The 60,579-nt window shown below is 54.1% G+C and overlaps 1 protein-coding gene across 1 annotated transcript; it reads left to right on the top strand.

Moving 5' to 3' along the window:
* Positions 1-2,043: 2,043 nt before the first annotated feature.
* ARHGEF17 (Rho guanine nucleotide exchange factor 17) lies at positions 2,044-60,226 on the top strand. Its single transcript, XM_047071489.1, has 21 exons — positions 2,044-5,253; positions 40,089-40,166; positions 46,046-46,228; positions 48,716-48,832; positions 49,059-49,151; positions 49,374-49,550; positions 49,881-49,931; positions 50,183-50,292; positions 50,399-50,484; positions 52,283-52,401; positions 52,790-53,003; positions 53,530-53,603; positions 54,194-54,393; positions 54,554-54,852; positions 55,379-55,628; positions 55,902-55,988; positions 56,305-56,372; positions 56,651-56,799; positions 57,249-57,423; positions 57,538-57,807; positions 58,709-60,226. The coding sequence occupies exons 1-21, from the start codon at positions 2,044-2,046 to the stop codon at positions 58,903-58,905; spliced, it is 6,207 nt and encodes a 2,068-aa protein (XP_046927445.1). The 3' UTR covers positions 58,906-60,226.
* The last annotated feature ends 353 nt before the right edge of the window (positions 60,227-60,579 follow it).

The following is a 60,579-nucleotide window of genomic DNA, read 5'->3' as shown; positions in this document are numbered from 1 at the left end:
TCTGTTCCTGGGGCAGGTGAGCCCAGGCCCAAGAAGGAGGAAGAGATTGCTGGGGGCTCAAGGAGAGAGAACCCTCCTCTTTATCAGGGATCTGGGACCGGTGAAGACTGGAGGAGCATGGCATTTAAAGCTCCTCAAATCTGAATTTGAGTCATACCAGGCACTGCCATTTCCTGACTTCGACAGTGGTCAAAATTACATCTCCTTCATGACCAATAGAGAGGAAATATTTTCTCCCTCCAGGGTGGTTCGAGGATTAAATAAAAAGAATGAAATAATATTACCCATACATCCAACAATAACCCATGTTATTGTTTATGAACAAATAAACTCTCATTTGTTCATTCAAATGTTGAGGAGCTTCCTTGCATTGTAAGCTGGGCCCTGAGGATGAATGGCACATAGCAGAAGCAGGCAGGGGTGGGGAAGACCCCAGTACCCAGTACAATGAGAGACTTGCCGGACAAGGGCGGAGGTGGAAGGGGAGCTCAAGGGTTGGATCAGCTTGAAGCAGGAGAGGCGACCCACACCCTCTGTTGGGAGGGCGGAGGGCCACAGGTAGTCGTGTTGGTTTGGCAGTGGCAAGTCAAGGGCGTTTCCGTTGAAATTCGTTTTGCGTGTGAAGCAGAAGGGACTTTGCGAAGGGACTAGGTTTGAAACGGCTGAAGGGATTAGGAAAGGACTGAAAAGAAGTAAAGGAAATTAAGTCTTCCAAACTCCCATTTTTGGTGATGGGTACCGCTTTACCTTTACCTGTCCTGTACTCCATGGGGGGGGGGGAATCCGACCGGTAGAGGGCGTAAGAGCCACGTATCACGGAGCTCAAGAGGAGGGGGCGGGGCACAGGGCGGAGCAGCGAGGACAGGGGCCTCTGAGACGGCGGGGGCAGGTGGAGGGCCGTGCCTAGGGGTGGGCAGCTGGAAACGTGAGGGGGATGGGGGCGTGGCCACAGAGGGTGGGGCACCTGGAGCGGCGTGGGAGGGTCAGAGCTGGACTGGCAGCAGAGGTAAGAGGGGCGGGGCGTTTGGGGGCAAGGGAGGCTGGACGGGCTCTCTGGGAGAGTGGGATTCACAGAGAAGGGCCCGGTGGGGGGCGTGGCCTGGGCGGGGTGAGGGGTGGGGCAGGGAGCGGCTAGCGCCCAGGTCTCCTGTGGCGCCTACTGCTCCCCCTGGCGGCGAGTCCCGCCCCCTTCCACCTGGAAGAGTTTCTGGGTGTACCTGAATGTCGGTGTGTACCAGTTTATGGGTCGGAAGTTGCCATGTTGGGGTTTCTTTGAGCAGAAGATGTTACCACACAAAATCGTCTGAACCGCAGTGGGGGCGCAGCGCCGGCTGTATGTCAGAGGATCTGACCACACTGAGAGCTTTCGCGTGCCTGAGGGAGTCCTTGGCGGGGCAGTTCGGCCTGCTGGGTTCCAGAGGGGCTCCTCTAGAGGGTTACTTCGGTCTGCAAGTGCTCAAGCAGTCTTGTTTCTCTTTCAGCTCCTCCCCGATTCCCTCCCCCCTAACTCCCGATTCCCAGCCTCGCGCGCGACCGGAGCCCACCCCCTCTTTTGGGCGCGAGGCCCCGCCTCCCGCCCCCTTTCCTCAGCCACAAAGTTTATTTGCAACAAAAGGGAGCGAGGAGCTAGCAGCCAAGAGGGAGGGAGCGGGAGCCGGAGCGGGAGCGCGAGGGGAGGCAGGCAGGCCGGCTGGCGGGCAAGGAGCGGAGGAGCAGAGCACTGGGATCCTGCCCGGACCGGGCCGGGCCGCGATGCTCCGAATCGCACCGGCCGAAGAGGGGGCCGGTCCTGGGGGTCGGCGCTGAGGCGGGAGGGACCGCGCTGGATGGAGCAGATGCCGCCCGCGGCCTCAGAAATTTGAGCCGCAGCAGATAAACCTCTGCTTGGGTCTCTGCGCCCTCTCCCCGCAAACCCCCTCACACTGCTGCTGCAGAACCCAGGCCTTCGGACCCCGGCTGCTGCGCTCCTTTCGCGGCGAGGGCGTGGGGGGGGGTTGGCCACGGCTCCCCGAGGCCAGCCCCCCCAGAGTGAGTGCTGCCACCATGGCGGACGGGGCGCCCCGGCCCCCGCTCTATCGCAGCGTCTCGTTCAAGCTGCTCGAACGCTGGAGCGGCGGGCCCGGGCCGAGGGAGGAGGCCACGGACACCCCCGGGCTGCGGCGCCGCGCCTCGTGCCGGCCGGCCGCGACCGTCCCGGGCCAGCCCTCCCGGCGCGTGTCCAAACTGGCGTCGGGGCCCCCGGCCGCCCCCGCGCAGCCGCGCCCGCTCCGCAGCCTCTCGCCGTCCGTGCGCCAGCTCTCCCGGCGCTTCGACGCGCCGCGCCTGGACGACGACCACTCAGGGGCCCGAGACGGGGGCGTCTCCCCCGGGGCCGCGGAAGAAGCGGCGGAGGGTGCCGCGCGCGGGGCCTGGCCCAGCGTCACCGAGATGCGCAAGCTCTTCGGAGGCCCTGGCTCCAGGCGGCCCAGTGCTGACTCTGAGGCCTCGGGAACGCCCAGCCCCGACGGTGCCGTGTGGGAGCCTCCAGCTCGGGAGCCCCGGCAGCCACCGACGCCACCTCCTCGGACGTGCTTCCCCCTGGCTGGCCTGCGTTCCGCGCGGCCGCTGCCCGGCCCAGGGACCGAGGGGAGGAGGCAGCGGCAGCAGCAGCAGCAGCAGCAACAGGAGCGGGCGCAGCGTCCGGCGGATGGTTTACATTCTTGGCATAGCTTCTCCCAACCGCAGGCCGGGGCCCGGGCCTCCTGCTCCTGCTCCTCCTCCATCGCCTCCTCCTATCCTGTCAGCCGCAGCCGGGCTGCCAGCTCCAGCGAGGAGGAAGAGGAGGTCCCACCGCCGCCGCCGCCCGGGGCTCAGAGTCCGGCCTACCACGGAGGCCACTCCTCGGGCAGTGAGGAGGACCAAGACGGTGAGGGTGGCCACCGCTGGGAAGGGAGGCCGGGACCCAGGCCTGGAAGCTCCTTCTTGGATAAGGACTGTAGGCCACACAGTTATGGGTTAAATCTTGGCAGCATGGACTCAGCAGGGGGAGCCAGGAGTCCTGAGCCCTCCAAATCTCCAAGAGCCCCTAGTGAAGAAGGACCCCGGGAGTGGGGTACTGGCTCGCCTCCCTGTGTACCAGGTCCTCAGGAGGGACTCCGGCCCATGTCTGACACTGTGGGGGGAGCTTTCCGCGTGGCCAAGGTGAGCTTTCCCGCATACCTAGCCAGCCCAGCAGGCTCCCGTGGTAGCAGCCGTTATTCCAGCACAGAGACCCTCAAGGATGAGGACCCATGGTCTAGTCGGGGTTCTGGGGGCTGGGGCATGTATCGCTCGCCTAGCTTTGGAGCTGGAGAAGGTCTCCTCCTAAGGCCCCAGCCTCGAACCCGCACCAAGGGACCTGTGGGCACCACGAGGGCATTGCGAGATGGAGGATTGGAGTTGGACAAGAGTCGGCAGCGGAAGTCCCTGTCGAATCCAGATATCGCCTCTGAGACCCTGACGCTGCTTAGTTTCCTTCGCTCAGACCTTTCAGAGCTGAGGGTCCGAAAACCCGGTGGGCGCCCCAATGATCTTGGGAGCAGCCCCTTGGATGGCAGAGACTCACCAGCAGCAGGCGGCCCCTGCGGACAACTTGGGCCCATGCCTGGCCCATCAGCAGCGTCACCTGGCACCCGGCCCACACTCAAAGACTTGACGGCCACTCTGCGGAGGGCAAAGTCTTTTACCTGCTCTGAGAAGCCTGTGGCCCGCCGCCTATCCCGCACCAGTGCCCTGAAGCCCAGCTCCTCTGAGCTCCTGCTGGCAGGCCCAAGTGCCGAGGAGGACCCACTGCCCCTGGTTGTCCAAGATCAGTATGTGCAAGAGGCCCGTCAGGTTTTTGAGAAGATCCAGCGAATGGGTGCCCAGCAGGATGATGGAAGTGATATCCCCCCTGGAAGCCCTGACTGGGCAGGAGACATGACCCAAGGGCAGCGGTCCCAGGAGGAGCTCTCTGGCCCTGAGTCTAGCCTGACAGATGAGGGCATTGGGGCAGACCCTGAGCCTCCTGTTTCAGCTTTTTGCAGCCTGGGTACCACAGGGCTGTGGCGACCCCTTTCTTCATCCTCAGCCCAGACCAACCACCATGGCCCTGGGGCTGAAGATAGTCTGGGAGGGTGGGCCCTAGTGTCCCCTGATACCCCTCCCACACCAGGTGCCCTCCGCCGGAGACGGAAAATCCCACCTTCAGGCCCTGGTGGGACTGAACTGAGCAATGGAGAGGCCGGGGAGGCCTACAGGTCTCTGAGTGACCCAATTCCACAGCGCCACCGGGCTGCCACCTCTGAGGAGCCCTCTGGGTTCTCCGTGGATAGCAACCTTTTGGGCTCACTGAGCCCCAAGACAGGACTTCCAGTGACCCCACCTGTGGATGAGGGCTTGACCAGTGGTCACAGTGACTGGTCTGTGGGCAGTGAAGAGAGCAAGGGTTACCAGGAAGTTATTCAGAGTATTGTTCAGGGGCCTGGTGCCTTGGGGTGTGTGGCAGATGACAGGGTTGCTGGCAAAGCCCCCAAGAAGAAATCTCTGAGTGACCCCAGCCGCCGTGGGGAGCTGGCTGGGCCTGGATTTGAGGGCCCTGGAGGGGAACCCATCCGAGAAGTTGAACCCATGCTGCCTCCGTCTAGCAGTGAGCCCATTCTTGCAGAGCGGCAGGCAGAACCAGAAGAGCCCAGTCCTGCCAGGGGCCGGGCGCAGTCTGAAAGGGCCCTACTCAAGACCCCACCTGCCTCCTCCACTGCCCACCATGACTTCCACCTTGACCCTAAACTGGCTGATGTTCTGTCCCCACGGCTCATCCGACGTGGTTCCAAGAAACGCCCAGCCCGGAGCAGTCATCAGGAACTACAGAGAGAGGAAGGCAATGAGGACCAGACTAACAGCCTGTCTCAGGGCCGACTGTCCTCCAAACACGTTCGCCACGCGAGTGTGCCCGCCACCTTCACACCTATTGTGGTACCTGAGCCACCGACTTCCATTGGCCCCCCTGTGGCTGTGCCAGAGCCCATGGGCTTCCCTGCCAGAACCCACTCCACATTGCAGGCACCATCACTCGAGGATGTCACTAAGCAGTATGTGCTGACCCTCCACCCTGGTGAGGTTCCTGCCCCAGTACCGGTGGATATGCCTTGCTTGACCCCTGTTGTACCGCCCTCTGCTGAGGCCAAGTCCCCTGAGGCAGCCAGGGCTCCAAATGAGCCTGTCCCAGCCAGCAAGTGCTGCAGCAAGCCACAGGTGGTGAGTCCTTTGTGGGGGGCTTTAGGGGTGGGGCCAGAGAAGGGACATACGCACTGACTTACACAGGAGCCTTTTGAGTGTGCTCATTAGGTAGGTGCCCAGGTCTAAGGGGGCTTCTCTGGTCCTGGAAGTGCCCAGATAGTTTTAAGAATGTTAATGACACAGGGCTCCTGTCTACTCAGGCCCCAAAGGCTTGTGCGGGTGCTGATGTCAAAAGTTCTTGTCTGCTTCAAGGTATTCTTGGTGATAATTACAAAAGGTTTAATCTAGTCCTTAGCTATTTCTCAGGGATTGGTTTTAGAGATTCCTGTCTGATCCTTTTTTATAAATACCCAAGGAGGTGTGAGAGTCTTTCCTAAGTCTTAATGCCCTATCGGCCAGCCCCTTTCTAGGATGTTAGGGTTTGGGGCCCACAGCTGACATAGGTCTGTACTTCCTCATGTGGTTCTTCTGTGGCAGATCAAAATGTGGGTTTGTTCCTGGGTCCTGGGAGAATTGGAGAGGTACAGGCATTACTGATGGAGGAGCAAAGAAGATTCCATAAAGTACACTGGTGGCCCTGGCCTTTCTCTGTGACTCAACCTCTCCATCTGTAAAATCATGGATTGTGGACAAGGTGCTACTTGTCTCCATCCAGCTGGTGCCGCACAAATTTGATAGTTCATAGGTTGGAGTTGAGGCCCTCTTGGTGCCTGCGGTCTGCCAGAACCTCTTCTGATTAGAGTGGGGGCTTGTAGGGGAGGGCAGGGACAGAGAAAAGGCTGCTGAAGCTCAGCAGACAGGGGCCTTGAGAGAGTTTGGGAGTGGTTTCAGCCCCCACAGGCAGGGCTGCCTCTCTGGGTCAGGGTGGGAGCACTGTTCCGCCATCCTGCCAGCTCTCATCTCTCCCACCCCACCCCCTTTCTGGTGACTGAAATGCTTCCCCCTTCCTCTGCCAGACCCCAAGCCCTGGGGACTCAATCTTTCTGAGGGCTCTCCTTCTGCCTTCAGATGTCCCTGGAGTTTTGGCTGTGGGTTTAGATAAGTTCTAGGTGTCATGATGCCCTGGCATCTGACTTAGAAGCTAGATTCTGGGTGTTGGGTTCTGGGCCTAGTGTGGGGATGGCTCAGGGTTATTTCAACCATGGCCTGCATTCCCACTGTGTTGTGGGCCTGTGTGAAGAGCCTGGAAACCCTAAACCCTGGACTAATTTGGTCACTCCCAGTTCCCAGCACTCTCACGGCCCCTCTGAACTCTTTCTTTGTTTCCCTTTCCTTGTCTCTGTTTCCTCCTGGTCCTGGCTCTGGTGTCTCTCACAGAGACCACAGAGAGAGCCAGCAGGCAGGGAGTGGGGAAAAGGGAGCCTGGTAGGACAGCTCTGATGCCCCTAATTTCAGAGCCAGCTGTCTTTGGAACATAGGGGTGGGGGAGGGCATGAGCAAGGGCAGCTCCTGCCCAGGCCCCTTCCCCAGCTGCCTTTCCCATATAATTATCTCCTCTGGGAGCCTTGAAGGCTAAATTAGGGAAGAAGGCAGAAATGAACCAAGGGACTCAGGGAAACTGGTGGGGGTGGGGGTGGGGGAGATGCTCCTGAGAAGAGGCATTAAGACCCAGAGAGGAGGTGGGAGTTTTTGCAGAATAGGTGGCTTTTGGCCTGCCTTCCTTCATATTGTTTGCCTGTCCCACCCAACTTCGGCAAGAAGCTTAGCCCCCTCCACCACCATGTCTGTCCATAACACAGGCTTCTCCCTGTCCAGCATAGAGCCTCTCTCGGGCCTCCAAAGCTTCACCTACTCTAGCCCTCCCACTTTTGTAGACCCAGCTTGATGTCCCCTCTTGCCTTGTAGAGGAGAGAATGAGTGAGTCTGTCTTTGGAAGAGCAGAGTTTGAGCCTAGGCTCCAGATCCCATGAGGGCTAGGATCAGTCACACCCCTGCTCTATACCTCACTTTCCCCTTCTGTAAAATGGGGGTAATGGTTTCTGTCTGGCAGGCTATTATACGGTGAGTGGCTGGTGTGATCACTTCCTCCCTGGGGGCAGGAGAGAGGGAAAAAACAGGCTCCACTCCCCCCTCTGCCATGCCCACAGCTCTTCTCAGTGACCGGCCTGGCCCTTCCTCCCTGCCCCCTACTGGTTTTTGAGCACAGGGCTGGGCACTCTGAGCCTCAGTATAACCTGGTAGACTTGAATTGGTTCAAAAGAGATTCACCATCCCCTAATTCCCCAACCTCTTCATAAAGCCTGGAGGTTCTCCTATCTGCTAGCCTCAATCCCTTCTGCTATCCCCTTCCTTCTGCCTCCAGGAAGATGGGGAGCAGCTGTTCACCCCCTCCTACTGGCCTCCATGGAGGAGACAATGTTCCCTTGTTTCAGGCCTGGGGCTCCAGTCATGCTCCCAGGGCTGTGGGTGGGGATGGTGTGGTGTGAGCTCCAGAATAAGAAGGGAAGAGAAGAGGCTTTCACACTTTGCTGATGAGGCAGAAACTAGGCTGAACCCAGCCAGGGGCTAACAGGAGAGTCCCTGGGGGGCAGAGGTGGCCCCTGACCCAACCCAGGCTTTGAGGAGTCCCTCAAACTCAGGTCTCTCCCAGCCCAGAGTCTCTATTTGCCCTCTGCATGGCATATCCCTATTGGGAGCAGGTGGCCTGGGTACCAGGCCTGGCTCAGCCTCTAACTTGCTCTGAGACGTGGACAGTCATCTTGGGCCTCGATTTTCCCATCTGTACAGTGGGATGTTAGACTGCGTGGTCTCGAAGCTCTGTAGGGAAGACAGCCTGCAGAGTGGTCAAGGGAAACAGGAAGTGTTGGAATGTTGCTGGAAGAGAAAGAAAGCTCCGTGCAACAGCTGTGAGAGCCTAGGAGTCCAGGGAATGAGGAATAACTCGTGGTCATTTTGTTCTCTGAACACCTGCTTGCGTATCTGCTGGGAGCAGGCAGAGCTGTTGGAGCCTCCATGCCCTGCCTTGCCACACCCCTTGTCATTTCCACTTACACCCACAATAGCCTGGATGATCAGACTCTTCACTCCAGTGCTTCCCCTACCCTGGCCTTCAAGTACTGAGTCTTGTAGCCCAACTTTCTGCCCTCAGGTACTGATACCTGAACACATTTGACAAATGTGACAACTATAGCCCAGAAACAGGAAACGACTTGTGTCTCAGAATCCTAGATGGATTGACTCACAGAATTTTAGCATACTGGACTAGCAGTTAACAGTGGCTAACATTTATTAAGTGCTTACTATATGCCAGATACTCGGAATGTTTCATTCTTCGGATGTGGAAACTGTGAGAATCTTCCAGTGCTGGATTCTTTGAATTGCAGACTGTTAGATTCCCACCGAGTCCTAGAATGTCAGTGTCTTAGAGGTGAAGGAGCCAAAGGGATCCCTGTTTCTTGGTGGGACTGGCCTGCCATCTGAGTAAGGGGCATACAGTCACGGGGTACCTGGGGCGTGTCACCTGCATACCCCTAATAGCCTGAACACCTTCCCGGTGGTTATTTAATTCACTGGGACCTGGAGGTGGAGTGGAACGAACTTTGAGACTCAGTTCTGAGAACACTGGGTCTAAGGTCACACGGCAAGGCAAGCCACAGCTGGGCCCAAGCACCAAACCCCTGCCCCAACAGACATGCCTCCCCCGCCACCCCACCCCGGCTTGTCCGACTTGCCCGGCTGCAGCCCTTCATCACCTTCCTTCTCTCTGTGTCCCCTTGGCAGGGAACCCATGGGGGTGGGAGTTCTCTCTTTTCCCTCCTTGGCTCTTTGCTGTGATTTTTCCATGGAAACTGGTTCTGGGAGGGGAGGCAATTAGGACATTTGGAGTTCTGAGCGATACCAAATATCTATAATTAAATGTCTTGTCACCCAGAGGAGAGTGGGATGGGGAGGGCAGGCAGAGGGCGGTCCCTTTCTTCTGTTTATTTCCCCCTCTCCCACACCCAACACCCCCCCCCCCACCGCCCCTGGCCGACTCCTTCCTAAGGGCCCTGGACTATTGGAGGGAGTACAGTCCAGGAATGGGTCCCCCACCAAGAATGGAAGAGTTGGGGGATGGACCAGGGTTGAGTCTGACATTTTTCAGCCCCACATTTCCAGGACCAGCTGGGTTTGGGAGGTTCTGTCCCCAGCACCCTCCCAGTGTAGGGACTTGCCCTTCCTGCTTCATTCCTTTCCATCTGTGATCTCAGGCTATACATGCTGCCCCACGTTGGGGGGGAGGCACCCCTAGGCCTGGGGAACCAGACACTCAGACCATTCAGAATCTAAAAGCAGACTTAAGGGACTGAAGGATGTTGAAGAACTGGTCTGGGGGCTGGCAGGGGAGACTTCTTAGAGGTGGCTATGCCTGGAGCCTGGCCTTGAAAACTGGAAGAATCTATATAGCCAGAGAAGAGAGGGAGGGGTTCTAGGAGGAGAAGGGCACAGTGATGAGCAAAGTCTAGGAGACAGGAAAGACATGACAGGTTGTGTGTGGTAGGAGTTTCTATCAGAGGCTTGGGTGACCCATGATAGAGCAATGCAATCATCCCTTTAACAAATACTTACTGAGCTCCTAGACATACCAGGCACCCTGCGGGGCCCTGAGGACACAGTAGCAAACAAAACAAAGTCCTGGCCTCATGGAGCTTCTAGACTAGTGAGGAGACCTCACTAGGGGCTGGGGAGCAAAAGAAAGTAGGTTAAGGGAGCAGAGAATGACAGGGAGAAGGTACTATTTCAATTTTTTAAAAAAATATTTTTATTGATTTTTGAGACAGAGACAGAGCATGAGCAGGGGAGGGGCAGAGAGAGAGGGAGACACAGAAACTGAAGCAGGCTCCAGGCTCGGGACTCGAACTCACAGACTGTGAGATCATGGCCTGAGCTGAAGTCAGATGCTTAACTGACTGAGCCACCCAGGCGCCCCGAGAGGGTACTATTTTAGATCAAGAAGTCTGGGAAAGCCTCTCTCAGGAAGTGAGATTTGAGCAGAGGCCTGGAGGAAGTGAGAGAGCAAACCAGCTAGCCGTCTCAGGGAAAGAACATTCTGGGCAGACCAGCTAGCCGTCTCAGGGAAAGTACATTCTGGGCAGAGAAGAACAGCAAGTGCAAAAGCCCCGAGGCAGAAGTGTGTTTGAGAAGTTATCCAGAGGACTGTGTGGATGGAGCAAAGTAGGAGATGAGGTCAGAGAGGTCAGGGAGGGTGGAAGTGGGTCAGGGTTGAGGTAGATCTCATAGGCCAACAGGAGGACTTCAGCATTTACTCGAAGTGAGACAGGGCAGGCACCTTGGGAAGGTTGTGAGTAGAGCAGTGACCTGATCCGACTTAGGCTTTCACAGGTCTGCTCTGGCTGCTCTGTCGGGGCCCACGGTGGAAGCAGGGAGGCCAGTAAGGAGGCCACTGGAATATCTGGGTGAGAGCTGATGGTAGCTTAGGCTGGGACAGAGGTGGTGGGGTAGTGGGTTTCTGCTGCAGCCCAAAGGGTTTTGTGAGGGACTGGATCCCAGCATTCAAAGTGAACACAGAGCTACTGTGGCACCCATTGCTGGGCAGTGTGTGAGGGGTTGATTAGGGTGGGGAGGGGGAAGTTGATAAAGTCCCCAGGGTGTACTGGGGCTGTAGGCTGCACTGACTGCCCCCTGCAGACCTACATTGGCTTGGTTCAAAACATAGGAGAGGGGAACCACCACAGGGCCGTAGTGAGGACAGCCACAGTGCCATATCCCACTGGTGTCTCCTCTACAGCCACCATGACACCCATCAGCTCCAGCTTGCATTTTCCTGAGACCGGGAGCTCATGCCACCCCATCTGGTCCTCCAGCTAGGTGGGCATTGCCATGGTCCCAATATATGGATGAAGAAGCAGGCCCAGAGTGGACAGAGGTTGGACTAAATGCCCTGTGGCTCAAGTATGGGATTTGGCCCCAGGTATCCTGACTCCCAGGCCATACGTTGGCCCCACAGAGTTCCCACTGAGCAGAGTTGGCTGGAATGGCTGTGTTGGGGTGGGGGAAGGGGGAGCCCATGTTTCCCAGAAAGGCTTGAAGCCCTGGCGTACTTATTGGGAAATGTGCCCAGGCAGCCTGGCGCCTTGCTGGCAGGCCCTAAAACAGGGGCTCTGGGTCTCCTGGGAAGCAAGAGCCTATTGGAGCCAATGCCCCCGCCATGGGAGTTGATCCTCTCCCCCCACTTCCACCCTGAGCCTCTGGGGCATTCCAGGGGTGGACTGAGGCAGACAAAAACTGCCAGGCTGCTGGGCCCTGGGCAGTGAGTGAGCCCCAGCCCATGACATGCAGGGGCCTGGAGCCCCAGCCAGGGTATCTGAGCTCCAAGAGGGGCATCCATGACCTCCCCCTCCAGTAGCTGTGGGAGGTCACCAGGAATGACTTGGTAGCACATAGAGGCTGCACTAGGGGTCAGGAGATGGATTCTGGTCTTAGCCTCTCCATTTTCCTGGTGTGTGGCCTTAAATAAGTCCCTTCCCACCAGAGCCACAGATTCCTCCATGCTCTTGGGCACAAGGATAAAACCTCCCCACAGGGCTGTTGGCAGGGGCAATAGCTTTCCTGAGTAGATCCCAGTTTGTAGACTGAAGTGCCATTAGGCTGCTGAGGAGACTGAGGCTAAGTGGGGCTGGGCCTCACCAGGTCCAGCCCCCAAGGCCTTTTCCTTGCCACCAGCTGCTGTTCCAGGCTCCGCCACACACACAGATGAGGCTCTCCCCACACTTGTGGCAAACTGGGGGGCTTAGTCTGGGGTGATGCTGTTGCTGCCGGGATTTTAAAAGTTGGTCCAGGGCATGGGGCCGTCCCTGGGCTCTGAGACTCTCCCTAGGCAGGGAGAGAGTGCGTGCGGAATTTACACAGGCACCTGAGGTCAGAGGGACATGAGCTGATTCCAGTCTAGGCTGGCAGACAGGTGGTATATTGGTTTCCTGTTGCTGCTGTGGCAAATTACTACACATTTAGTGCTCAAAATGATACAAATATTATCTTACAGTCCTGGAGATCAGAAGAAATGGGTTTTACTGGGCTAAAAATTAAGGTGTTAATAAGGCTGTGTTTCTTCTAGAAGCTTTAGGGGAAAACCCATTTCCTTGCCTTTTGCAGCTTATCGTGTCTGCTGGAATTTCTTGTCTTGTGGCCCCTTCCTCCTTCTTCAAAGCCAGAAGCATCACACCTTCAAATCTTTCTCTCACTCTATACCTCCTGCCTTACTCTCATAAGGACACTGGTGATTACTTTCGGCCCACTTAGATCATGCAGGAGAATTTCCTCATCTCAAAATCCTTAATCGCATCTGCAAAATCCCTTTTGCCATGACAGGTAACATATTCATAGGTTCCAAGGATTAGGACATGGACATCTTTGGGAGTCATTATTCTGCCCACAACAGGTGGGCAGAGGGGCCAGGCTGTTGGTTCCTGAGACCAAATCCCCCGTAGGTGCTGGGCATGAGGCAGAGCCTCTGAACACAGGCCCACTACATCTATTGTACATTCATTTCTTCCAATGTTCATTTGTCAATTGTCATTCATTCATTTTGCAGTCAATTGTTGAGACCCTTAATGGACAGTAGGGACACACAGGGAAAGCTGGGACATCATCCCTGCTTACCAACGCGTTTCAACAAGGGTGCTAGTCCCCTGAGGTGGATGGGGTCAAGAGGTTGGCTGAGCACTGGCCTGGTGGGAGAGGGACAAAAGTGGGTCACTTATGGATGGGCTTGGTTTTTAGGGGTTGCTGGCCCTGAGCTTGCTGACTAAAAATTGGGATGAAGCAGCTTCCAAGAAGGGCAGTTAGCAGAGGATTTAGAGGCAAGGCAAAGAGGGAACTTGAGGGTCTAGGGAGGGAGTGGGAATTACATCTCTGTCAGGCTGCTCTAAGTGACCTTGGGTGAGGAAGAGCTCCCTCACCTCGTGTGCCAGGAGCTCCATGTTGGGGATTGGTGACCTGGTGCTGTTGGACCAGAGGATCTGTCAGGTTCCTTCATGGCCTGAGAGGCCGAGGTGCTTCCCAGGACATGGTATGTGGAGGGTAAGGAGCACTGCCCAGATCCTTTCATCCCCCAGGCTGGCTTTGAGACCCAGGGCAAGCATTTACAGACTCCTCTGCATTGCCCCCTCACTCCCCCAAGGATTATTGTTGAGATTAAATGAAATCATGCCAAGAAGTCTTGACACATAGTAGGTGCTCAAGAAGTGTTAGTTCCTTCCCTCATGACTGAGAGGCTCAGATGTTAGGATTCTAAGATTCTAATAGACATTGACTCTGGAATGCTCAGCATCTCTTTCCAGCCGTGAAGCAGAGGACAGAGCTCTGGACAGGAGAGCAGGTAGGGTCCTGACTGGGTAGGGTCAGTGGCCCAGTAGCCTGGGACTTTGGAGGGGGCAGGTGGGCAGAGAGAGAGGGGCTGGGCATTTGGGTGGAGTCCAGCTCCCCCTCTTCTTTTGTTACCACCAGCCCCAAACTGGGAGGCTTAACAGAGCCAGAGCCCTCTCTGGTCAGAGCCCCAGACCCATTTGAACCTGCCTCTGAAGCAGCGTTCACAGCCCTTCCAAGCCAGGGGGTCTGAGGGTCCATGTGCCTGGTGGGCTTTGGGGTTGGACTGATAAGGGTTGACATGTCAGAGTTGACTCTAACTCACTCATTGGGTGAAAACTAACAAGTCATTGTATCTCAGCTCTGAGCCTTAGTTGCCTGCCCTGTCAGTCCAGGACCCTAGATTTAGAAGCTCTCAGAACTGTGGCCACTTTAAGGGCATGTGCTTTTGAGATTGCCAGTTAAGAGTGTAGAATCTTGTGGTTTCAGGATGAAGGATTGTTTTTTTCCAGGAGTCCATACCTCTTAGCTTGATTTTGTTTGTACATTTGAGATGGTTACTTCTTGGTTCTGAGATTCTGGGGCCAAGGAGAGGCGGGGCAGGTCCTGGGCCAGTAGGGGAACTGTGTTGGAGGGGGCCAGGCTGAGGGAGCAAGCACCAGGTTGGTGTCTGTTTCCTGTTTATTGGTTCCCAGGGGGTGAGCAGGCCCTGCCCCAGAGCAGCATGGAGCAGGAGGGAGGGAGGCGGGCTTGGAGGAGGGGGGGGTGGTCCTGGCTGCCAGCCAGCCTCACAGTCTGGCCTTCTGGGACTGTTGAGACCCCTCCCCCTGAGCCCCCTTGAACAAACATCCAGTCCTTTCCCAGGACAGGGCACTGAAGGTCAAGGAGCAGATGTGGAAGGGAAGGGGTGGTAGGACAGGAAGGGACCCTTCCCCCCCCCGCACCCCCCCCCCCGGCCCCTCAAAAATCCTACTGACTCCATCTTTCTTGGCTGCCTGTGTTACTGAAGTCTCACTTCTGGTTCCTCACTGTTCCCCTCTGTCTCTCCCCGTCTCCTTGGTGTGGAGCATAGTGGTGAGATGTCCAACTTCTTGGTAGGCTAGGAGGCAGGAAGAAGAAGAATAGGGACAGGGCCCTCAATGCCAGGAGGTCTGCCTGGAAGGATCTTTAGAAACCAGCGATGTCTTCTAACCATCCCTTACCCTAGCATTATTCAGAGGCGACAGGAAACTGAGGCCCAGCAAGGGGAGGGGTCTTGTCCAAGGTTGAGCCATAGTAGACCAGGAGCAGCAATCTGCCCTGTGCACCTCACTGCTGTTCCAACCCCAAACTTGGATTGCTGGGTGTAAGGGGGCACTGGGAATTCTTGAGGGGGAGGGTGGCATGGCTCACTTGGCATTTTAGGGAGTTGGACTAAATGAGGCAGGAAAAAGAAGCCTCGATACATGTCTGCAGAAAGGTCTCTGACCAGAGCACACAGGGAAAGGCTGTGTGTACAAGAGCCAGGTTGAAGGCCTTTGGTGCCAAGTTAAATGACCTGGGCTTTGTCCTGTGGGCAGTGGGGAACCATGAAAGCGTAGGAGCTAAGGAGGAACAGTGCCAGATGGACACATTAAAAAACATCCTCTGGTTATGGACTGGAGAAAGCAGGTGATGAGAAGCCCAAGCTAAGGGGTACAGGTGATGTAGGGATGGAGAGAAAAGGATGACTAGGGAGATAATTTGGAGGTAAAATCTGGCAATTTAAATTTAGGCTCAGGGGCCCTATTAGAAACTGGGGTGTTGGGGGTGTAGTGGGGCCCATCTCCCTTATTTGAGTTAGAGAATGTGGCAGTGGAACAGAATGCAGGGTCATCTGAGCAGAGCAGACCATTCCTCTGCATTTGTAGAAGGGTAAGGGGGCTCTGAGCCAGCTCAGATCTTTGCCACTGTGCCCCGCTGTGCCCCGTATGCGTCCTATCTAACTTCAGTCCCTCCTGCTGCAGCGGAAGTGCCTGCTTCTCAGTGGGGTCATCAGAGAACAGCAGAGCTTCAGGCTACACCCCCAATCCCACTCCTTCTGGGAGTGGCCTGGGTAGGGAGCTTGGGGGGATGGGGAGAAGGGGCAGGCCTGTGCTGCCTTGCTAGCTATGACCCAAGACCAGTCACTCAGCCTCAGTCTCCCCATCTGTCAAGTGGGAATCCTAGATGTGGTGGAGTCCAGGAAAGCTCTGGACTGTGCAGGCTCTCAGGAGCTGGCAGTAGAGCAACTGGTGTGTGGACAGGCAGGCCATCTTGCTGGCAGTGCTTACAGTGGGGCCTACAGTCAGAGACAAAGTATCCTTGTGATATTTGTACCAGACTCCAAGACAAGTGCTGTTCTGTGGCCCTGCAGTCCTAGAGGCCTTCATGGAGAATAGGGCAGGCTGTAGGGAGAGGAGTAACTCAGATTTGGGGCCTGATCTGAGCCTCAGTTTCTTCACCAGATGCCTAAGTACCCTTCTAGCTCCTTGCTGCGCCTGGGTCTCTTTTCCCCTCCTCCTGGACCAGAGCTTTCAGGCTTCTCCCCAAGGCCAGCGGGGGCGTTGCCTGGGGCGGGTGAGGAATTTCCGAGGGAACAGCTAAATTCAGCCCCGCACTAAAAATAGTCCTGGGCCTGGCCCCAAGGCTGGAGGAGGAGATGGGGGGGGGGGGGGTGGAGGGAGGAGGGCGGGGCAAGCCCTTATCCTGCCTGCCCCACCTCTTCACCTGGACCCAGGGCCTGGGCTGCGGAGGACCTCCTCCCTTGTCCACTTCTTACATCAGGCCTTTCCCTTACTGGAGTTCTGGGCTTTCTTCTCTCCTCCCTTCTCTGTCCTCCCTGCCTTCCTCCCCCAGCCTCACCCCTTCTGGCTGTGTCTCTTCTCTATATCTCCCTGCTTCTGACCGAGCCAGACAGAGGCCCCTGGCCAGGACCAGGCCTTCAGAAGAGGGCCTTGAATAGGGAGGTGTCCTCTTGGCATCCCAGCCTAAGTATCAGGAACCACCCCCGGCTCCACTCACAGATATTGCAACCCCTTTCTTCTGGGCGGGGCGGGGGCGGGGGAGGACGAAAGAACTCAAAGGTTCTGGGGTGTAGAGATGTGGGTGGAGCCCCTGGTTCATCCCGTAACCCAGTGCATGGTTCTGGTCAGGTGGCTCCACTCTTGCCAAACCCTCCTATTCCTGGCACACGGGGCATCAAAACACATTTATTAAATAAATGTCATGGAGAGAGTGGGGAAGGCAGGAGGAGAAGAGCTGGGCCCTGCCCTTGGGGAGTTCCCAGGCTACTCTGAGCTCTTCCCACCCCCTAGATCCAGCCCTGTTTTGGCTCTGCCCCAGGGATCACAGGCCTGAGCATCCAGGCAGGTGAGAGCTGGCAGATGGGCAAAGGGTGCTGTCCCAAGCCAGTACTGAGTTGGGGTAGGAGGGGGGAACTGGACACTGAGGCCCAGCAAAGGTGAGGTTCCTAGCTCAGGTCACAGAGCTCAGAAGGAGAGACATGGTGGTATTGGAGGCTAGCCTGGCCTCACTCCAATGCTGCAGGAGTGAATTTTGACTAATTTAGCAGGGAGATCAAGGAGGAAGTGGATGGAACGTCTTAGGAGGTCTAGCCCACGGTATTTGACTGAATATGGCGCGACTCATGGCTGAGGAGTCACAGGTAGTGGTAGCAAAGCTTGTCAAGCTCTTCCTGTGTGCCAGGCACTGGTCTGAGCACTTTCCATGCATTCACTCATTCAATCTCACAACTACCTGTGGGGAGGTGCTATCATCCTTGTTTCTAGATGAGCCTGAGGCAAAGCGTGATAAAGTACTTTGCCTGGGTTAGGGAAACTAAGTGGGGAATTGTTGTTGAAACCCAGACAATCAGGTTCCAGGATCCATGAACATCACCCAGGCTCCTGGCTGTCAGGACTGCCTGGGTGGGCAGTGGTGCCATCACCAAGGTGACTATGTGGGAGGAGAGAGTGGATTCCGCTTTGCACATAGGAAACCCACTGACTGGATTTGCAGCACACAGTCCTAGCCCCAGGAACTAGCACATAGTGGTTGCTCAGTAAATACTAGTTGAATGGCTTACTTGCATATGAGGGCCCCTTGGGGTGCAAGAGGAGGTGATGGGCAGGCAGAGGGAATGAGTATTTCCTCCCACCACCTGCCCAGAGACCTTTCTCTTGGTGCTGGAGTGCAGCTGAGGTGGTTGCTGGGCTCCCTGCTTGTAGAGAAAGCTCTGGGTTGGAAGGGCGCTGAGATGAGCAACAGGCAGGGGAAGGAGGGGTGGGTAGGGGCAGGCCAGGCAGCGCTGGCGCGGTCCCGCCTGCAGTATCTGGAAAGCAGATCTCTTGGGCCATGGCCGGCGTGACTCAAATGGAGACAAAAAAACCTTCCATATTTGGACAAAGAGCCCAGAGAGGCCCGGACCCGCAGCCAGCCCAGGCCGCCTCCCCCCACCCCTGTCTCCCTCTGGGCCCCTAGCCCTGAGCCCTGTCCCATGAGTTTAACTCTTGGGCCTCAGGCAGCACTGTGACCTCCTCCCCTGAGTCATAGGGCCACCTTCCATGTGGCCAAGCCTGGGCCATGGGTGCTGGAGAAGAACCAGCCAGCGTTGGACCCTGAGCTTGGGGTGGAAATGCAGAGAGGAGTCCTGGCATATCCTGCAGTTTAGAAGGGGGTTACACACCCAAACAAACAATTCACATGCCATGGGGTGAGTTGACTGTAGACCCCCACCTATCCCAGCATCGGCAAAGCAGAGGTACACAACACGTAGGCATACATGCGCGCACGCGCGCGCACACACACACACACACACACACACACACACACACATTTCTTTTCAATTCCTAGCAGACTTCTGTATTCCCAAAGACATTTATGCAGATATCAGCAGTGAGGACCCAGCCTGAGAACCTCTCATACCTTCCCTGGAGCAAGCTTTGATGACAGCAAAGTTGGAGTAGATACGGGCAGCCAGATGTCAGCTTAACAAGTAATGTAAATAGTCATTATCCCTCTGGGGCGATGCAGATGGAGCAATTCATCTCTGCACTGAAACCCCTGAGTGCCCAACGTGTGAGCTGGGTTGTGCAGTGGATGCCAGAACCAGGTGAATGGGGAGAGGGCCTCAGCCCACTTTCTGCCTGGAGTGGGACCTCATTCCCAGGGGGAGGACCCACATGCTCACTGTCACTGGTGGAGTAACTGAGCTGACTACACAGCTTCCCCGGCTTTTCTAATTAGCCCTGGTAATTAACTCTGGAATCAGCCTGGGTAATGCGTGTGGAGAGTCCAGGGTAACCTTTAAAATTCATTTCCATTGTTGTCCACTGGTACCTACATGGGCAGGGTTAGCATGTGGGCTATAGGACAAACAGAAAGAGATTCCTACCCCAGGAAGAGGTGGGGGAGCCTTGTCTGAGTACTGAGGATCAGAAGGAGGCCAAGGTGGGTGAGGGTCAGGGAGGCTAATGTGGCTGGAGCCTTGAAGAACCAGCAGGACTGACTGGCAGAAACGAGGCCAGGCCTTTCAGTCAGAGAGAACCAGGAAGGTAGAGAGGCCTGTGATGGAATGGTGCGTCTAGGGTGCCATGGAAGCTCCTGATTTTTGGAGAAGTCAGGTGGGTCCTGGGGAGTCTAGAAGGCCAGCCTTGAAAGTCTGGGGTTCATCTCCGGGAAGTATTTCCAAGCTCTTAGGAATAGTGGAACCCTTTCTTCTATAGGACAGGTCAGCTTGGAACCTGGTTGATTTAAGTGAAGGTGGGGGCATGTCTGCCCTCTTGATCACGTCTCCCTCCATGTACTTCCATGGAGTCCCCTAGGACTTAGGCAGAGGCTGCCTCTGTTTGGGGCAGATGGGCCTTGGCATAGGGGTTGCAAGCAGGACAAGCCTCTCCCTTCAGGGAGCCTCCTCCGAGGCTCAGAAGTTCAGCCCAGCCAAGCTCCCCGGGGAAGGAACAAACCCCGTTGGGACCATGTTTCCAGAAGTATCCAGGATGATGGAGCACCCCACCTTGGGGCTCCTATGAGCAGGCAATGTCCCCCAGCAGGGGCCTATAGAGCTGGGCTGGGCCCTACCTGATGGGGAAGATGACCTTTTGGATGGTGGGAAGACCCTGATTGTTGACTGCTGCTGCCTGGGAAGGTACAGGCCCTTTGAGGGGGGTAGGAGTTAGCAGCTAGCCATGATCCCAGTATGGGAATGCTGTCTGGCCCAGCTCCATCACTGACTGGGGACAGGGGGAGGCAGCGGGCAGGTAATTTAGGTTAGAATTGGAAAGATTCCCCCAGAGCTCAGAGTAAAAGGAAATGTGAACGGACATTGGCAGGAGAAAGCCTGAGCTCTGAGCCTGGCAGATCCAAGGCCCTTCAGAAACCAGGCTTGGCCCATCTCGGGCACTAGCCTACCTGGCCTGCTACACAGTTTAGGCTCCCACTTCTTTGGCCATCAAAAACATTGGATGAGTCAGAAATTGCCAAGCATAAAGACAGGATGATGCACATTGCAGAGACCAGCATATGCCAAGGCCTGGTGTGTAAGAGTGTGATGGGTTGGAGGAATTACTATGGCATGAGCATCATGCAACCAGAGTATGATACAGGTGGGTAGAATTTGACTTGATGCTGATGGGTCAGCAAGGGCCAGTTCATCCAGAGTGTTTGGGGTCAACCTGAGTGCTTACACTTGATCCTACATCCAGCTGTGTTGGTATAAATGGTTATATATATAGATTGGAGCCAGATGGCTTAAGTTCAAAGCCTGCTCTTCCTCTTAGCTATATGACTGTGAGCAAGTACTTAATCCCTCTGTGGCTCAGTTTATGCTCCTATAAAATGGGGATGATGATGATGACGTTCATTATAGGGTTTTTGTGAAAATTAAATGTGATAATGACTGTGGTGGCTGGGCTGGACCACTGACCACAGGGGATCAGTGGGAAATCATAAAGTTGGAAGGAGAGAGAAGGTGGCCTGGCCTGGCCTGGCTGAGGAAGGGCCCCAGGGATGGGGAGAAGTGGATCGGGTCACCGGGAATAGCCTAGAGAGTCATCTGTGGGGGAGGGGGACATGCTGAGTTCCCTGGGAGAGGCTCAAAACATCCCCTCCAGGCAGCTGCCATAGGAAAAGAGCTAAGGGGCTTTGTGGAGGTGGGGTGGGGGTCTGTGGGCTTGGGAATCTGCTGGATTCTCCCTGGCAGAAATTCCCACCCTGCTATAAAGTTGCCTATGGATGATCTCACTTTACAGTCAGTATCTATGGCCCATAGAGAGACAGGATTGCCAGGGCTGCCCAGCAAGTTCTAGCCCCAAGTCCTTCATCTAGGCTGGGGCCTCATTTCCAAGCTTTGGCTGGGTGGAAGCCTAGCCCTGACGTCACTCAACCTGAGGAGGCGTGGGGGCGCTAAAGGAGCAATTTGCCAGTTCTCTGCAGAAAGGGCTAGGGGCTTCCTCTCTGGCTGCAAGGTGGGCAGGGAACGTGTCCTGTATGAGACCACAGGTGACACGGGAATTGTGCGAGAGGAGACCGCCTGGGAAACTGAAGAGAGAAAGCAAAGACAAAGGCTTCCAACGCAGCGTCCCAGAGCAAACCACTTCTTTCATCTTGTTTTTAGTCACCGGGAGCCCCCTTGGGACCTGGTCCTGTGCGTAGGCTGGAAACACAGGGCAGTGCCCAGGGGTGATCAGAGGCTGCTGCCCAGAGGCTGGGGGAGCCCAGAAAGTCCACACTCTGGAGGGGGTGTACAGAAGGGACAGTTTCTGAGAAAAAGGCCAAAGCTAAGCCTTTGATGGATGAGAAGGAAGATGAGGGTTGCAAAGGCTGTTCAAAGCTGAGCCTGGAGCAGGCAGCAGGTGCCAGATTGTAAGGTGAAGTTTTTAAAAATTCAATGTAGGTATTTAATATTTTGAATAGATACTATAGTCACATGGTTAAGAAAAACCAAAAAGGGTAAAAAGTCAGGGCGCCTGGGTGGCTCGGTTGATTGAGCGTCTGACTCTTGATTTCGGCTCAGGTTGTGATCTCATGAGCTCTGCGTTGGGCTCCACGCTGCCACGGTTTGGGGTTCTTTCTCTTTCCCTCTCTCTCTGCCCCTCTCCCCTCAAAATAAGTACATAAACTTGTTTAAGAAAAGGTAAAAAGTCTGCCTCTCACCAGCTGCCTAGTACCTACCCTGTCCCACCCAGGACACCCCGTTATTAGTTCTTGTGAATCCTTCTATATGCAAATACCAGCAAATGCACTGTCTTTCCTTCTCTTTCCACACAGAAAGAGGCACACTGTTCACACTGTTGTCTACTTAATGAGATCTTTTCCCAGATCTTGCTTTATCAGTGCTTTGAGAGCTTCCACAGTCTCTTCTTGTGCTGTGTGGTGTCCCATCACACAGATTACATCTGTATTTAGCCACGCGTTAAAGGATGTTTAGGATATTTTCAGTCTTTTCCTGTTACAAATAGTGCTGCAGTGAACAAGCTTCTTCAGAGGTTATTTTGTACATGGACTGGCATATGTTTAAATGTTTTTTTTATTTTTTATTTTTATTATTTTTTCAAAGCCCAATGTGGGGCTCGAACTCATGAGCCATGAGATCATGACCTGAGCTAAAGTTGGACGCCCAACCAACTAAGCCACCCAGGCGCCCCTAAATTTTTTTTAACATTTATTCATTTTTGAGAGACAGTGAGAGCTGTGGAGGGGCAGAGAGAGAGGGAGACACAAAATCCAAAGCAGGCTCCAGGCTCTGAGCTGTCAGCACAGAGCCCAGTGTGAGGTTTGAACCAACAAACCATGAGATCACGACCTGAGCGGAAGTCAGACGCTTAACCAACTGAGCCACCCAAGTGCCCCTGAACTGGCGTATGTTTAGAGCAATTTCTTAGGGGTTGAATTGCTGGGATGAAAGGTATATGATTATGACTTTGATGCTTTACAGAGGGGGGTCCATTACCAGAGTAAGAAGCCTATTTCCCCACAGCCTCACTAAATGGGACCTGCAGTATTTTCCCAGTCTGAGAGGTGAAATGGTATCTCAGCGTAGTTTAATTTGCATTTATCTTACAGTGAGTAAGGCTGAGCATCTTTCCAGATGTCCAGGAGACATTTGGATTCTCTTTCAATGAATTGTTCATATCCTTTGCCCATTTTTCTCTTGGGTTGTTGGCCTTTTGTTTACCGATTTCTAGGAATCTTTAAAGTATTAAGGGGTTTATTATTTTCTGGGTTATGAGTTGTAGATATTTTTTCCAGATTTGTCACTTGATTTTTGACTTTGTTTATGGTATATTTTTACCATGCAGAAGATTTTGTTTTTATGTGGTCTACTTTATCAAGCTTTTATTTTAAGACTTCTGTATTTGGAGTCACATTTAGAAAGGCCTTTCCCACTCCAAGCTTATAAAGCAGTTTCCCCATGTTTTCCTCTGGTGTTTTATGTTTTCTTGTTTTGTTTTACATTTAAATCTTTGACCCGTTTGGAATTTATCCTGGTGTGTAGTGTGAGTTATGGCTCCAACTCTATTTCTTCCCAGAACTGGAGTATCTTTTCCAGGTGGGTATGAAGGCCCGAGGCTGTAGCTATTGAAGGTCAATGGCAGAGTGGTGAGAAGGGCTTGGGGCAACAGGAGTATAATGTGATAGCCAGAGATGGGGCATAGGCTGGTGCCATAGCATTCTCAAAGCCTCATCTCTGCTGTATGACATTGGACAAGTCCCATCCCCTCTCTGGGCCTAGAGTATACCTAGAGTGTAGCCGAAGGGGCCCTGGATATCACCCTGAACCCAGGGCTGACTGTGAGGGAGGAGATGGCCAGCAAGAAGGACTGTCCTGAAGGCAGGGGCACAGAGGGTGGTGGCCATGGATCCAGCACCCACTGAGGCTGGGCTGAAGTGGAGGGGGTTGGGGGGCTGGCAGCAGAATTGACAGTGTTCCTGGAGTGGGCAGGCAGGAAGACAGAGAGGGGCGGGCACCCATTTAAAAATACCTACTGCAGCCTGGCACTGCAGGCAGGGGTGGGGGGCAGGCCCTCTGCCAGCCTTCCGGATCCAGGAATGCTGAGGGTTGCTGGGGCAGGCACACTGTCAGTTAGTTGTCTGAGGACTGGGGGCCCAGCCCAGCTGTAGCCATATCATGGAGGTCCTCTTCTCTCCACCATGCAGCAGGCATCCTTGTCCTCTCCAGTGGAGAAAGAGGGACAGACCACCCTCTTAGGGACTACTCCTGGTACTGCCCTGGACTTGCTGTGTGACCTGGGGCCAGTCCCTGTCCGCTGGGGTCTCTATCCATCAAAAGGGGCAGTTGGACTTGCCTGGTGTGCTTCTGCCATCCCTGGCCCTCACCCAGATTCCAGTTTGGGTTCGAGCTGGGAGGGAAGAGCTTGAGGTCCTTACCTCTTCCCCCTTTACAGATGGGGAAACTGAGGCCATGGAGGGGACCCTGACCCCTGCCCTGCCATTGCTCTTCTTGGCTATCTTGGGCCCCTGGACCCTCCTCCCTGCCCCCACACGGCCTGTACCAACTCCCCACCCCCACTCCTGGGCCCCAGTGGTCAAATTCCAGGGCTGCCATTGCCATGGCAACAGTGGGCTCACAGGGCCCCTCCTCTCAGGGTTCTCTACCAGGCTGTTGTCCAGGGAGGAGGCAGAGAGGGCCTCCCGCCCCTGGGGGACTAGAGGGGTTGGGGGTGGGGTAGGGAGGAGGTCAGACCCAGCTGGTTTTGCATTTGTTTTCCAAAGGAGAAAATGGAAAAGGCACAAAGTGCTGCCAGTAAATGCTACTCTGTTGTTATCCCAGACACAGTGGGAGGGACAGAGGTGGTCACCTGGGCTGGGGACAAGAGAGCCACCTAGAAAGCCTCTTCCAAACTTGCACTTGGAGAATCGCCCCATGAAGGGTCTGAGACCAAGGTTTTAGAATGGGAGATGGAAGATCCTTCCCCAGGTGACCAGCATCCAGTGCTAATGCTGCCTAGGGACTGAGGGGCCCGGCCCATCTTGGGCTTTCTTCCAAGCAGACCTGCCCCATTGTGGAAGGAGTTACCATGGTACCATTGGAGGGGGTGAGCTCCTCGGCCCTGGGGTTATGCAAGCAAGGACTGCCAGGGGATGCTTACCCCGGGAGGGGGTTCGTCCACTTGACCTCTGAGATGACCTGCCTTCTGAGGTTCTCTGGTTATTCATAACCATCCAATATTTATTGAGAGCTCTGTTCCACACACTGTGCTAAGTAAGCCCTTTATATTCTGTATTCTATAGATGAAACCGTGGCACAGCTGTGGGCCTCCTGGAGGTTGGGGCAGCCACCAGCACAGTGTAGTCTCTGTATATGTACATATACATCCATATGTATGTCTGCGTATGTATATTTTGTAACATTCAGATGGTGCAGTATGCATGCTTCTTGCTTCTTCCATTTAATATTACACTGGACATTTCTCCGTGGCATTTTAAAGAACTCCATAAGTGCATGATTCACACAGCTTTGTGGTCACTTCCCGCTGTTGTGAAGAAGGCAGGGTGAGTATCCTTGTCCTCTTCTGCTGCTGCTATCCCCTGGACTAGAAGATGCCTCCTCTCCTGCACCGAGGAGTAGATGTGGATATTCCGACCCCGGGGTGCCCTGTGGGCACAAATCCTGTCTGCTATGAGACCTTGAGCCCAGTCCTTAACTTCTCTGTGCCCATCTCCTCTTATGTACAGCAGGGTAACAATAGGGCCCACCCAGGAGGCCTAGCTGCAGATTAAAATAAATACTTGTAAACAGCATGAAGGAACACCTCCAGATAGATTAACTTCTATTTGTATGCTATTGCTCTCTTTTTGTCCTAGGCACAGCAGGTTAGTGGCAGAGGGGAGGATTTGAGCCCCAGCCTTGCCACCTCAAGAACCTGAGCAAGTTATGACTCCCCACTGAGCCTTGGTTTTCCCCCCTGAGTTGCTGTGAGGATCTGATGAGATTAGGCTCTGCAAGCATTTTGTAAACTGTAAAGTGCTGGATGATGGATGCCACTTATTATCTGTATCAGGAGAGCAAGGCTGCAACTCCAGAAGCACAAGGCTGCTCTCAGAACAGAAGGGGAGTCACCAGATCTGGGATATCAGGACAGCTTCCTGGAGTGTTAGTCCTGGTCCTGGGGGCTTGGGACAGTGGAGCCTACCTAGGTAGACCTGTCTCAGTCTGACTAACAGCTGTGAATCCTGTTGCGTGTACATGCACATACACATGCACACATGGGTGACTGTGGCTGCCCAGGCATTAGGACTGGTCACTAGTTGCTGATACAGAGCAGCAAGGCTTGGAAGCCGCTGGTCAGCCCAAGCTAAAGCCCATTTCTACCAGCATGGCCCAGACCCAGTGACAGCCCCTTGGAGGCTGGTGTGGAGGGATTGTTGAACAGACCGTGTTCACCGTCCCTGGGCATCTTGACCACCCTGGGCTTGTCTAGTATGATGGGAGGAGCTTCCCTGGGCTCTGGGTTGGGTCAGGGTACACAGGGTGTACTTTAGGGCCAGAGTGACTGATGAATGGAACTTGCTCCTCTCCTGGGGTGTCCCCTGGATCTTGGAATAGGGTAGGGGCAGGGGAGGTTGGGGCCTCAATGCCTCCCAGTGGATTGGGCTCCTTTGGACAAGATTTAGTGAAAGAGCCCCAAGGGCCCAGTTCTAGCCTCAGCTGACTGCCTGCTGCCCTGGGGGATCTCAAGACACTTTCCTCTCTGAGCCACATTTGCCTATATGTAGAATGAGAAGGAATGGTCCTGTCTCTGGCTCCTTCCTTCAAGGAAGGCTTGAACATGGGAATTCTAAGGTTGCTGTTCACATTCATCACACAGAAACTTACTTTCATTCATTCACTGATTCACAAATACGTACTGGGCACTTACTGTGGGCCAGACTCTGTTCTAGGCATGGATACTGAAGTCTGCAAGTTCCAGAGGGGAGGAAGCACTTCTGCCTTTGTTCCAGCACCATCCACACCTAGAACAGAGATCAGATTAGTAGGTTGGTAGGAGCTGATGACACCTCAAGCTTCCCAGGCTGAGCCGTTGGTGGTCCGAGTATAGTTTCTAGCACCGTTGTAAGTGGGGAAGATTGCCTCTTTTGTCTGCCGGGCTTTGAGAGCCCCCAGGATTATATCTACAACTCAGGCAGGCCCTGCCCCCTCCTCCTTGCCTCTCAGCTCCCTGGGGCTCTGGCCTGAGGCTGGCCTGGCCTTTCCCAGGGTGCCTGGCCAACAGCCCAGTGAGTCATCTTCCGCTCTAGAGGCAGGACACCCCATCCCACCCTGAAGACACACACAAATGGAGCCCACCTCCCCCCTCAGCTTGTGCCTGGGTTCGAGGGAGGGAGGGAGCCCGCGGTAGGGTCTGGAAACAGACACTGGATAACTTCCGTTCCCACGATCCCTTACCCCAGCCTCCCTGTGTGCTAGAGAACTGGGTGGAGATGAGGGAGGGGAGCCCTCCTTGGCAGAGCACCTACTGTGCAGCAGGTGTTCACTCTTATTTTCCAAGTGGGGAAACTGAGGCTGAAGGGAAGGAATGTTTGCAATAGCTAGAAAGTCACAGCCCTGGACCCAGACCATAGGGGCCCAAATCCCTGTGCGGTGTTCTATGCTGTGCAAGGTTTGGACATTTTGAGTGAAATAATTTATCAAGCTCAGAGGAGAGGGTTCTGGGAGGTAATCTCACACACAGGTTCTGAGCTAGGACTGGGGCCACAGGCCAGACCACTATTGCGGGCAGAAGTGTGCGCAGGGGTGGGTGGGTGCATTTCCTGGGAGCTAGGGTTGCCAGATTTAACAAATCCTGCTCTAAGGCTTCATTAGATTCCCAGTGGTATCCCTGCTCCCCACCCCTGGCCGCCAAGAGTGGGCCAACTTGGCCTCTCAGACTCAGATGTAGGTCCCGGAAGATCTGGGTTTCAGTTTCTCTACCTGAAAAGTGGAGATGACAGTCTAGCCTCTCGGGCCCTGGAAATGAGTAAATTCAGAATTTCTTAGCTGGTCAGGAGGTGTTTTTCACATCTGTTGGAGTCTGTCTATCCACCTACCCCCCACCTCCTGCTTCCGGCCATTATCCTTGATGTTAAGAAACTCTTCCTTCCCAAGCTGGAAGGTCCAGCTGTATCTTCTTGAAATTAAGTGGCGATGGGGGAGGGCAGAGAAGAATAAAGGGAAAAAACCCACATGAAAAAAGACCAGTTAAATTCAAACCACATGCCCCACAGCCTCTGCCATGCAGGCCTCTGCTGCCATCTGTGGGTGTCTGGCAAAAGTGCAGTTCTGGAGCCCAAGCTTTCTCACTAAGGTCCTGCCTGGCACAGGAAATCTAGGAGGATGGCCAGGCTGTCCATTGGCTGTCTCTGGGGTGACCTCACTTACCACCTCCTTCAGGGAGCATGGTGAGGAATTTAGAGTCCACCTGAACCCTCCTTCCTCCCTCATTTGTTTACAGAGGGGGACCTGATCCCAGACTGGGGAGCAACTCTGCTTAGTCACAGAGCGAGTCAGTCATTTGACACATATATATTGTGCACCTGGCGTATGTCAGGGACACAGGTATGAACACAGAGAGACCTGGTCTCTGCCTTTTTGGACCTTATAGTGGTGGGGGTGGCGGACACAGAGAGACCTTCCTCCTATTTCCATGTCTCCTATTGTTGCCAATCATCCAGGAAAGAGAATACAGCTTGTCACCACCTAGTTCAAGGGATTCTGGGCTTGGCTTGACTCATTTTTTTTTTTTTTAATTTTTTTTTCAACGTTTATTTTTATTTTTGGGACAGAGAGAGACAGAGCATGAACGGGGGAGGGGCAGAGAGAGAGGGAGACACAGAATCGGAAACAGGCTCCAGGCTCCGAGCCATCAGCCCAGAGCCCGACGCGGGGCTCGAACTCACGGACCGCGAGATCGTGACCTGGCTGAAGTCGGGTGCTTAACCGACTGCGCCACCCAGGCGCCCCTGGCTTGACTCATTTATGTGCTCTGTGACCCTGGTGAAGTCACTTGACGTGGCATCAAATCCCACCTTTGCCATGTCCAACTTCTTGACCTCAGGCATGTTGCTTCAGTTCTTGGAGGCTTTGTTTACTCATTTTTAAGATGGAGGTAATATTATACATAACTTAGAGGATTGGTGTCAGGATTAAATGAGATAATGCATGAGGAACAGCACCTCACTAAACAGGAGCTGGTAGTAAAAGTAAGACCCCACCAAGGTTGTGGGGAGTGCACGTCATTCCTGGAGGCCCAGGAGGGGCTCAGGAGTGCAGTGGGTGGAGGTGTCTCTTCTGGGTTGAGAGGTGGCCGGCACAGTTCATCAGCCAGAAATTGGCCCTGAGCCCCAGCACAGGGAGTGAGAGCTGCCACCTTGAACCTCTTGTCAGCTATCAGGGTCAGTTTCTAGAAGGAGTGGTGAGATTTTCTATTGCTGCTGAGGTTGGAGTCCCAGCTGGACTCCTCTGGGCCAGTAGATGAAATCTAGGTCTGTGCAGATATTATCCTCTTCCTTCCTTTCTCCATTTAGGAAATTAAGAACCTTGGGTTTTTACCCCAGCTATGCCACTTATTGGCTGTATGGCCATCGTTTACCTCTCTGAGCCTCAGTTGCCCCAGCTAGGTAGCTCTCACTCAGTCTTTCATGCAGTTGCAGCCACATAGTGACTGCGCTGGAATTACCTTGAAGGCATCCTCATTCATAGGTCTGGCAATCGTGCTGGCATTTGGGTGGGACCTTATCTAGGTGGTCAGCTAGAACACTATACACAGGCCTCTGCATGTGACCTGGGCTTCCACACAACGTGGCAGCCGGGTTTCAGGAATGAGTGACCCAAGAGAGCAAGGTGGAAGTACATGGCATTTTTATGGCCTGGCTTTGGATGTCACATAGTATCTTTTCTGCTATATTCTGTTAATTGAGGCAGTCACAAAGGTCACCCAGTTTCAAGGGGGAGGAGACATAAACCTCATCACTCTATGGAAGAGTGTCAGTACCACACTACAAGAAGAGCATGTGGCATGGAAAATATTGTGATAGCTATCTTTGAAAAATGCAATCTGCCACACCTTCCTGGGGTGGTTAAGAGGATAAAATAAGACAGTGATGTAAAGTCTTAGCCTGTGCCTGGCACATATTTAGTGCTCAGGAAACAACAGCTATAGCTTTTTTTTTTAAGTTTATTTATTTAGTTTGAGAAAGAGAGCATGAGCACGTGCATGAGCAATGAAGGAGCAGAGAGAGAGGGAGAGAGAATCCCAAGCAGGCTGTGCACTATTAGCCTGGAACCCGGCATGGGGCTCCATCTCATGAACCGAGATATCATGACCTGAGCTGAAATGGAGAGTCAGACGCCTAACCAACTGAGCTACCCAGACTCCCCAGCTATAACTACTTTTGAATATTATTGAATGGCCCTGACTTTTCATTTCTGCCATGGAACCAAACAGACTATCACCCACTGATGGGCTGTACAGTCACACGGTCACAGAAGACCACTGACAAGAGTATACACAGACATGTGGGTGAGTCCACACAGACGAGACACACATTGTGTCACTCACAGTCCCACCTCCAGGTGCACACAGTCCCACCTCAGCAGGGCAGTGGCCTTCCTGTGGCAGGAAGGACCTGAGGCTCCTTCGGTCCTTGATCTCTCCTTCCCATCCCCAAACATATTCCCCAGAATTCTTGGACCCACGCTGAGCAGCCAGTCCCGAGGGAGCTCTGTGGCTTGGACACTGCCCTTGAAGTTGCCTATGAGGCTTGGGAACTTGGTGGAGCCTTGAGAGGCTCCTCCTTCCGGAAGAGAGTGTCTATAGGGGATAGGCCATGACCTGGGAAGGCAGGGGGAAGGGACAAATGACAGGAGAATAGGGAAGGGGTCTCAGACAAGAACAGATGGAGATACTGGTGCCCCAAGAGGAGAAGTGGCTTGTTCAAGGTCACATTACTAGTAAGTGGTAGAGCCAGGGATGTGAGGCCAAGCTGTCTGGCTTCAGAGTCTGCCCTCTTAATTTCTATGCCAAGAAGTCCCTCTTTTGGAACTTTGGTCTCATTGATGAACCTGAGGACCTGAGGAGGGCAGCACCATCAGTGAAATGAATAGCCCACTAGGTTGGGAACGTTCAGTTCCCATAACGGTGGACATTGATGGGGTCAGGAAGGGCAGACAGTCCATCTGGGCAATTAGCCAGGGCTTGTTTCCCAGAGAAGCGTATCCTCCTTGATTCCAGCATTGCCTGTTGACAGCATTTTATTTTCCACCCAAACCATTCTGCGTCAGGAGAACCTGTTTATGTAATCATCTCGGTACAAATGAGGCTGGAGAAAGGTAATGCAGACTAGTGCACCAGGAAGGTGGGGGAGGCCAAGCTGAGTGCACGAGGCTAAGGGGAGGTGGAGACGGGCTCTCCTCACAGGGGAGGGGGTGGTTTTAAGAGCATGGGCCCTGGAGACAGTCACCTCAGATGCACCCCTTATCAGTCAGGTGACCACTCTGAGCCTCAGTTTCCTTGTTTGTAAAATAGAGGAGAAACAATAACAGCCTTTGATGTAGGGCTCCCGTGGAGATTAAAGGAGCCAGGGCTTGGAAAGCAATAATGGGGTGCTTGACACCTGAAAAGTGTTCAAACAGCATTAGTGATGGTGAGGATTCTAAGATTATGGTGTTCCCAATCTGGTTTGGGCAGCTCTGGGGTCCAGACCCTCTGTGGCAAGTACTCATACAGAGCTATGCAGATATGAAAGGCTGGAGACCCCTCCCCACCCCACAGGAGCCTGATGAGACCCACTGCCCCAGAACCTGCCTTGCATTTGTCATTCCTTTTTCAATTCCTATCTTCCCACTTAGACTGTGGTACCCAGCAGGGCATAGACCTCTTTTCTTATCTTTAAATCCCCAGCATAGGAGTGCCTGGATGGTTCAATTGGTTAAGCATCTGACTTCGGCTCAGGTCATGATCTCATGGTTCATGAGTTTGAGCCCTGCATTGGACTCTGAGCTGACCGTGCAGAGCCTGCTTAGGATTCTTAGATTCTGTCTCCCTCTGTTTCTGCCCCACCCCCAACTCATGCTTTCTCTCTCTCTCTCTCAAAATAAATAAATAAACGAAGAAATTAAATCCCCAGCGTAGTGTTTGGTACCTGGTAGGTACTCAATAAATACTTGTTGAACTAATCAACAAATGAAAAAATTAAAACTCAGTTAATTACCCATCTATTGAACCGTGTGTTTGTGTAGCCATTTGTGGGTTCATTTGTTACTGATTCATCATTCTATTCACCCCTCCACTTAGTTATTCACCTATGATCATCCTATTCATTTAGTCAGCCATTGCTTATTACCCATCCATTTGTCCATCCATGTGTCCTTTCTCATGACTGGGTCCCAGTTGGTCCAGCACTAGCTGCAGGAGGACCAAGTGGCCCCAAGTGGGCAAGAAGTCTTGTAGGAGGTCTTGGGGGAAGCCCACAGTGGGAGATGTGTCTGGAGGCAGGTAAACAAGGTATTGGATTTCTTTTAGAGATGGGGCAATATCAGCTTACTGGGGGGAGGTAGGGAGGGTTAGGTGTTCCCCAGGACTAGCAGAAGGGTGGTCCCACCCAACTGGGGTGCCCAACCTGCTTATCCTAGTGGGGTGGTGGTCTTGTGGAGCAGAGCCCTTTTGTCCCCTCTCACCTTCCCTTGACTAAGGAGGATAGGAGCTGTTTGGTGGGAGGAGGGTGGTATATGTGTTGTGGTGGGGTGTGCGGTATGCAGTATGGAGAGGAGGGCCCTTACCAACCATCTCATATACTTATAAAAACTATTCTGAGCCAGACCCACTCCAAACAACCATAGATACCCAAAAGGAAAAGAGACGTCAGTACCTAAAAGGGGAGTTCAGTGGAACAATAACAGAACCAGACCTGCTCAGGGGTGCTCTGGACATACATGGTGCCCCCAGCCCCCTTCCCAGCTGACCTCACTCTGAGGGGCTCCAATGCCCATGCCTTTGTGGGGGTGATGCCTGGAAACTCTGATTCAGCAGCTATATGTTCCTGTTCCTTCTCTCAGCTTCCTTTCCCCACCCCACTAGCTCCCCTGTTGCCATGGCAACAGGCTTGGATGTAATTAGCCATCTTTAATGAAGCTGCAGCACGCAGTGCCTTAGCATCAAGCCCAGCCCCCTTCTCCGGGGCAGCGGCCTCCTGAACTCTGCCATCTGGGCACCCACATGCCTCTGGATTTCTTGACCTCCAAATGTTGTTCAAACCCTGCCTCCTCCAGGAAGCCCTCCTTGAATACCCCCTATCCCCCAGGCAGAGGTGACTCCCTCTGCTGAGCCCTATGTATTGTCTGGGAGCTCCTGGATGCCAGCCAGAGTGGATTCATCTGTGCAGGGCCTGGTCCTACTCAAGTAAGGGAATGGATGCACCTTACTAACAAGCTATGCACTGCCTCCCAAAAACTCAGAGGAAATGAGGCCCCAGATCATTTAGCTGGAGAGAGGGTCAGAAGGAGGAGGAGGTGCTCTGAGAGAAAGCCAGCTGTGGGTTAACTAGCCAGAGTGATCAAGCAATGGGCCAGAGATGGGCCCTCAAACCACAGTCCTCCTACTAGTGTGGGATTATCTTTGGGACCTGGCTGTTAGATGTGTCCACGGGGTGTGTCCATCCTGTGTGCTCACATCATCACTCAGTCAACTGGTCTGGCTCTTCCAAACCCTCCCCCCATGTGCCCAGCCCTGAGGGGAGGAGAACTGTAAGCCCCACCCTCAGGGAAGTCCATAATCCATCCCATTGGGAGGGTAAGAAGCAGATGGACTCACTGGAATTCTTGGTTCAAACTAGGGGCAGAGGAGGGCTTGGGGCCCTGCTGGAGGACCCTTGTTCCGCCTCCCAGGGGCAGAAGGGGCTCGGCCAGGACATGTGCCCTGAGAGGGGATGTGGTGGCCAGGCAGGCTCTAGGCCTTGAAGGCTCTGTGCTGCCAGTGCACAGATTGCTGGGCCCCGTACAGAGTTTCAGGTCAGGTCAATAGGGTAGTTTGGGGGGGAGTTGAGAATATGCATTTCTAACACATTTCCTGGAGGTACACAGGGCCTGCACTTTGAGAGCCATTGCCATAGAGGGACCAGCAAGGGAGTTGGTGCAGAGCACACACTCATGCTTTCATTCATTCTTTCATTCAACAAACTGGCTTAGGGTTACTCTGGGCCAGGCCTTCATGGGACACAGGAGAGACAGATGGGTTCACCAATTGTTTAGGCAGCACAAACTTAGCAAGCACTTCTCATGTGTCAGGCTCTGCCCCCTAATGTAGCCTCACTGCTCTGGGAGCCCTTGCCAGGTGGGGGTCACACCTGTTTTCTCTTTCTACTCTCTTGGAATTCTCTGTTCTTGTTTTCATTGTTGACTTCTTTGGGATTGTCTGTTGGGGAGTTAAAATTTTAGTTTTGGACATTTTGGACTCCCTGAGGAGGCCAGTGCTGCTGGGTCCATGTCCTGCCCTCTCAGGAGAGGATGAGAAATAATACCCTTGGACGGGGCTGTAGGATGTGGATTCACCTGGTTGAGGGCTAAACAGGGGAAGGTGGCAGGGGGGCCAAGCAGCACAGGAGGCTGCAAGGGCCAGCAAGAGGGGTTGATCCTGTGCCATGGGACTGCCAGGGGAGGTTCGTGAGCAGGGAATTGCAAGGTTTGCCTCCCTGTGATGACTGCTTAGTGTATTAGCCAACATCTATGTGCAGAATGCTGTGGTTCACAAAAGGGACATGGACCCCCGCCCTCAGGGAACCTACAGTCTCCTGGGAGGAGATGGTCATCAATCTAGCAATTGCTCAAATGTGTAATTACAAACTGTGATACCTGGTTAAGAAAAACTGAGAATCTTTGAGAGCACAGAGCAGGTGTACCTGGCCTAATCTGAGGATCAGGGAGGGCTTCCCTGAGGAGGTAACATTTACACTAAGATTAATCTTAAAGGAACAGCAAAAACACTCCTAGAAGAGGGAAAAGGTGTCCGCCAAGGCCCTGAGGCAGGAGAGAGCCTGGTCTGTTTCTAGGAGATAAAACAGAAATGGTTGGGGGCACCTGGGTGGCTCAGTCAGTTGAGTGTCCCATTTTGGCTCAGGTCATGATCTCTCGGTCCATAGGTTCAAGCCCCGCATCAGGTTCTGTGCTGCTAACAGCTAGGAGCCTGTAGCCTGCTTTGGATTCTGTGTCTCCCTCTCTCTCTGCCCCCCCCCCACCCCCACTCATGCATGCATGCTCTCTCTCTCTCTCACAAAAATAAATAATAAACATTAAAAAAAATGGTTGGGGCATATCAAACAAGGCGAGAGAGGGATAGAGGGAACTGCCTTGGGCAATAGGGTCAGAAGATCTCCACTGTGCAGGAAACCCAAGGGAAAGCAGGTTTGGGGGAGGGCATCAGGAGTTTGTTGAGTGTGGGAGACCTCATACACTAAAGGAGTATAAGGTCAGCAGAGCTGAGGCACAGCAGACGGATCCCCAGTCAGCTGCAGGGTGCATGAGAGCCCCTTGGTAGGAGGTGGCAGCTAGTACAAAACAAAGCTCACCCTGCCCCCTCTCCTGATTAAGTGGTTCTGGGATGTGTTCTGACATCACCTTCAATTTGAGGAACAGATCCTGGGGATCATGCTTGGAAACATTCTGAAGCGTCATCTAGCGATGTGGTGGGGGTTGTAAATGTCCAAACCCCTCCTCATGATGGGGGGTGAGGTGAAGGGGGATAGGACTGGAATTCTCTGATACTGTCTCAAATACAGGATTCAGGTCAACTGGGTGGGGTGGGAGTAGGCATGACTCAGTGTCGTCTCTTTCCTTTATGAAGCCCTTAATGCTTTGCCCCTGGATGGGAGAACAATGTCAGTTTCCAGAGATGCGCATCCCTAAATATGTGCGCCTGTTTGTGCTGGATTATAGTTGTGTGAAGACAGAAGCGTGTGCCACTGTGCAGCACTGGGTCGGGTTCATGTGTGTCAGGGTCTGTATGGGACTACGTTGATGTGTGTGCCCTTGGCCTTCACCCAAATGTGTATACACATCAAGGCGGGAGGGCAAGTTTCTATGTACATGGGCTTCTTCTGTGTAGATCCGTGCATGCCCCTGTGTGTGCCTGCGTGGGTACAGGTGTGGACAAAACGTGCATGTCTCAGTGTACTTGCCTTTGTCCACTGGTGTGCGCCGACTTACGTCCTCAGAGGGGGATGGGTCCGCAAAGGGAGGCCGCTGCGTGGGGGAGCGGCGGGGGCGAGGTCGGGCCGCCCGCTGCGTGCTGGGGGAGACTAGGCGGCTCTGAGAGGGTGGGCGGAGCAGGGTGGGCGAGGGCGGGGACTCCCCTCCGCTCCCCTCCCCCGCGCCAGCGGCGCCAAGCGCGCCTGGCTCGCTGGGCGCACTCGCTGAGCAGAGGAGGCAACAGCGCCGCCGCCCGAGTTTTCGCTATCAGATCTACGCTGGAACTGACACCGCGATAGCCGCTGCGGCGGGGCTGAGCCCCCGGAGGGAGTGACGGTGGGAGAGAGGGGGCCCGTCGTCCCCCGCCGCCCCGGCATCTCCGCCCTGGCGGCGGCCCGGCCGCATGCTTCAGATGGTGAAGACCCTGGCCCAGTTCACCATCGCGCTGGAAGATATGCGCGATCTGGGCCCGGCCACCGCCTCCGGGGAGCCCGCCAGGAGCAGCGGTGCTGACGCTGAGGAGCCTGGGGAGGCCCAGGTAGGGGGAGGGGAAGAGACAGCCAGGGACCTGGGTCGAAACCTAGAACTCAGCGGATCTGGGCCTGAGGGAGACATGGGTCCTACTGAGAGCGCAGGACTGGGAACTCGGAACAGGCACACCAGCTGCGTGGCCACGGGCCTGGGGGCTCAGAGACTAGTGATGGGGGCAGGGAGATTGAAGGTATGAGGAGCCATGGCAGGGGTGGTGTGGCTGGCAGAGCGCTGAGGTTTGGTGCCACCAGAATGCAAGCTTGGGATGGCAGAAGGGCTGGCAAACTCAACTGGGGTGAGAGGCCTGTAGCCTGAGATCCAGCCTCAGCAAGGCCTAGTGGTACTTAGTGCCTGATATGGATCAGCCTGTAGGCAGAGACTGTCTCCAGAGGTATCCTGGGTTCACAGGCTCAGGAAGGGAAGGTTTTACCAGCCTCTTTCCTGCAGGCCTGTTGCAGTCCCCAGGTGTATATATGTGCTGGGGGATGGGAAGTTGAGGGTAGCCAATTTTGCTCCCCCCCCTTGCCATTCTCTCCCTGCCACTGGACCCGCTGGGCCTTGGAGGTGTCATGCTGTGGTGTCCCCATTCCTGGCTCAGTGCTCTTCTCCTCCAGGGGACGGGGAGGGAGAGGCTTCCAGGGGCTTTTTCCATGCCTTTGTGTGTTTCGCTGGGCCTGGATTCTGATTATCCTGCTCTTCTGGGCTCCAGTGGGGGCTATGGTTCTGTCCCCCCCCCCCTCCGCTCCCTGTGCTGTGGTGTGTGTGTTTCTCCCCACCACCTCACATCTCTGGGCCGAAGGCCCTGGTTCTCAGCTAGGTGGCTTGGCTGCATTTCTTTTTCGTCTCTTTGCGGAGTGTCTGGCCTTTACAGCTTCTTCTGTGTACGTGTGTCTCTGTCTTCATGCTGTGTATATAGGGTTTTAAGCTTTGGGTCAGCATGTCCCAATCTTACTGGTAGGAGAGGCCCCCCCCCCCCCCCCGTCTTCCTGCTGTATCCCTTTAGCCCCCCCCCATCCTCCCTCCCACTTCAGTGCTCCATATAGTGAAGGTCTAGGGATGGAGCTGTTGAGGGGTGACGGGCTCTGGGGGAGGCTAGTCCTACAGGGCTGTCCCGCCCAGAACAGGTGGGCCCGCTGATCTGGTTGACAGCTGCATTGCCTGTCTCTTGCTTCCCCTGGCTCCCCCACCCCCACATACACTCACACCCGTGTCTGGGCACGTGCAGAAGGGCACTCCATGCAGTGACAGAGAGCTGGCCTTATTTTCTATGCCTCTACCTGACAGCTGAGTGACAAGCCACTGTGCTTTCAAGCAGGGAGGAGGCTGGGAAGGGCGGGTGTTGCAGCGTCAGCCTCCCTGTGTGAGTTACCCCAGCCCTCTGGGCCCATCAGGCCCAGCACCAACCCTGCCTCCCTCAGGAGGCCTCGCTGCCCATGACCCTCACCACTGGGCACAGCAGGGCCAGGTCTAGGGAACCTGAGGGGGGAGGGTGACTGTGCGGCCCAGGGCCGAGCCTGGTCTGGTTCTACTCTAAGGGAACTCCCTGTCCAGCTGGGAATTGAAGACCCAGTGTATGTGGAGAGAGCTACCCTGCTTCCCAGCTCTTTGCTTTCACAGTACTGGGAGGGAGGCTTTATTCCTTCCATTTCATAGAGGAGAATGTGAAAACCCAAGGCAGTTAGATGGCCCAAGGTCACACAGCTAGTAAAGGTATGGCTGGGACCCTGTGTCCCATGGCTAGCCAGTCAGTCTGGGTGAGAACTCTGGGTGCTTGGGCCCTCAGACTGAGCTTGAGATGGCTAAAGAGACTTGGGTCCTCACTCTGTCGGTCAGTGGCTGTGTGACTTTGGGCAAGTCCAGTCACCTCTCTGATTTGACTTCCTCACTTGTAAAGTAGAGATGATGACACCTGTGATGCAGAGCTGTGAGTGTGAGGTGGAAATGAGGTCATATCTGTGAAATGCTGAGATGGCCCTGAGGGACAATGGGAAGATTGGGCATCTGGGCTTTTTCTTGGGGGGCCTTCTGGTCCTTGATGCTCTCCCAAACTCTCCATCCTAAGGTGAGCCCAGCTGATCTTCCCTCCCACTGGAAGCTGCCCAGGTGTTCTAAACGCCTTCAAATCACTGAGGATAGATGATCTGAGGGCTGGAGGCTCTACGGCAGGGCCCAGTGTCTTCTCACCAAACAGAGCCTGCAGCTGGTCGGAATGGAGCAGAGCCAGTCTCCTCCCCTCCCTCAATGGAGAGTCATTCACACCTCCCAACCCTAAGTTCCTAGCACTGGGGTCTACTTTTCTGAGTGTCTTATTGTTGACAGGTTTGGGGAAAGACCTGACCCCAAGTCCCTGGGTCAAAGGGAGAGGGTCAGAGGGAGGAGAGGCATACCATGAGCAGAGGGGTGAGCAGGGGCTGGATCAGGCAAGGCGAACAGGCCTTGGGCTTGGGTCTACTCAGCAAACATAGACCCTGTGCAGAGCAGTGACCAGGGCAGCTCCACTGGTTGAGTCCCTACCATGAGAGGCTCCAGGGATGGGGAGTGGAGGGATACCACAGACATGGACACCTAACCTTCCATTGCCACATGCAAAGAATATACACTCAAACCCAACAAGCCTTGATGGCTGGAGACGGAGACAGGGTCCAGACAGATGTCCTGGCTAAGTTGAGATAAGGCTTGGGGGGAGCGTGGGGAGGGGAGAATAAGCCCCAGAGATCTGGGGCCCAGAGGAGGCCTTGCTCAGAACCACTCCAGGGACTTAGAGGTGACCTGGAGTGGAATCCCTCACCAGGAAGGGAAGCTGTTGGAGCTGGTACCATCTGGGAAGGCTTCCTGGAGGAGTGGGCCAGAGGTATAGGAACTGGTGGCAAGGGACAATAGGTAAGCTGGGTCTCAGGGAATTGAACACAGAGAAAGCATCCTGTGTCTGGCTTCTAGCAAAGCCTTCCCATTGAATAGGGACCGCCCTGTCAGGGATGCACACCCTATCCCTGGAGGTGTGGGTGCAGATTCTGGGCAACCCCTTAGGGACTCTGTACTGTAGATCATCAGATTCTTGGATGGAGGCATTAGTTTCTGGGGCTCCTTTTCCCCATCCTTAAAATGGGAAGAAGAATAACATCTATCTACCTCACAGGGTGGTCAGAAGGATGAAATAATGTATAATGCTTAGAGCAGTGCTTGGTGTGGAGTAGAGCTCAGTTAACCTCTTTTTTACGAAGAGACCTGGGATCTAGCCTTGTCTGAGGGTGGGTGAACCCTACCCCCACCTGGCTGTGTGACCTTTGGCACCGACTTCACCTTTCTGAGCCATCTTTTCTTCATCTGTGGCAGGAGGTCACAGTTGCCATGCTCAGGGGTGGTTTGAAGCCCAACCTAGTAGGGTCTGACCCCACAGCACGGATCCTGAAGGTGGGGTTTTCAGAGTTGGCAGCTGGAGTGGGGGGTAGGCTGGAGGCATCTTCCTTTGCAAATGTGAGAGTTATTGATTGTTTTGGGTCCTTTCCAGGAGCCCAGTGGAAAACCATGAAGTAAACAGTAGATAACCAGGTCTGCCAACAGTCATGGGGGTGGTGGTGAAGGATTGAGGAGCATACTCTGGAAAGGAAGGAGTTTGAGATGCAGGGAGAGGGCCCTCCCTGCACAGGGAGCATCTGAGCAAAGACCTGACAGAGTGGAGGTCTACGGTGATTTGGGGTAACAGCCAACAGTCCTGGATGGTGGGAAGGCAGGCCTTGAAGGCCAGGGAGAGGATGTGGATAGGTTCTCTGGGTCTACGTGACTGCAGGTGGCGGGGTCTGAGGGGAACAAGGCTCTGCTCACCCTCTGTTTTCTGTCCCCCAAGGACATGCGGAAGCACGTGACCATGACCCTGCTGGACACAGAGCAGTCATACGTGGAGTCGCTGCGAACCCTGATGCAGGTGAGGCTTGAGGCTGGTCCAGGCCCCTGAGAGTGGCCATTCTGAGTCTAGGAGGCTGTCAAACATATGGAAACAAACCCACTTTGTGGACAGGGGATGGAGGCTAGAGAAGAGAGGAATGACCCTGGGACACATCACCCTTCCATGGAGATCCCCTCTCATGTGACTGCCCCAGAGGAGGAAGCCCCCCCTCCAGGGCAGGAGAGATCTTAGAGGGGTCTTAATGAGACTAGACCAGGCCACCCCAGGCAGGTGCTCCCTCCTTTTACTGTTCTGCCACCTACCTCTGGCAGCCCTGGTGCCTGAGCTTAGATCTGTGACCCAACCCCAGTGTCCCTCCTTCCATTTTGTTCATTGATCGGGAAAATATTTGTTGAATGGAATAAAATGTTGAGCACCTGTTGTGTGCCAGGTCCTGTTCCAGGTGTAGGCAGCACAGGGGCGAATTAGAGAGACAAGCCACTGCCACAGGAGCTCATAGTCCTGTCGGGGACACAGCTGAGTATATGGTCACTGTGAAAGCATTGAGAGAGCACCTGTGAGGCATGGGGTCAGGGAATTTTCCCTGGAGGAGGTGCTAGCTTCTTCCTGACCTGTCTTCTCAGCAGCAGGAACAGCTTGTGCAGAGTTGAGTAGGAGAGGCCTGCACTTTTGGAGGTCCATGTGGCTGGCACAGAGCACAGAGGGTTGGTCCTATGGTGATGCTGGGGGAGCCAGCAGGGGCCACATGGTAGGGACCTTGCATACCAGGAAGAAGGTTTGGGCTCTACCAGGGGCCCTGGAGAATCAGTGAAGGGCTTTGAGCAGGGGCGGCATATAGCCTGACTCATACTTTACAACATCTTTCTGACTCCTAGGAAGGTGGGCAGTGGAAGAGGAGGCCAAGGCCACTGAAGGTGGGTGGGGGAGGAGAGGCCAGGACCCAGGCAGAGGCAACAGGGAGGGAGAGTTGGGGACAGACATTCAGGAAGTGGAGTGGTCAGGCCAGGCATGGTAAGTGGTTGGTTGTGAGGGGCAAGGTGGGGAAGCCCAGGATGAGACCTGGGCTCCCGGTCTGGGTGACTGAAGCACTATAGGAACTCCACCTGTGAAAGGTGGGGCAAGATGGCAAGTTCAGGTTCAGATGTGGAAAGGCCCTGGAGCCAGGATGCATATGAGGGTCTGAGGCCTAGGACAGAGAACCTGGATCTGAGCTGAAGTAGGGCCTGGTAGGCACTGTTGAGGACAAATTTACTCAAGCCACCTAAGTAGAGTGAGAACAAAGGGTCGAAGGTAGAGCCCTGGAAACATCCAGAGTGTTCATTCATTTACTGCACAAATCCGCAACAAGCATCTTCCGGGTGCAGGTAATGTTCTCTGTGAGGGTTCGGCAGTGAGCATGAGTGATCAGGTCCTGTCTCCTGGACTGACAAACCATATGTGAGGACAAATGAGGGTGCAAAAACGCATGGAAAGTGTGTCTGGAAAAACTGAATATTGTTCATCCAGAAAGAAATTTTGACACACACCACAATCTGGATGAACCTTTGGAACGTTATGCTAAATGAAATAAACCAGTCACAAAAGGGCAAAAACTGTATGATTCCACTTACATGAGGGACCTAGAGTAGTCAAATTCATAGAGAGAGAAACATAGAACAGTGGTTGCCAGGAGCTGGGAGAGAGGAATTGGGGAGTTCATGTTTAATGGGTATATAGTTGTGGTTGGGGAAGAGTAGAAAGTTCTGGAGATGGATGGTGATGATGCTTCCACAACCACATGAATGTATTTAATGTGAGTATACCAAGCTGTACATTTAAAAATGATTAAAATGGGGCGCCTGGGTGGCGCAGTCGGTTAAGCGTCCGACTTCAGCCAGGTCACAATCTCGCGGTCCGTGAGTTCGAGCCCCGCATCAGGCTCTGGGCTGATGGCTCGGAGCCTGGAGCCTGTTTCCGATTCTGTGTCTCCCTCTCTCTCTGCCCCTCCCCCGTTCATGCTCTGTCTCTCTCTGTCCCAAAAATAAATAAATGTTGAAAAAAAAATTAAAAAAAAAATGATTAAAATGGCAAATTTTATGATGTACGTTTTGCCACACAAAAAATACATTGCTTTTATATGTTAAAAAAAAAGTGCACAGAAAGATGAGAACACAGAATGGGGGCCTGCCCTGGTGTCAGAGGCCAGGGAGGGCTTCTCTGAGGTTGGGGTATTTAGCTGAGACCTGAAGGGTAGGTAAGAGCTAAGTAGGGGGAGAGCCCGGAGGGGATCATTCTGGCAGAGGGTACAGCAGGAACAAAGGCCAGGGGGCTGGAAGAAACCCAGAGCGGTTAGCGGTGGACAGGTGGTCACTGTGGCTGCTGCAGAAGAGCTGGGCTTTATTGTAAGCACATGGAAGTCACAGAAGGGACACAACCAGAATGCTATCTTTAAGAGGTTGCCCCTGGCTGCCAGGCGGCCATAGTCACGCAGGAGTCTGGCGGTGGTGGGGGGGTGGGGGGGTGGTCCTTTGTTGTCCTTTAGGTAGGAGCTAAAGGCATTGGGGTCAAGCAGTCCAGAGTTTGAGTCACTTGCTTCCCTGCTGGGTGATGCTAGCCTAATCACTCGCTTCTCTGAGCCTTGGTGTTTTTGTGTACAAAACGTGACTAATCATACCCACGTCCCAGTGCAAAGATTAAAAGGTAATGAGGCTGCTCATGCCTTGTTCACAGACAGGAAGCCGACGGGGCTTGGGTATGCCTCTCTGCCTTCAAATCTCCTGGCCGTGCGCGGAGGCTTGCGGAACCTGCAGGTGGAAGAGCCAAGGGAGGGTAGTTCTGAGGAGGCCAAATTGAGAGTGTTCATGGCCAGGGATGGAGATGGTCAGGAGAGTGTCAGCTGAACCCAAGGACTGTCACTCAAGGCAGCCCTGGTGTGTCGGAAGGAAGGACTGAGGTCCAAACCAGGCCACCAGTGTTCAGACCTGGCACTACCTCTTACCCGGCCATGTGGCCTGGAGCAGGTTACATAACCAGTCTCTGCTTCAGCTTCCTTGTCTGCAGAGTGGGAATAATAATAGTACCTACCTTGAGTGCAGATTACAAGAAAGATGCATGTATAATTTAGCATACTGCCTGGCAAATCTGTGTGTGTACATGTGAGTGTGTGTGTATAAAATCACATTTAATCCTTGCATTAGCGTTGTGAGGTAGATATCATAACTCCCTCTTCATAGGAGGAAATGAAGGCTCAGAGAGGTTAAGAAACCTGCCCAGGGTCATCCGTCTCTTAAGTGGTATTCTAGTCCATTTGGGCTGCTAGAACAAAAATTCCGTAGACTGAGTGGCTTAAACAAATACAGATTCAGTTTTCAAAGTTTTGGAGGCTGGGAAGTCCAAGATCAAGGTGCTAGCAGATTTGGTGTCTGGTGAGGACCTGCTTCTTGGTTCATAGTCATAGATGGCCATCTTTTCACTGTGTCCTCCATGGTGAAAGGGCCAAGGGAGCTCTCTGGGGCCTCTTTTATAAGGGCACAAATACCATTCATGAGGGCTTCACCCACATGACCTGCTCACCTCCCAAAGACCCCACCTCCAAATACCAGCTCGTTGGGGATTAGCTTTGAGCCTAAGGATTTCTGTGGGACACCAACAAGTAGTGATGTTAAGAGCTGACATGCATTGAGTGCTTAATATGTGCACTTTACATAACTTAAATCATATAAATCTCTATAACCTTCATTTTACAGAGGATGAACTTGAGACACAGAGAAGTATAGTAATTGTTCAAGGTCAGAGAGCCAGGAAGTGCCATAGCCTGGGTTGAATCCCTGACACCCTGACTGTAGGGCGCTTTCTCTCACCAGCTAGTCTGCACTGCCTGAGCATAGGTGGTATTCAATTCAAACTGAGATTGGACTCCACAGCCCTAGTGTTCTCTCGCAGTGACCACTGCCCCCCAAATTGATTGGTATTGTTCCTGCAGGTCAGGGGCCTCTTTTTTCTTTTCTTTTCTTTTCTTTTCTTTTCTTTTCTTTTCTTTTCTTTTCTTTTCTTTTTTGTAATTGAAGTATAGTTGACACACTATGTGACATAAGTTTCGGGTATAGGCCAGGAGTTTAAAATGAAGGAGTTAAACACCAAGGGTAATAGCCAGAAGGAGATGGGATTTGAACCCAAGTCTTAAGATTAAATCTTTCTTCAGTGTCACCCTCACCCTTTGAGTCTTTCTTTAACCCCCAAATTCCCAGCTAACAAACCCCACTTTCCCTGACCCAGCCCCCTTCTCGCAGCACTCCTGCCCCTATCTTGTTTCCCTCACAATACTAACTGCCTTCTGACATCCTGTGTAATAATTTTGTTATTTATGGTGCTTCTTTTCTGCCTCCCTCCACTGAAGTGTTAGCTCCACAAGCACAGGGACTTTTGTCTGCCCTCAGGGCTGTCTGGTGCTTAGAAGTCCAGACACTCAGTAGTTGCTCAGCAAGTATGTGATGAGTGGGTGCAGGTGTTGGCTCCTAGGAGCATCTGTATCAGTTTATTCTTTCCTCCCACCGTGTGCCTGCTTCTGTGTGGGGCACTAGGATCCGGACATGAGCGGCTTAGCTCCTCTCCTTGTGGGGCAACAGCCCCTGCCACAGAGAAGGCCCTGGCTCAGACTGGCCTAGGAGCTGTAAGAGGGAGGCAGCCTGCCTGCCTCCTCACCATCACCTCCCGACCTTTTAAGAATGCTCAACCAGGGGGCACCTGGGTGGCTCAGTCAGTTAGGCGGCTGACTTCAGCTCAGGTCATGATCTCGCGGTCTGTGGGTTCAAGCCCCACGTCAGGCTCTGTGCTGACAGCTCGGAGCCTGGAGCCTGCTTCAGATTCTGTGTCTCCCTCTCTCTCTGCCCCTCCCCTGCTCATGCTCTCTCTCTGTCCCTCAATAATAAATAAATGTTAAAAAAAAATTAAAAAAAAAAAGAATGCCCAACCAGACTAGAGGATTCTGTTGAGCTTTAGTTTTTCAGGGCTGTTTTATAAAATAAGCCAGTTTTTCTTAATGTTTAATATAAATTTTACTGCAACATTGCATTACTTCTTCAAGCATCCTCAGTTCTTTGGTTTGTAGTGATAGTTTGGGCCAGTAGAGGGCGACGTCTCCATGAGCACGCCTGCTGCTAAGCAGGGCTGTGCATTCTCAGGAAATACCACTGATTTGAGGTGAAAAATAGTTTTAATCAGACTGACTGGTAGATCTGAAAACTATGAGAACGTGCTCAGATAGTGGCACTAAAGGCCTCCCATGCCCCTCCTTGCTTCATTTTCCCGGCAGCACTTCTCGTTTTTGACTTTCTACATGTAATTGATTCTAAGATGCATCCTTCACCTTTTAACATCTCTGAAATCCAAGTTCATCCTATAATAGATGGCATATAATAATTGGCAGAAATTCCTTAAAGAGTTTATGAAATGTGGTTTATTTTTGTTTATTTCTTTTATTTGTGTGTTTGATCTGACTAGATTGTAAGCTCTGTTAGGGCAGGGAATTTGGTCTTCCTTGTTCACTGCTGTCTCCCAGTTCTTAGAACGGTGCCTGGCACATAGTGAGTGCTCAATAAAATATTTGCTGAGTTGGTGTGTGGGGGTCTCCCAGGAGCCCAGTCTTCTTGCTTTCCTCACTCCAAGCTCTGTTTGTTCATGCATCCAGCTAACTTTCCTGAGCCTACTTACCCCCATCTTATGTCAGGCCCTGGGCTGCACAGTGAGGGGCATGGGGATAGGTCTTCCTGTCTTCCTCCTAGAGCTCTGAGTCTAATGAGGAAGATCCAGGAGGCATGGCCACTGAGTTATAGACCCAGGAGATTTCCTTTGCACCTGTACTGGTGGGTTGGGCTATCATCCCTCTGAGGGTACTTGTACTGACCCTGTGGGTCCCCCAGGGCTACATGCAGCCACTAAAGCAGCCAGAGAACTCCTTGCTGTGTGACCCGTCGCTGGTGGACGAGATCTTCGACCAGATCCCTGAGCTCCTGGAGCACCATGAGCAGTTCCTAGAGCAGGTGCGGCACTGTGTGCAGACCTGGCATGCCCAGCAGAAGGTGGGAGACCTGCTTGTCCAGTCGGTGAGTGGCCCTGCTACCCATGCGGCAGTGCTCACAAGCTTGGGCCCTTCCTGGAAGGGGCTGCTGCTGCCATGGACCCCTCACCCACACCCACTCCATCTGAACACTGACCCTGATCCCAAATCCAATACCAGAACTTGAGCAGACACTGGCACTGACTGCAGCCTCCGGGTTGACCTGAATGTAGACACTGCCCAACCCCAGAGCTTGGCTGGACTCTGGCATGGACCCCAACCCCATCCAGATACTGATTCTGATCCTGGACCCAACTCTGGTTACAGCACCTGAATTGGTGCTGACACTGATTCAGACCTCCAGTGGATGCTGATATTGACCTCAACCCTTACTGTAACTAGCCCTTTTTTCCATCAGGCATTTTAATAGGAATAGCTAACTACTTGGCACCTGGGTGCTAGCCATTATTCTAAATATGTTATAGGGGGCTCCTGGCTGGTTCAGTCGGTAGAGCATGGGACTCTCGATCTCAGGGTCATAAGTTTGAGCCCCACATTGGGCATAGAGCCTACTTAAAAATAAAAGTTTAAATATGTTATGTATATCCATAAGTGTAAGAGAAAGGTGCAGTTATTCCCTCGAGTTCAAAGTTGACTCTGTGGCATAGATAAAAGTGACCAATCAAAGTCACAGTTAGTAAGTGGTGGAAGATTCAACTTCAGGAAATATGGCTCCAGCGTCCACACTCTACCCCACCCTGTGCTCCCTTTCACCACAAGCAGACTTCTGCCTGGGAGCTTTTCAGAATCCTACAACAGTGACTGGGACCTTAGAAAAGGTACTAGCTTCAAAATTCAAAAAGAACTGTAAAAGCAAAGCTGATAGGCACACCCGGGTGGCTCAGTTGGTAAAGCATCCAGCCCTAAATTTCGGCTCAGGTCATGATGTCACGGTTCTTCAGTTTGAATCCCAATGTAGGATTCTCTCTCTGCCCCTCCCCCCCCGGCTTACTCTCTCTCTCTCTCTCTCAAAATAAATAAATAAACTTAGAAAAAAGTAAAACTAATAAACATTTAATTCAATGTCTATAAAACCATAACATGCCATTTTCTTTCATTGTTAAATTTAGTATTCATTTATACGAACTTACATTTGAAAAAACTTAAGTTACATTTTGTTATTTTGCCAGAATTCCCAAGAATGCATGATGATGACTGATAAATCGTAGCCAAACACAAACTAAATGGTTATTCAGAGCAAAATAATTTCAAAAGCAAAATTGTAAAAATCCTTCCAAGAATTGTACTAACAAAAAAAATATATTACCTATTTTTATAAGATGTGGGTGTTTTTTCATGTGTTTGTGATGATGTGGGTGGGCCTGTGCCTAAGAAGGTCTTAGAAGGTGCCTGCTGACCTGGAACTGATGTGGCAGGAACCTTGGCCCAGCAGTGATGGGACCCCAGTTGAGTGCTGACATCTCTAGGCTATCACTACCCTCAGTGTCACCAGGTTCCTCCGCTGTCTGGACTGGGATGCTGACCAGGGTCTGACTGGAGCAGAAGCCCTGGCCCCAGGGAGGGGTCAGCAGAGAATGCTCTGTGCCAGGATGGGGTAGGGGGTAGGGGCTAGGGGCTGTCTTCCTCTCCAGGTTGCTTCAGCCTGTGCCCTGTAGTACACCCGGGGTTGGGGAGGAGGACAGTCAGCACCTCAGAGACACAGGGATTTGTAGGCCCAGAGGGGCCAGAAACAAATACCACCACAGGTCACCTAGTCCATCCATGGTGCAGCTGAGACAGGAACTGGGATGTCCCAACTCCTAGCCAGGGCTTCTGACCAAGAACTTTCACATTTAGCCCAGCTGTCATCTGGCCAGTGGGTATTAGCCACCAGCTGTGTGCCTGCCCTGAGCAGGGCTTTACTGGATGGAATGGGTGTACCTATCTCTTTGCAGAGAGGAGACTTGTCCTGGGAGAGCAAGGGAGGCCAGAGGCCAGGTATAGTTCCAGGAAGAGCCCTAGTCAGGGCAGGGAGTGCTTCCTGGAGGAGGCACAGTTGGAGCTTAACGCTGAGGGTGGGTGAGATTTGGGTGCAGGAAGGGCATTCTGGTGAAGGGAATTACATGAGCAAAGGCCAGGCAGGTGGAATGAGTCTGTGTCACTCAGAGGACAGTGAGGAAGGAGACCTGCCTGGCTGGACTTGGCGGGGTTGGAGACCCAGGATGGAAATGCCCAGTTGGAAATGGGAGAACCTGGTGTGGTGTCCTGGCAGGACACATCTAGGCATATGTACATCCATGACACGCAAACCATAGGTAATGCACACATGTGTGTGCAGGTATATGCACACACCTGACCAGTCGCACCTACAACATGTTCACACGACGTAGGAGCAAATGTCCAAGCCCTTAGAGACCATATTATGTCCAGTTGGAGGGAAAGGATGTTGGCTTGTGAATCATTGGAAACCAGGACAGGGTGAGGTGGAATAAGAGATACCTTGAAGGTCCACAACCTGCCTCTTCACCCACAGTTCTCCAAAGACGTCCTGGTCAACATATATTCTGCCTACATTGATAACTTTCTCAATGCAAAGGATGCCGTGCGTGTGGCCAAGGAAGCGAGGCCTGCCTTTCTCAAGTTCTTGGAGGTACTGTGGGCTAGCTCAGGGGGATGGACATGACCCTCCTCGTGGACTAGCTTTGGTGGGGGATTGCCCAAGAGCTCCCAGCCTGGGCACCACAGCCTTAGTATGTGGGTCAGCCTTTGCTCTTGGGCTGGCCTGGAGGGGCTGGCTGGGGACCCATCCCTGGACATTCCCTTGTTTGCATGACATTCCTCACCTGGGTACCCATCCACCTTGTTTCTGGTTTCAGCAAAGCATGCGTGAGAACAAGGAGAAGCAGGCATTATCTGACCTCATGATCAAGCCTGTACAGCGGATCCCACGCTATGAGCTTCTGGTGAAGGTGGGCATGGGGTCTGTGGGCAGGGAGGCAAGGCCTGGAGGATGCAGGGGGCTCTGAGGCCCCCACTTGGTCGAGCCTGGCATCAGAGTCCCCAGGGGTTGGGTAGGAAAATAAGTCCTCTCTGGAATCCACCTATAGTCCCTCCGAGTCCAGCAGTCGGTGTGGGCCCCAGGGCCTGACAGGGGCAGCTAAGCAGGGGTCTGGTCCTCATTCCTACCCCAGGACCTCCTGAAGCACACACCTGAGGACCACCCAGACCACCCGCTCCTGCTGGATGCTCAGCGGAACATCAAACAGGTGGCTGAACGCATCAACAAGGGTGTGCGGAGTGCCGAGGAGGCAGAGCGTCATGCCCGTGTGCTGCAGGAGATTGAGGCTCACATCGAGGGCATGGAGGATGTGAGTGCCATCCCACTCCACCCATGCCTTTGTTCCCGTCTGTGGTCACCTGAGGTCATCATGGTCACGTCCACATCCACAGCAGTGTCTGCAGTGTGTTTGCGTCCCTGTCTACCAGCGTCCCCACACATCTTTGTCCAAGTCCATGTCCTCTTCCATGCCGGTCTCTGGCCACATGTCCTGTGGCCTGACAGCACAGCATCAGGAGGAGGGATGGGATGTGCTTCTATGGCCTGGCACATGGAGTGGGACCAAGGGGTCGCCAGGGTCTAGGAAGGAGATGGAATTAAGAATTGGCCATCAAGATGCGTTGTCTCTCCTGCCCCACAGCTCCAAGCCCCTCTGCGGCGGTTCCTAAGGCAGGAGATGGTCATTGAAGTGGTAAGAAGTGGCCCGTTGTCTACCCACCTGTTCCCATCTCCCCACTTTGTTCGTACTCCTGCTCATACCTGCCGCCCATGGGCCTGCCTGCTCTTCCCCACAACAGGAGTCCCGGGTCGAGTCCCAACTCTGCCTCTGCCTCTGGGAATCAGGGGCAGAGCCCTCACCCCTCTGTGGGCCTGGCTGTCCCCTTGGGCACTGTGGGCAGGAGGGTGGGCCTCTGGGCCTGAGTCCTGCCTCGGGCCCCACAGAAGGCAGTTGGTGGCAAGAAGGACCGGTCCCTCTTCCTGTTCACGGACCTCATTGTCTGCACCACCTTAAAGCGGAAGTCAGGCTCCCTGCGGCGTAGCTCCATGAGCCTGTGAGTGGCTGGGGTGGGGCTGGGCTCTGGCATGGGGGGGAGCAGTTGTCCCTCCCTGGGCCCCACTCCGCTGCCCAGGCCAGAGCACCCCATTGGCTCCCCACAGGTACACGGCAGCCAGCGTCATTGACACGGCCAGCAAGTACAAGCTGCTGTGGAAGCTGCCACTGGAAGATGCGGACATAATCAAAGGTGGGGCTGGCCCAGGCCTGCCCAGGGCTTCTGGGTGTTGGGGTCCTCCTCTAAGAAGCCCTCCTGGAGGGTTTGAGCCGTGGCCAGGCTGGCTGCCTATCCATCTGCTTTTCTGCTTTGGGGCCTCACTTTCCCATCCAGTAGAAGGCGGGTTGCATGTAGGATGGGTTTGTCCCCCACAGAACCACACCAGACCCATCCGTGCAGATCACCTTTGACTGGGCAGGGACCTAACCTAGGCTGGAGCAGTGCAGAGGCCACAGACGTGCCCTCCACCAGCCACTGACCACCGCACGAGCATCCCCTTAGGTGATGACATACTGTTCTGGTCCAGCAGTTTCACTCCCAGGGAGCAGGGCCTCACTCAAGTCAGTCCAAGCACAAGGCTGGTTGGAAAGATCTGTGTTGTTTGGGGCAGAGGCTGTCAGGAGCTGAGGTGGTTTCAAAGAGCTGCTCCTCCTGCTGTGTGTACATGTGTGTCTGTGTCTCCATCTGTCTGTCTCTCTGTGGTTCTTCCTGTTCTCACTGCTCTCAGCTTTCTCTGCTTCCTCCTTCCTTCTAACTCCTGTGTTCCTTCATGGCCTGTTCTGCATCATGGCCTTTCTCCCTAGCTGCTCCAGGATCCGCAAGTCCCCTTGAGGGGGATGGTTGGTCTGGGATGGTGGCGTGGGCACCTCTGGGCTGGCAGTCAGTTCAGGTCCAGGCTCTGCCCCTAGGCTCACCCGAGGTGGCCCCCGGGGTGAACCCAGGCCTGCCTCATGTGGGCTCCTGTGTAGGGATACAAGCCGATTATCGGTCCCGTTTGTCTCTTCTCACTGGAACACAGGCCAGTTGATAAAATGACTAGGTTAGGTGTCTACTTCTGATTCAGTCAAGTATGGCTAGAGAGGGGCAGGGTCATATGGAAGAAAACACAGCTATCCTGGCAATGAGGGTTATGGGGAGACAGTTTCCTTCAGAAGGAGTAGGAGAGGTGTGCCCGGGCTGCTCAGTTGGTTAAGTATTCGACCCTTAGTTTCGGCTCACTTCATGATCTCGTGGTTTGTGAGACAGCCCCGTGTCAGGCTCTGTGCTGCCGTTGTGGAGCCTGTTGGGATTCTCTTTCCCTCTGTCTCTCTGCTCCTTGTCCCCCCCCACCCCCCGCAAATAAACAAACTTAAAAAAAAAAAGAAGAAGAAGGAGAAAACCCAAGCCTCAGCTTTTCTAAAACACTGCACTGCTGTCTACTCTGCCTATTTGTGGGTTACTGGTCCAGGGTATACACCCCCAGCCAGGCAGTGCAGGGTGTGGGGATGCTGAGTTGGCCTGTGGGGCCTGCTACTTGGCCCTGGTCAGGTATGGGATAGGACTAGAGAAATCCAGGGCATCAGCTCATTTTCCCTTCTTTGTGGGGGAATTGAGTCCCTTGGTCAGCAGATTTGAGCGCCTGAGGCTCTGGCTGCCCGGCTGACTCCCCTGTGGAGGCTACACCACACCACCGTGGCTTCCCGTGTCAGCAGGAGCCTGCATAAGCTGCAGAGCCGCCTGCTGTTTATTCTTTGTGCTCTTCCAGGGAGTTCTCCAAGGGACCAGCACCCTGGGCCAAGTGGCTCTGAATCAGGCCCACTTCCCTGTTCCTAGGCCTGCGGTTTCCCTGAGAGCTGCCTTTGTTCCTGGGGTCTTGGGGCTTACAAGCGCTCAGCTTGGCAGGCCACTCCCCATGCTGAACTGCAGACTGTGAGGGAGGAGAAGAGTGTCTGTCCACGCCTGACCTTGTCTGCCTCTGTATCTGCCCATGGCCCTCCTCTATTCCCACCAGGGGCATCCCAAGCCACCAATCGGGAGAACATCCAGAAGGCTATCAGCCGCCTAGACGAGGACCTGACCACTCTGGGCCAGATGAGCAAGCTTTCTGAGAACCTTGGTTTCCCCCACCAGGTCTGTGCCCTCTGTCTGAGGCTGGGGGAATGGGGCAGCGGGGGTTCCCAGACCCTACTGAGGGAGAGAGAGCAGCCTTTTCATTTGCCTGAGGAAGAGGTCAGTCATCTTTGTCACTTATTGGAAGGGGGAAATACAGCCTCACCCCAGCTGAGGGAAGTGATGTGTTCTAGGCCTGAGGGTGGAGATACACCTCCGTCCCTAGCTGAGGGAGGAGAGAGGACCCATCATGTCTGTTGGGGGAGAATCCAGGCTACCTCCTCCAGGGGGGGGAGACAGAGTCCCATTTTCTGTCTGAGGGGAGAGGCAGGTCCCCACTGGCATTCCCAGGGCAGAAGTAGGCTGTGGGGAGATGTCAGGGCCTGAGGCCTGGGTCCCCTCCCGGCAGAGCCTGGATGAAGCGCTGCGGGACCTTTCAGCTGCCATGCACCGGGACCTGTCAGAGAAGCAGGCGCTGTGCTACGCGCTTTCCTTCCCCCCTACCAAGCTGGAGCTGTGTACCACGAGGCCTGAGGGCACTGACTCCTTCATCTTTGAGTTCCCCCACCCTGACGCCCGCCTCGGCTTTGAGCAGGCGTTTGATGAAGCCAAGAGGAAGCTGGGTAAGCCAGGCCCATGCTGGCGTCCTCCTCCCAGCACCCCCAGGCAGTGGGCAGTACCTTGCAGCAGTCTGTGAGATCAGGAGCCAGAAGTCCCAAGACTGCTGTGTTCTGTGCTTCAGTGCCTGCTGGTGGGAGGGTGGACTGAGACTCCTACAGAGAAATGTGGGACTTTTCCAGGGCCTCCCCGGCAGGGAGGGAATTCCATGGATAGGGTGAGCTTAGGGTGGGGCGCTACTGTGGGAGTGGATGCCAGGACCCCTCTTCCTGTGCCCTACATACATACACTCTGAGCAGGCCTAGATCAGGGAAAGCTATTCATCAGGGTCCATGGCTTAGAAGATCCTTAGGGACCTCTAGGTCTACCTCCCACATTGTACAGATGGGAAAATTGAGGCCAGGGACAAGCAGGACATATCCTACAGCCCCCTCATTCTCCCTTGAGAGACCCCGAGGAGCAGGGGAGGAAGGGAAATGAGCAAAAGTGAGGTGGATGCTAAGCAGTGTCTTTTTGTCCATCTCCCTACAGCATCCAGCAAAAGCTGTCTAGACCCTGAGTTCCTGAAGGCCATCCCCATCATGAAAACCCGCAGTGGCATGCAGGTACGTGTATGTGCCTGGGTCACGTGGATGCACGTATTCAAAGCCAGCACATGTTCATGTGTTTTTGTTTTGTGTACAACATTATGTACATGCCTTGAACATTGTGGTTGCCCTCTGTGTCTTGGAGCCTACAATTCTGCACATGCATGTGAATACTGTATATGTGTCACACGCATATAGGTATGGCCATGCATGTCTATATGTGTGCATGGGGACAAAGGCTATGTGATTAGCATGAAGCTGTCTAATTTATGTGCTTGTATGAGTTTGCCTACCTATGGACAGAGGTTACTATTTTTCACATTTGTTACCCACATAGATATGTGAGCATATTTGGGGTTTATATGTGCATGGATGTATGTGTACATGAATGGATGATACTTCTATCACACAGGCATACGTGCATTTGATGTGTAGAATATCACGTGTGTGTGTGTGTGTGTGTGTGTGTGTGCACGCACGTGTACTCAGAGGGGTGTACTGGGAATTCACGCACACCCACGCAGGGCCACCTCCCTCCATTCTGCTGGTCAGCCTGGAAAGTTGGCAATAATTCCTTCATTCACCCTGTCCATTGGTGTCTTCTGCAGTTCTCGTGTGCAGCTCCGACCCTGAGCAGCTGTCCCGAGCCCATGCCCGAAGTGTGGGTGTGCAACAGCGATGGCTACGTGGGCCAGGTATGCCTGCTGAGCCTGCGTGCTGAGCCCGACGTGGAGGCTTGCATCGCCGTCTGCTCCGCCCGCATCCTCTGCATTGGGGCGGTGCCCGGCCTGCAGCGCCGCAGCCACAGGTGAGGCCTGGGGCTGTGCGTGGGCCAGCAGGCCAGAGTCCCTGTCCTTTACCCCTATGTGGCTGCAGGTGTGGATGGGGTTGGGCCTAGTGGGCTTGTGGACCAGTGGGGCAGGGCCTTGGCTCCTGGAGGTTCTCATCCCTGCTCCTACATCTCACAGGGACCAGCCTGCCTCACTGAGGAGTCCCCCAGAGACGGCACTGGAGACCCCCGGTCCAGAACTGGACGTTGAGGCTGCGGACGAAGAAGCAGCGACGCTGGCAGAGCCAGGGCCCCAGCCCTGCCTGCACATCTCCATTGCAGGTTCGGGGCTGGAGATGGCACCAGGCCCCGCCGAAGGGGACACTCGCCCAGAATTGGTGCCCTTTGACAGCGACTCTGATGATGAGTCTTCGCCCAGCCCCTCGGGAACCCTGCAGAGCCAAGCCAGCCGGTCCACTATCTCCTCTAGCTTTGGCAGTGAGTGCCCAGTTTGGGGCTGTCAGGCAGGGTGGACTGCGCAGAGGAGGGGGCAGCACAGCAGGTACTGATGGGTGAGGAGGGACCAGCATAGGCAAAGGCGTGGATTCAAGTCTCAGGAGGTCAGCATGCAGAGCAGTGGGAGCCAGCGAGGTGGGCGGGGGCTGTGACACCAAAGACCCAAGGGCAGTAGGACAGTCAGGCCAGATCCTACACATCATGAAATGCTCGGTCAAGTAGGGAAGATGGAGTAGGGGGTAGAATGGCCGATCCCCCTGTCCACCATGTGCTGGTGGATTGGAGTGGGACAGCTTAGGGCTAGCAGCCTGTAGCACTAGACTGTCAGTGAGCAGAATGACAAGGCCTGAGCTATGCAGAGGCTGCCGGGACAGGAGAACAGCTATGGAAGGCCCTCAAGAGGGACATGGCCAGAAGGGATGCACTGAGGAGAGATGGAGATCTAGAAAGATACCAGGTTTGGGCCTGGCAGAGGTGGAATGGAGGCAGAGACCTTTGTCTCCCTCAGATGAGGAGACCCCAAGCTCCAAGGAGGCCACGGCAGAGACAACCAGTTCAGAGGAAGAGCAGGAGCCTGGCTTCCTGCCACTGTCTGGCTCCTTTGGACCTGGCGGTCCCTGCAGTACCAGCCCAATGGATGGGAGAGCCCTTCGCCGCTCCAGCCGTGGCTCCTTTACCCGGGGCAGCCTTGAGGACCTGCTGAGCGTTGACCCTGAGGCCTACCAGAGCTCTGTGTGGCTGGGCACTGAGGATGGCTGGTAAGGTCAGGAGAGGGGCTGGGGACACTGAGCTCTGCTTTGGAAATCATGTGGTATCCTGAAGCGGAAGCAGGAGGGCTTTGGGTCAGACCTCAGGAGTACTGGCAGCCAGGGCTGCCAGTGAGTCTGAGATCCATAGGGCGGCTCTTGGATCTCAGTGCTTTGGGCAGGCACCCGGCAGGAAGGAGATGGGGGGGGAGACAGAGGTGGAGGGATACTTCAGGGGCTGGTGTGTGCAAGCATTTGTCACAGGTGCACACCCCTGATCCACAGTGTCCACGTGTACCAGTCCTCCGACAGCATCCGTGATCGCAGGAACAGCATGAAGCTTCAGCATGCGGCCTCTGTGACCTGCATCCTGTAAGGCCCTTGGGTAGTCCTCCTAGTCCAGACCCTTCTACACATGCAGGTTTCCTGCTGTTCACCCAGGTCTCCCTGCTCGACTGGCCCCTCCTTTCTGTGGAGGCTGGACGCCAGGGGCTTGGCCCTAGGCTAGCTGTGCCTTTCACATACTCTTTGACTATGAGCCAATCCTACCCCTTCCTAGCCTCAGGCTTCCCTGCCTGGAGGGGTGGTCTCTCGGGAACCATAGCCATTCTGTCTACGATGCTTTGGCCCAAGGTAACCTCCTCTGGCCTCCTGAAACCCCTGACTCCTCCTTCTTTTCCCTGCCTAGGTATCTGAATAACCAGGTGTTTGTGTCTCTGGCCAATGGAGAACTTGTGGTCTACCAAAGAGAAGCAGGTGGGAACCCACCCCTCCCCCACCCCCCACGAGCCCCTTGCTGGTGTTGGCACTGTCTTCTGAGCACAGGTGGGGCCTTGGGGCCATGAGTCTGAAATGTGGCTTTGGGGAACTCTCAGGCCCTCTCGGCCTTGGTGTCCTTGTGTATAAATGAGGGCACCATTTCATTTCATTTCATTTCATTTCATTTCATTTCATTTCATTTCATTTCAGGGTGTGGGGGTAATGCAATAGTGGACTGAATTTACTCTGTCTTCTTTATCCCACTCCCACTCCAGGCCATTTCTGGGACCCCCAGAACTTCAAGTCAGTGACCCTGGGTTCTCAGGGGAGCCCCATCACCAAGATGGTGTCTGTGGGTGGGCGTCTGTGGTGTGGCTGCCAGAACCGAATCCTTGTCCTGAGCCCTGACACACTGCAGCTGGAGGTAGCAGTGGGGAGTGGGGCGGGGGGGGGGTGGGGAGTGGGGACACGATTGGTGATTTGAGGTGAGCCTGACTCATGAAAGTGAGAGATGAGACCATAGGGGCAATAAGAAAGCCTCCATCTGTCCAGGGAGAGCCCAATGATTGATCTGAAAACCTTTCAAGCTCTAAAATTCTCTGATCATGGAGTCATGGAGTTTCATGGGGAAAGGCAGCTCCATTTGAATTTCTGAGGATTGAGTCGGGGCTTCAGTGAAGCCAAGCTTTGATAGGTTGGTCATCTAGACCAAGGAGGAAGGCTGCCTTTGCTGTCAGTCCAGGTGGCTTTCTGGAGAGGTTTAGTGGCAGCTGTAAGGGGTGAGGGGGGCACTGGTGAAGCACAAGGCAGGAAGGGGCAGAGAAGGCAAGCCTGCCGGTCACCCACCTGCGCTCTACTTGTCTCCCCAACCAGCACACATTCTATGTGGGGCAGGATTCCAGCCGCAGCGTGGCTTGCATGGTGGACTCCAGCCTGGGTGTGTGGGTGACATTGAAGGGTAGTGCCCACGTGTGTCTCTACCATCCAGACACCTTTGAGCAGCTGGCAGAGGTAGACGTCACACCTCCCGTGCACAGGATGCTGGCAGGTACTGACCTCAGTCCACCACTACCCCTTCCCTTGGAGCCTTTCTGCCCCATCATTGAGGAAGCTGAGCCAGGGCGAGAATTCGGCCTCAGCTCTGGTCTCTCTTGCACCCTAGGCTCGGACGCCATCATCCGGCAGCACAAGGCTGCCTGCCTGAGGATCACAGCGTTGTTGGTGTGTGAAGAGCTGCTGTGGGTGGGCACCAGTGCCGGCGTCGTGCTCACCATGCCCACCTCGCCCAGTACCGTCAGCTGCCCGCGAGCGCCCCTTAGCCCCGCTGGCCTAGGCCAGGGACACACCGGCCACGTCCGCTTCTTGGCTGCAGTCCAGCTGCCAGACGGCTTCAACCTGCTCTGCTCAACCCCACCACCTCCCCCAGACACGGGTAGGTTTGTGCATCCTACCAATCCAGGGATCCTGGGATCCTCTTCAGTCTCTTAAGACTCCCCCGTCCTGCCAGAAGAGGTTTAAGAGGGAAGAAGAGTGTAATACAGAGCTGGAAATGGCATATATGACGGGAAATAGGCTCTAGAAACCCCAAAATAAAACCTCCTAGGATAGGGGGTGTGTGTAAAACTCTATCTAGAAGTGTCACGGTAGACAGGGTGTGAACCGTAAGAACTATAACCCAAGAATTAGACTATGGCACCGCAAGGGATGTATATGGCAGGAGATGAAAGAGGACTAGAGATGATGTCTGGGGCAGAAAGTGGAGTCAGGAAGTGATGTGCAGAGCAGGAAATAGAAATGGCACCAGTAAGTAGAACACAAATGGTAGATAAGACAGAAGTGGCCTATGAGAATTAGAAAGTGAAATGTATTAGGAAATGATGTACATCAAGGAGGCTACAATTAGCCAAGTCTTGCTTTGACCGGGCAGGAAACCATATTCCCAAGAGGAAGTGGCAGTGGGAATCGGGAAGCAGGGAAGCCTCGGGCAGGAGTGGTCTGTGTCCAGAGAAGACCTAAGCTCCCTAGCCGAGAAAGGGCTGTTGGAAGCAGGAAGTGGTATGAGGAGGACAGTGCATGTGCAGTAACAGAGAAAGTGGTGTGGCCCTGGGAACCTATGCCGCTCTTGACTAGAAAGTACAGATAGAGGTAAGTTGTGTGACTGCCAAGAAGTGGGCATTTCTTTTCAAGCAAGGAGTTCTTGGCTAACAGGAAGTAGGATCCCCTCAGGAAGTGTACCTGTCTCTGTTCCTTGTCTTCTGGGGTGCAGGCCTTTAGGGGACAATACAGCCACCAGTTGCCCCCAGGCTAACGGATCCTCTCCCTCCACTCCCAAGGCCCTGAGAAGCTTCCATCCCTGGAGCACCGGGACTCCCCTCGGCACCGAGGACCTGCCTCAGCCAGGCCTAAAATGCTGGTTATCAGTGGAGGTGACGGCTATGAGGACTTCCGACTCAGCAGTGGGGGTGGTGGCAGCAGCGAGACTGTGGGCCGAGATGATAGCACAAACCACCTCCTCCTATGGAGGGTGTGACCCTGTCCACTGTGGCCCAGGACTTGCCCACCCACTTGCCCTCAACCTGCTTGCCTCTTCCTAGCCCACGTGCAGACTCTGACTGGGAGTGTCCCACCAGGGGCTCACCTGTGACTGTGTGGGCTCCCTCCTATCCCTGAGGAAGTATTACTGATGGAACACCTGCTGGCCAGTGGGCCAAGGCCTTTCCCAACCCTCTGGCTGCTGCGGTGTTCCCAGTCATGATTGGGGTGGGGTAGGGGACACGTGGGCTGCCCAGGACCTCTGTCCCTGGAGCTTCTACCAAAGACACAGCCGGGCCTGGACCCCATGGGGCTAGGGAGGGCCATGTGCAATATTTGGAGGGTTTTCTGGGGACAGTGGGAGGGCTGGGGCAGAATCCTTTCCCATGTACAGTATTTATGTTCCTTTTTAGATGTGTACCTTCCCAAGCACTTATTTATGCAATGACCTGGGCAGGGGGTGATTTGAAGAAATAACAAGGGAAAAAACCCTATATCTGCTCTGGGGGCCACCTAGGACCCTAAGCAAGCCTTCCTGGAAGGACCAATCCCCCCGCCATTACATACTTGCACGCATGTGTGCACACACAGACAGACACACACACACACTGCATGTTCAGGGCACTAAAACATTGCCTCTTCACATATACTTTCCACGGCCTTGTCCTGATTGGGCTGCCCTCCGGTATCCAGAGCCAAGGACCAAGTACCCTCAGTCATCCAGAACAAGATGATGACTGCTGGGGGCAGTGACTCCCATCTGGGGGCCTCCCCAGGCCTTGGTATTTCCTAACTTCTTGGCAGTGCCTTTAGTCATTTCCAAATTTGGTAACACTGATGGGGACGTGGGCAAGGCTCTCTCCTGGCCTGAGCAGGGAAGAGGAAAGGGCCCCTGCTCTCCATAAAGTTGCCTCCCCAGCCCCTGTGTCTCATGCACTGGCACGTATGGTCACCTTAGGAGTGTGGGCCTAAGAGCCCCATCACTCTGACCACTGAGTCCCTCTCTTCACACCCTTCCTGTCAGGGCAGCCCCTCCAGGAAGAATGCCCAGAGCTGAGGGGCTGGACATGGCCTCTTCAACTGGGAACCACTTGAGGACAGCCTCTTCTCTGCCCCCTGGACTGCAGGAGCCAGTCTGACCCCCAGCCCCCTTGCTTCTTCAGCTACAGCTCCAAAGGTCTGGTTTCAGATGGGGTTTGTTTGGTTCTGTTTTTGTTTGGGGTGCGTGGGTCATTGCGGTCTTAGATTATGTTTCTCTTGCTACCAAACAGTCATGTATTAACTTTCCTTGGATGATGAATTTTAAAGAGTCAATAAATAGAAACACCAAATGATTGCTCCCCATCAGTGGCATAGTGGCCTCCAGCCAGCAACCTCGGGGCTCCCCATCTGATGGGCCTCCCAACACCTGCTCACTTGAGCAGAAGGGAGGGCTTGGAGACCCAGAAGGGTGCTGGGATGCAAAGGCTGCCACTTGCTGTGTTATCCTAGGCAAGTCACTGCCCCTGTGGGGGCTATAGTTCTTTCATCAGGAAAACAAGGGCTTATGCCAGTTCGCTGCTCTGTAACCAGGGCTACGTGTCAGAATCCCTTACAGGCCACATGTGTAAACAGGAAGCGTGATACATAATTGTCCATGTAAGTATACATTCCCAGGCTCCCTACAGCTTCT

The sequence above is a fragment of the Lynx rufus genome, unplaced genomic scaffold (genome assembly GCF_022079265.1).
Source record: "Lynx rufus isolate CCGP_SWC_20201006 ecotype Redwood Valley unplaced genomic scaffold, mLynRuf1.p SCAF_9, whole genome shotgun sequence".
NCBI lineage: Eukaryota > Metazoa > Chordata > Mammalia > Carnivora > Felidae > Lynx > Lynx rufus.
The sequence above is the reverse complement of the archived record's forward strand: the minus strand, read 5'-3'. Positions and strand labels throughout refer to the sequence as shown.

Coding starts and splice junctions, on each gene's coding strand:
- ARHGEF17 (XM_047071489.1), top strand. CDS start 2,044: ATGGCGGACGGGGCGCCCCGGCCCCCGCTCTATCGCAGCGTCTCGTTC. Junction 53,604..54,193: donor AAACCCGCAGTGGCATGCAG/GTACGTGTATGT, acceptor TGTCTTCTGCAG/TTCTCGTGTGCAGCTCCGAC. Junction 56,373..56,650: donor GGTCTACCAAAGAGAAGCAG/GTGGGAACCCAC, acceptor CTCCCACTCCAG/GCCATTTCTGGGACCCCCAG.